Consider the following 72089-nt stretch of genomic DNA (forward strand, 5'->3'; position numbering starts at 1 on the left):
GCAGGCTTCTTTGCTAAGACTTCTTGGGGTCCTGGACAGTCACCGTCTGCTAGACAAGGGGCGCCAGTGGTACACCCAGAAAACAGAGCTGCAGAGACGGGAAAGGCAGTAAGTCGCAGTGACTGTGCTCGCCAAACACCTGAGCTACTCGGTCCTGGGAAGGGCGCAAAATGCAGGCCCAACCAAGTCTGCGCCTCTGAGGGCTACCTGAGAGCCAAGGCCGAGCGGCTTAGACCGGGGAGGCGCATGCAGCCTAGGGCCGGCCTCAGATGGTTCCTGGTGGAGCAACATAGAGGCTGAGCGGTGTGCCCAGTGAGCAGGGGCAGGCCCAGCGGGGCTGAGACACTGCAAGCACACGCCAGTGTTATTTGTTTGCAGCATCCCTCCCTCCCCAAAGCGCGACTGAACAAGTGAGCCTAAAAAACAATAAAGTGTCCACCACCACCCCACTTGTGACAGGGTGGAAATCAGACACTGAAGAGACCAGCAAACAGAAGAAGCTAAACAGAGGGAACCGCCTTGGAAGTGACTCCACACTGCCCACAACACCAGAGAAAGTCCCAGAAATATCTTTACTATTTTTACGCCCATTCTCTTTTTTTGTTGTCGTTGATGTTGTTTGATTGTTTTCTCTTCTTTTCTTTTGATTCTCCTTTTTTTATTAACTTTTTAAAATTTTTAAGTCCTCTATTTCTCCTTTAATTTTAATTTTTATAACCTATTATTACTTTTCAAAAAAAAGACCCTATTTTTAAAGCAAAGCCATATATATATATTTTTTTTAATGGTTGTGGTTGTTGTTTTTTAATAATTCTCGTGACTTTTCTTCTTCTTCTTCTTATTTTCTTTAATATTGTATTTTTGAAAATCCAATCTCTACTCTAGACTTTTAATCTTTGCTTTTTGGTATTTGTTGTCAATTTTGTATATTTAAAAACCCAATCTTTAGTACCCAATTTTACCTGAGAGCAAGATTACTGGCTTGACCACTCTCTCCTCCTTTGGACTCTCCTTTTTCTCCACCAGGTTGTCTCTGCCTCCTCCCTCCCCCTTCTCTTCTCTACCCAACTCTGTGAATTTCTGTGTGTTCCAGATGGTGGAAAACACTTAAAGAACTGGTTACTGGCTGGATCTGTCTCTCTCCTTTTCATTTCCCTCTTTTATCCTCCTGGCCACCTCTGTCTACTTCCTCCCTCTCCTCTTCCCTGTATAACTCCGTGAACATCTCTGAGCGGTCCAGACTGTGGAGCGCACATAAGGAAGTGATTACTGGCTAGCTTGCTCTCTCCTCTTTTGATCCCACCTCATCTCATTCCAGTCACCTCTAACTCCCCCCTCCCTCTTCTCTTCTCCATGTAACTCAGTGAACCTCTATCGGTGACCCTCAATGTGGAGAAACTTTTCATCTTTAATCTAGATGTTTTATCATCAGTGCTGTATAGATGGAGAAGTCTTGAGGCTATTGTAAAAATAAAACTGAAAACCAGAAACAGGAGGCTTAAGTCCAAATCCTAAGAACATCAGAGAACTCCTGAATCCAGAGAACATTAATCGATAGGGGCTCATCAAATGCCTCCATACCTACACTGAAACCAAGCACCACTCAAGGGCCAACAAGTTCCAGAGCAAGACATACCACACAAATTCTCCAGCAACACAGGAACACACCCCTGAGCTTCAATATACAGGCAGCTCAATGTTACTCCAAAACCACAGACATCTCATAACTCATTACTGGACACTTCATTGCACTCCAGAGAGAAGAAATCCAGCTCCACCCACCAGAACTCCGACACAAGCTTTCCTAACCAAGAAACCTTGACAAGCCGCTGATACAACCCCACCCACAGGCAAGAAACTCCATAATAAAGAGAACTCCACAAATTCCCAGAATACAGAAAGGCCACCCCAAACGCAGTAATATAACCAAGATGAAGAGACAGAGGAATACCCAGCAGGTAAAGGAACAAGAGAAATGCCCACCAAACCAAACAAAAGAGGAAGAGATAGGGAATCTACTTGATAAAGAATTCCGAATAGTGATAATGAAAATGATCCAAAATCTTGAAATCAAAATGGAATCACAGATAAATAACCTGGAGAAGATGCAAGAAAGGTTTAACAAGGACCTAGAAGAAATAAAAAAGAGTCAATATATAATGAATAATGCAATAAATGAGATCAGAAACACTCTGGAGGCAACAAATAGTAGAATATCGGGGGCAGAAGATAGGATTAGTGAAATAGAAGATAGACTGGTAGAAATAAATGAATCAGAGAGGAAAAAAGAAAAACAAATTAAAAGAAAAGAGGACAATCTCAGAGACCTCCAGGACAATATGAAACGCTCCAACATTCGAATTATAGGAGTCCCAGAAGAAGAAGACAAAAAGAAAGACCATGAGAAAATCCTTGAGGAGATAATAGTTGAAAACTTCCCTAAAATGGGGAAGGAAATAATCACCCAAGTCCAAGAAACACAGAGAGTTCCAAACAGGATAAACCCAAGGCGAAACACCCCAAGACACATATTAATCAAATTAACAAAGATCAAACACAAAGAACAAATATTAAAAGCAGCGAGGGAAAAACAACGAATAACACACAAGGGGATTCCCATAAGGATAACTGCAGATCTTTCAATAGAAACGCTTCAGGCCAGAAAGGAATGGCAAGACATACTTAAAGTGATGAAAGAAAATAACCTACAGCCCAGACTACTGTACGCAGCAAGGATCTCATTCTCCTTCTCATGAAGGAGAAATCAAAAGCCTTACAGACAAGCAAAAGCTGAGAGAATTCAGCACCACAAAACCAGCTCTCCAACAAATGCTAAAGGATATTCTCTAGACAGGAAACAAAAAAAGAGCGTATAAACCCGAACCCAAAACAGTAAAGTAAATGGCAATGGGATCATACTTATCAACAATTACCTTAAACATAAATGGATTGAATGCCCCAACCAAAAGGCAAAGACTGGCTGAATGGATACAAAAACAAGACCCCTATCTATGCTGCCTACAAGAGACCCACCTCAAAACAAGGGACACATACAGACTGAAAATGAAGAGCTGGAAAAAGATATTCCACGCAAATAGAGACCAAAACAAAGCAGGAGTAGCAATACTCATATCCGATAAAATAGACTTTAAAACAAAGGCTGTGAAAAGAGATAAAGAAGGCCACTACATAATAATTAAAGGATTAATCCAAGAAGAAGATATAACAATTATAAATATATATGCACCCAACATAGGAGCACCACAATATGTAAGACAAATACTAACAAGTATGAAAGGGGAAATTAACAATAACACAATAATTGTTGGAGACTTTAATACCCCACTCACATTTATGGACAGATCAACTAAACAGAAAATTAACAAAGAAACACAAACTTTAAATGATACAACAGACCAGTTAGGCCTAATTGATATCTATAGGACATTTCACCCCAAAACAATGAATTTCACCTTTTTCTCAAGTGCTCACAGAACCTTCTCCAGGATAGATCACATCCTGGGCCATAAATCTAACCTTGATAAATTCAAAATAGTTGAAATCATTCCAAGCATCTTTTCTGACCATAATGCATTACGATTAGATCTCAATTACAGGAGAAAAACTATTAAACATTCCAACGTATGGAGGCTGAACAACACGCTTCTGAATAACCAACAAATCACAGAAGAAATCAAAAAAGAAATCAAAATATGCTTAGAAACGAATGAAAATGAAAACACAACAACCCAAAACCTGTGGGACACTATAAAAGCAGTGCTAAGAGGAAAGTCATAGCAATACAGGCATACCTCAAGAAACAAGAAAAAAGTCAAATAAATAACTTAACTCTGCACCTAAAGCAACTAGAAAAGGAAGAAATGGAGAACCCCAGAGTTAGTAGAAGGAAAGAAATCTTAAAGATTAGGGCAGAAATAAATGCAAAAGAAACAAAAGAGACCATAGCAAAAATCAACAAAGCCAAAAGCTGGTTCTTTGAAAGGGTAAATAAAATTGACAAACCATTAGCCAGACTTATCAAGACACAAAGGGAGAAAAATCAAATCAATAAAATTAGAAATAAAAATGGAGAGATCGCAACAGACAACACAGAAATACAAAGGATAATTAGAGACTACTATCAGCAATTATATGCCAATTAAATGGACAATGTGGAAGAAATGGACAAATTCTTAGAAAAGTACAATTTTCCAAAACTGAACCAGGAAGAAATAGAAAATCTTAACAGACCCATTACAAGCATGGAAATTGAAACTGTAATCAGAATCTTCCAGCAAACAAAAGCCCAGATCCAGATGGCTTCACAGCTGAATTCTACCAAAAATTTTGAGAAGAGCTAACACCTATCCTACTCAAACTTTTCCAGAAAATTTCAGAGGAAAGTCAACTTGCTCACTCATTCTATGAGGCCACCATCACCCTAATACCAAAACCTGACAAAGATGCCACAAAAAAAGAAAACTACAGGCCAATATCACTGATGAACATAGACACAAAAATCCTTACCAAAATCATAGCAATCAGAATCCAACAACACATTAAAAAGATCATACACCATGACCAAGTGGGCTTTATCCCAGGGATGCAAGGATTCTTCAATATCCACAAATCGATCAATGTCATTCACTACATTAACAAATTGAAAAATAAAAACCATATGATTATCTCAATAGATGCAGAGAAGGCCTTTGACAAAATTCAGCATCCATTTATGATTAAAACTCTCCAGAAAGCAGGAATAGAAGGAACATACCTCAACATAATAAAAGCTATATATGACAAACCCACAGCAAACATTATCCTCAATGGTGAAAAATTGAAAGCATTTCCCCTAAAGTCAGGAACATGACAAGGGTGCCCACTTCCACCGCTACCATTCAACATAGTTCTGGAAGTTTTGGCCACAGCAATCAGAGCAGAAAAAGAAATAAAAGGAATCCAAATTGGAAAAGAAGTAAAACTCTCACTGTTTGCAGATGACATGATCCTCTACATAGAAAATCCTAAAGACTCCACCAGAAAATTGCTTGAGCTCATCAATGAATATAGTAAAGTTGCAGGATATAAAATCAACACACAGAAATCCCTTGCATTCCTATACACTAGTAATGAGAAAGTAGAAAAAGAAATTAAGGAAACAATTCCATTCACCATTGCAACAAAAAGAATAAAATACTTAGGGACATATCTACCTAACGAAACTAAAGACCTATATATAGAAAATTATAAAACACTGATGAAAGAAATCAAGGAGGACACTAATAGATGGAGAAATACACCATGTTCATGGATCGGAAGAATCAATATAGTGAAAATGAGTATACTACCCAAAGCAATTTACAAATTCAATGCAATCCCTATCAAGCTACCAGCGATATTTTTCACAGAGCTAGAACAAATAATTTCAAAATTTGTATGGAAATACAAAAAACCTCAAATAGCCAAAGCAATCTTGAGAAAGAAGAATGGAACTGGAGGAATCAACCTGCCTGACTTCAGGCTCTACTACAAAGCCACAGTCATCAAGACAGTAAGGTACTGACACAAAGACAGACATATAGATCAATGGAACAAAATAGAAAGCCCAGAGATAAATCCACACACCTATGGACACCTTATCTTCGACAAAGGAGGCAAGAATATACAATGGATTAAAGACAATCTCTTCAACAAGTGGTGCTAGGAAAACTGGGCAACCACTTGTAAAAGAATGAAAGTAGATCACTTTCTAACACCATACACAAAAATAAACTCAAAATGGATTAAAGATCTAAATGTAAGACCAGAAACTATAAAACTCCTAGAGGAGAACATAGGCAAAACACTCTCCAACATAAATCACAGCAGGATCCTCTATGATCCACCTCCCAGAATTCTGAAAATAAAAGCAAAAATAAACAAATGGGATCTAATTAAATTTAAAAGCTTCTGCACAACAAAGGAAACTATAAGCAAGGTGAAAAGACAGCCTTTGGAATGGGAGAAAATAATAGCAAATGAAGTAACTGACAAACAACTAATCTCAAAAATATACAAGCAACTTATGCAGCTCAATTCTAGAAAAATAAACAACCCAATCAAAGAGAGGGCCAAAAAGCTAAATAGACATTTCTCCAAAGAAGATATATGGATGACTAACAAACACATGAAAAGATGCTCAACATCACTCATTATCAGAGAAATGTAAATCAAAACCACAATGAGGTACCATTTCAAGCCAGTCAGAATGGCAGCGACCCAAAAGTCTACACGCAATAAATGCTAGAGAGGGTGTGGAGAAAAGGGAACCCTCTTACACTGTTGGTTGGAATGCAAACTAGTACAGCCACTATGGAGAACAGTGTGGAGATTCCTTAAAAAATTGCAAATAGAACTGCCTTATGACCCAGCAATCACACTGCTGGGCATATACACCGAGGAAACCAGAATTGAAAGAGGCACATGTACCCCAATGTTCATTGCAGCACTATTTATAATAGCAAGGACATGAAAACAACCTAGATGTCCATCAGCAGATGAATGGATAAGAAAGCTGTGGTACATATGCATAACTGAGTATTACTCAGCCATTAAAAAGAATACATTTGAATCAGTTCTAATGAGGTGGATGAAACTGGAGTCTATTATACAGAGTGAAGTAAGCCAGAAAGAAAAATACCAATACAGTATACAAACACATATATATGGAATTTTAAAAGATGGTAATGATAACCCTGTATGCGAGACAGCAAAAGAGACACAGATGTGTAGAGCGGACTTTTGGACTCTGTGGGAGAGGGTGAGGGTAGGATAATTTGGGAGAATGGCATTGAAATATGTATACTATCATGTAAGAAACGAATCACCAGTCTATGTTCGATACAGGATACAGGATTCAGGATGCTTGGGGCTGGTGCACGGGGATGATCCGGAGAGATGATATGGGGTGCGAGGTGGGAGGGGGGGTTCAGGATTGGGAACTCATGTACACCCGTGGCTGATTCATGTCAATGTATGGCAAAACCAATACAGTATTGTAAAGCAAAATAAAGTAAAAATAAAAATTAAAACACACACACACACACAAGGGATAAACAGCAATAAGAACAAAGTAAGGCTTCCCACTCGGACCAGGGGCTTCCACCAGGTGGAAGTTGTTATCCAGTTCCATAGGGTAGTCCCAAAACGAGGAGTGGAATCAGCCATTGCCTGGACATGACTTTTCAGATCTTGAAGAGAATCAGACACATTTTGTGAGTAATCAGTTATATATACACAGCACTCTGTATGAATTACGGCACAAGTTCTTCCCTGTGCGGCCACAAATATATCTAGTGCCATTCTATTTTGGAGTGCAGCTTGGCACAATAAAAGTTCGTCTGGAATTGAAGGCTACATTCTCCATCATATTATCATTTGAAGCTTGTCTTGTCAAGTTAGTCAAGGCTTCCTTTCTGAGTATTATGTCAGTGGCGCCAAGTGATGGCACAAATATTACAGCCAGGTACTCATTCTGGTGGAACACAGATGGTGTCCCTTTCACCTGCAGTATAGAGAGATTGATTGAGTTATGAGGTAATTCATTCAAAATTTGACCATGTGCAAACAATAATCCCAGGGCACATTTTCAATCCATCCTGGGGGTAACTGGGGCCAAAGAATGGTCCCACATATCCAGTGAATTCCGTTTGGGGCTTACAATCATATGCCTCAAGTGTTGACCCAATCAGTCCCTGTCCATATGACTGAATCTGCTAAGTTCATATGACTTACTGTTATTGCTGGATTACATAAAGACTTTGATAAGAATCCTGAGGGTTTAGTACTATGAGGATGTAATCTGGTATGATTATTTTGTTTACAACAAATGGGAGCTGTTTTTATCAATTGCCCCCTTTCTGGGGTTATCCACATGTACTGGTCCCAGATTTGGTGTATTTGTTGAGCAGTATATATTGATGCTTTTGAACTGCGGTGTTGGAGAAGACTCTTGAGAGTCCCTTGGACTGCAGGGAGATCCAACCAGTCCATTCTGAAGGAGATCAACCCTGGGATTTCTTTGGAGGGAATGATGCTGAAGCTGAAACTCCAGTACTTTGGCCACCTCATGCGAAGGGTTGACTCATTGGAAAAGACTCTGATGCTGGGAAGGATTGGGGGCAGTAGGAGAAAGGGACGACCGAGGATGAAATGGCTGGATGGCATCACGGACTCGATGGACGTGAGTCTGAGTGAACTCCGGGAGTTGGTGATGGACAGGGAGGCGGTGATGGACAGGGAGGCCTGGCGTGCTGTGATTCATGGGGTCACAGAGAGTCGGACACGACTGAGCGACTGGACTGAACTGACTGATATATTGTGGTTTCGTTCCCCTGCTGGCATAGCTAGTATTGGTTGCTTCTTTTGTATAATAGCCATAGGCATCTCTTTCTGTTTGATCATAATCAAAATGTAGGCTGTGACCCAATGCACTAGTTGTATTACACCAAGTCAATAAATTCATGTTAAAGACATTTAAATTTTTGATTTCATCTTTATCTTCTTGGACAAAATAACATATGCCTAGTCGCTCAGCTGTGTCTGACTCTGCAACACAATGGACTGCAGCCTGCCAGGTTCCCCTGTCCATGGAGATTCTCCAGGCAAGAGTACTGGAGTGAATCAACATATTCTCCTCCAGGGGGATCTTCCCAACCCAGGGAATCAAACCCAGGTCTCCCTCACTGCAGGTGGATTCTTTACCATGTGAGCCTCCAGGGAAGCATAAAATGACATACCTTTTGAAAATCGGGTCCATCTATGGGTGACATTAACCAAGGCGGTCCATGAATGGAGGTTAATGGTAGAACTCCACAGACCCAACCACAAGATCGATTTTCGAACACTGCATGAGAATGTGCCCATAAAATGAAAACTTTCTGTGTCCAATCTAAAGGGACTTGAGAGGTCATTATCATACTAAGAAGAACAAAATAGTATGTGTCTATACATGCTGTGTTAAAAGAGTTACTTAGCTGGGCCCTTCTTGAACAGTCGTTTCAATCTTTCCAAAAGGGTGTATTGACATTCCAAACAGAATTCTCTTGTGATTTCTGCTCTCGGGGTGTTGGATGGTCCTTATGATATTTTCTGGGAGGATTCCAAGACCTTATCCATGTGTGATGATTCCAGATGTCGATACCTATAACCTTAACATTGTCAGGGGAAGAGAGAATAACAGAATAGGATCCCTCCCACGTGGGGGTTGAGGTGCAACTATTGTTAGGAATGGCCTTTACTAATACCAAGACCCCAGGATTATATTAGGACTTTTTATTTTCCTTTTGTTATGCAATCTCATCTTTTAAAGACTGTAGCCATCTTTGGAAAGAAGTTAATTAGTGACAAATTTTGTTAGTTCAACTGTTTCTTGATCTAGAAGTCAGTCATTTGTGAGAAATGGCCTTCCATATAACATCTCAAAAGGGCTGAGTCCTAGAGACTGTGAAGTATTTCTTACTACAGCTAAAGGGAGTAGTGAAATACATGGAAGGTGAGTTTCTTGTGATAGTTTTCATAAATGTCTGTTGATTATATCATGGGCTTTTTCTACTTGCCTGAAGATTGAGGTTCTAAAGATGATGCAAGTGAAATTCAATTCCTAGGGCTTGAAAGACTCATTGCATTATTGCAGTCTGAAAGGCTGAGCCACTGTCACTTGAAATTTTTCGAAATACACCAAAGCAAGGAGTGACCTCATGTATTAAAATTTCAATTACTTCTTTTGCCTGTTCTGTTCTGCAAGGGAAAGCCTCTATCCACCTGTGTACCAACACAAACCAGTAGGTATTGGTGTCTCTTGCCTTTAGCCATATGGCTGAAATCTATCTGCTAGTCTTCTCAAGGATATTTTCCTGTACGTTGTAAACCTGGAGAAGCTGATTGGCTGTCGTGAGGATTATTTTTTTGACATATTTTACAGTTCAGTTAAGTTGCTCAGTTGTGTCTGACTCTTTGCGACCCCATGGAGTGCAGCACGCTAGGCCTCCCTGTCCATCACCAAGTCCCAGAATTTACTCAAATTCATGTCCATTGAGTCGGTGATACCATCCAACCATCTCATCCTCTGTCGTCCCCTTCTCCTCCCGCCTTCAATCTTTCCCAGCAACAGGTTATTTTCCAGTGAGTTAGTTCTTCGCATCAGGTGGCCAAAGTATTGGAGTTTCAGCCTCAGCATCAGTCCTTCCAATAACACCCAGGACTGATCTCCTTTAGAATGGACTGGCTGGATCTCCTTGCAGTCCAAGGGACTCTCAGGTGTCTTCTCCAACACCACAGTTCAGAAACACCAATTCTCCAGTGCTCAGCTTTATTTGTAGTCTAACTCTCACATCCATACATGACTACTGGAAAAAACCATAGCCTTGACTAGACGGACCTTTGTTGGCCAAGTAATGTCTCTGCTTTTTAATATGCTGTTTAGATTGGTCATAACTTTCCTTCCAAGGAGCAAGCATCTTTCAATTTCATGGCTGCAGTCACCATCTGCAGTGATTTTGGAGCCCCCCAAAATAAAGTCAGCCACCGTTTCCCCATCTATTTGCCATGAAGTGATGGGACTGGATGCCATGATCTTAGTATTCTGAAACTAAGAAACATATTTTACATCCCTTGACAATTTGACTTCTAGTTTTTCTTAATCCCTTTTCTTTAAAGAGACATGAAGCAACTTGGGAAGTGTTTTCAATTCCCAAATTGGATGTTTTATGTCAAGTTTTAAGAACTTTGCATTAGCCATTAGAGGGTAATATACGTTTCTCATCTGTCTGAAGGCATCCAGAGGGGAGTAAAATATTTCCATCAGACAGGGAATGTTAAAGTTCCTCAGGGGAATAATGGGGTTTTGTATCAGCTTGAGTGAACTCCGGGAGTTGGTGGTGGACAGGGAGGCCTGGAGTGCTGCAATTCATGGGGTGGCAAAGAGTTGGACACAACTGAGTGACTGAACTGAACTGAACTGATATGTGTGAATCTTGTCCCACAGGAGGTGGTGGTTTAGTCACTCAGTCGTGTCCAACTCAAGACCCCAATGACTGTAGCCAGCCAGGCTCCTCTGTTCATGGGATTCTCCAGGCAAGCATACTGGACTGGGTAACCATTTCCTTCTCAGGGGATCTTCTCAACCCAGGGGTCAAACCCAACTCTCCTACACTGCAGGTAGTGTCCTGAATTACAGGCAGCTTCTTTACCAACTGAGTCAGGAGGGAAGCCCCACAGAAGGGGAGCCTGAGTATTAATAGACTGGGTGGCTGTCTCCTTTTCTTTGTCGGTGGGCTCTTCTTTTTCCCCTTGTTCCCTATGTCAGATTCATCCATTTGATGGCCCCAGCGGTGTATTACTGCCACTTCTTTGGGTAGTTCAATTGCATCGAAGAGGCGTGTAGTCTTAATTGCATCTAAAGGACCAGGGGAGATCCTGTCCCTTGTCCCCTGTCCCATGGTTGTTTAGCCTTTTTTCTCCCTCTCTCCTGGACACCTGAGTGCATCTCTATCGAATCCCCATCAGACTTGCCTCTGATGAACACCTGTCTTATTAAAGGCACAGTTTCCTGGGGCTTCCTTGGTAGCTGGTAAAGAATCCACCTGAAATGATGAAGACCTGGGTTCAGTCCCTGAGTCGGAAGAGTCTCTGGAGAAGGGAAAGCCTACCAATTCCAATATTGTGGCCTGGAAAATTCCATGAACTATATAGTCCATGAGGTCACAAAGAGTCAGACACGACCGAGTGACTTTCACATTTCCTGGATATTTAAAGTGGAAAATTGCGTGTTTGAAATCAAGTGACTTTTGCACAGACACACATTTGCAGGGCAGATATTAACTCAATTTATTTAAGCCTTCAGGAATCAAATGCCACCAGACAGCACATGACCAGAGACCAGGAGAAATGAGATGGGAAAGAAAGTGTGAGTGTGAAGAGAGAAGGATCCTGTTAGTCAGGAAGCAAGAAAGTCGTCTTCATGTTGTTGATCTTGGTTCCATGCAGAAGAGGATGTGCCTGGTCTCAGTGACTCTGTAGGTGAATAAAACAGGACCAAAAGTTTAGTAGCGGTGACTGTGCGATGGCTGACAGGGTTGAGCCTCAGGCAGCAGGCTGTCCAGGGTACAGGAGCTGGTAGGGGATCCAGTGGACAGAATCATGGTGGACATCGATACTCCACATTTCTGAGATGGCAGGTTCCCTGTGGAATTTTCCCCAGAATGTACATAAGGTGGGAGATTTTGCTTTGGGGATTCATTTGAGGAGAAATGATTTCAGAGTGCATGTTCATGGTGAATCTTCATCTAAAGGCGGTTTACTGTCAATGTGGTTGAGTGACATTCCTCTCCTAATTCCACAAATTTTATCTTTTGGGTTTTCAAGAACTATTTTTTTTTTCAGTTTTATTTTGGAATATAGGTAATTAACAATGTATTAATTTCAGGGGTAATGGAGCCTGATTAATGTATACATACATATATTAATATCAATTCTTTTTCAGATTCTTTTCCAATTTAGGTTTTTACAGAATATTGCATTTAGCCCCTGTGCTATGCAGTTCAACCTTGTTCTGTATACATCCTCTTTAAAATAGTTTGTCTCTGTTGATCCAAACTCCCAATCTATATCTTTCCCAAATCTTTCCCCATCTGCAAAAACATCTGTTCTCTACGTCTGTGATTCTGTTTCTGTTCTGTAAATAACCTCCTTCATCTCTTATTTTTGATTTCATGTATAAGTGATACATATTGCATTTGTCTATTTCTTTCTGACTTATTTCACTCAGTATGACAATCTGTAGGTCCATACACATTGCTACAAATGGCATGATTTCATTATTTTTTACAGCTGAGCAATATTCCATTGAATATTTGCAACATTTTTTTATCATATTCATCTGCAAGTTAGAGCTTTTCTTTGCATTTTTACTTTCAGTTTTTTTCTCAACAAGAAACTAAAGCCACATTTTAGCTGAGATCAGTGTCGTTTTCTGAGGCTGTCCTACTTCTGAAACCTTAAAGATCCCAGTAACAGAAATTACCCTCTAAAGGGGAATATGATTCAAATGCATATTTCAGACAGTGTGGTTGGAAGGCATTTAGGTTCTGTCAGAGTCACGTGAGATTAAGCACTGGTCTTGAGAAACCGTGAGCACTGTTTAATCCTGGTGTTCCTGGAGGACAGACGTGTGTGGACAACTATCAGGTCCGGACTGACGGGAACACTGAGGAGTTTGCGCCAGCTTGTGGGGATTCCTGCTTCTCTCTGATGACTCTGGTCTGCAAGTTTTCTGCAGGATAAGGCTCTCTCACCAAAGCTGCTCAGCAATAATTAAGCAACCAGTTTGTAATTTCCACTGTCTCAAGATAAGAGAAATTACCTAACGTAACAGACAAAACTCTCTAGTGCTAGAATGTAAGTTATTCTGACAAATAATTGTTACGTGCAATGTTTGGCTTATATGAAATAGGCACAGGTGGTAAAGAACCCACTTGCTGATACAGGCAATGTAGAAAGGCTTGTTCAATCCCCTAGTTGAGAAGATCCCCTGGAGAAGGGAATGGCAACCAACTCTAGCATGTTTACCTGGAGAATCCCGTGGTCAGGGGAGCCTGGTGGGCTACAGCCCATGGGGGTAATACAGAGTCTGACACAACTGAAGCCACTTATTGGGCATTAGGCATAAAGTGGCAATGTGTCCTTTTTGACTTATCTGGTGGGGCAGTATTAGTAATGAACTATGCTTACTTACAAAACTGTTGAACTCAATTTTACTCACTCCGCTGGACAGTCATCTGTGGAAAAACAAAATGGGAGAAATTAAAGAGCCTCTGATTACTCCCATTCTCCAGTATGTTTAAGATTTCTTTTCTCTTTTAAATAATATATTTTATAATAGTATCTTCCCTGGAAGCTCAGTCAATAAAGAATCTGCCTGCAGTACAGGAGACCCAGGCTCCATCCCTGGGTCTGAAAGTTTGCCTGGAGAAGGAAATTGCAACCCACTCCAGTATTCTTTCCTGGAAAATCCTATGGACAGAGGAGTGTGTCAGGCTACAGTGCATGGACTTACAAGAGTCAGATAAGACTTAGAGACTAAACCACCATCAACCACCATTTTATGTGAGATTACGTATGGAAAAATAAATTTTAAATAAGTTGATTTGTTTCCTGATAGTTACATACCAGGGGAATGATATAGTCAGGAAAACAGTATAATTTCATTACCATTATCAATGAAATTCATGATATTTTCCTCTGGAATCCCTCTGTCACTTGCCTCCTTTTTGAACTTCTCATAGTCTATGTCTGAAATCTGGTCACGTTTGCCTGAAAGTCACCATGCAAAAAGGAGAATGCACAGAAATTTCTGAATATACAGAACAAGGAATTGAATGTGCCAATCTGATCTCCACTTGTATAATTTAAGAGAGCCTCAAACAGTTCCCATGTCCCATGCTGCAGATGTCTGCTGTCCTCAGACTTAATTTCCCTCTAACTCTGTAACTAAACCCTGCCAGCATCAGCAGCAGGACCACCAAAGACTTGCAGGAGCTCCATGGATTTGAGACTCAACCCATCACAGTAGACACCTGACTTGCTTCTTTTTCAAGCTTCCCAGAACCTGTACCCGTACTTCTGTCTTGTTCTGGGCCCCACTTAGCAGGAAGCAGGGTTTTCCCATGGTGGAGACACATTAACCCCATCACATACCACTTGGGAGACAATTTACTCTTTAGCCAACCATTCTACACAGTACCTTTTCTGAAACAGACATCTACTGTCATGATGGTACACTCACCTCAGTGTTTCTGTGCGGTCATTTGGGGTCATGTCACTGTTCATAAGAAGAGTGCATTGTGATAATTTAACAGGACGAAGATTTGTTTTACAAGTTTCTGTTCCAGGAGTTATAATGCATGAGAAAACTGATATAAAATGATGTAATTCAGGCTAGCCTCATTATAGCCATGACTAGAGCTTAGTTGATGTATTTTTTCTAAATACTCTATAAAATTTTTTTTAATATCAGCTGGTAGAGATTATTTTCAAATGTTTGAGAATTATTTTTGGCCCCTGTTTCTTAGCAGATTACCTTCCAGGATACCTAAGTCAGTAAACACGAATATGAAGACCTTGTACACTGAATAGTGAATATTGTCCACACCTCGTGATTTTCTGAATGAAAGTTCTGGCATGGACACATGGCATGACAATGCCAATGGGAATTTGAGAATGCCATACATACCGATTATTCCAACCAACTCTGTCTCTTTTCCTTCTTCATCCACATTGTGAATAGATCCTATTATGGTGTCAGCTGACAGGTGAAGAATTATAACTTTGTTTTCACCCACATCTGTGAGAGAGAGGAGATACATATGTACAACCCTGCATTCATTTGTATCCAGTGGGATGTATTGTGACAGGCCAAGGGCAGTATGAACTGCACGTGTGGTATTGATGGATGCCTCTATCCATAGGTGCAATGCATGCTATCGTGCTTAGAACAGCAACAAAAGCAGGCAAGACTTTCCCTCAACCTCACCTTTTCCTGTACTTAACCAGTCACTCCTTGCTATCCTACTCAGATGCTTTCTAGAAACTGTGTCCTAGTGAAACCAATAACTGTATTTTTTTTAATTATCTAATTTCAGTTAATTGTTTGCTACTCTGAATTGCCATCACTGTCTGCAGATTTCTCTGCTTGTGTTGCCCCGGGGGCCACTCTCTAGTTGTGGAACACGGGCTTCGCGTTGCAGCGGCTTCTCTTGTCGAGTAGAGACCCTAGGAGGCGTGGGCTCTGTCGTTGCCGCTAGCTGGCTCTAGAGCACCTGCTCAGTAGCTGTGGCACATGGGCTTTGGGCCCTACGGTAAGCGGGATCATCCTGGGCCAGGGGTCTAATCCGTGAGTGCTGCGTTGGCCAGACGATTCTTATCCACAGGACCACTGGGGAAGTCCCCAGCACTGTTTTCAACAGCATGAGGGTGTTACCAAGCAGAAGTTCTAAAAGCCTTTGTATTCCTGTTACCCTAGCCATGGCATTGATTTCTCTGGACCAAAATCAGCCTACCATTTATAAGCTTGTGTTCCTGATTGCTTAGCCTGTGCCAGGCAATCTTCAGAACACTTTACATTAATTGTTGTGTTTCCTCTGCCCCCTCAGTCTCGGGTATTACAGAGCCCACTTCCAAATCTGTTGTTCTGAAGACAGTTCACCTTCTGGGATGTGCAGGCAGTGAGCTCCGCCCCACCTGGAACACCTCCCCTCCTCTCTGCCCTGCCCATCCACTCTGCCCCATGTGTCTGGACAAGAAGCAGCTCTGAGCTACTGTGTGTCATGTCTAAACTGTCTACGTCCACTCTGTCTCTCCTGGCCTCCACCACAACTTCCTGCAATCACTCAGCGAGATGGGATGTAAACTGCACAACTGTGTTCCTGAAACTGAAAACACCTTTCCTCAGTGTCTGAAATACTGAAAATCATTAGTCTTCTTCAGAAGGAGAAAAAAAAAAAAGCTGAAACAGCTTCACCATCTCATAACCCCAAAAATATACACAACATGCCCAAGCCAACCATGAGTCCATGAACCCTGGATTGCACTGGAATAATTTAAGCCAGAGAATGCACGTCCTCAGATTATCAGTGACCACCTGTTCTTTACCATTACTTCACCAAGGTGGGCATAGCAGCAGCACTGAATTGGCTGTGAAGGTGAAGGCACAATTGAGTAAAGCTATCTTCTGGGTGTTGGGTCACCGTCAAGGTTGCTGCTTGTGCTATGCTTGATGTGAGACAGCTCACTCCACAAAAGACAGCTGGGGGTTAGCTCCTGAAAGAGACCTGTGCAAGACGGCAAACTATTCTATTTCCCTCCCTTGTTATTCGCTCTGAAAAAATCCAGCTAAAAAGAATTACAAAATCTAAGGAAACAATAGCAGTGGAAGCATTCCTGATTCAGTCAAAGGAAAAAATAATATCTAAATTATGATGCTGGGAAAGATTGAAGGTGGCAGGAGAAGGGGGTGACAGAGGATGAGATGGTTGGGTGGCATCACTGACTTGATGGACACAAGTTTGTGCAAGCTCTGGAAGTTGGTGGTGGACACGGAAGCCTGGTGTGCTACAGTCTGTGGGGTCACAAAGAGTCGTGCATGACTAAGCAGCTGAACTGAACTGAAGAATATGAGAGCACAGTTTAAAAATCATCAACTGTAAGAAATTATCCACAAAAAAGTACGGGGAAATATTTCAGGCATATGTTTTACTTCTTTTCGGTCATTGCATTTGCGACTGTGCCAATACTTCGTTAAGGCAAGGGTTGTGATCACATATGGAAATATTCAAATTTTCATCAAACATGTACCTCTTCAGCCACTTAAAATTAGGAATGGTGCTTAGAGCCCTCATGGAGGACTTCAGGATATAAATCTGAGCCAGCACCACCATTGCTTCGAACACAAGCTGCCTTTATGATTGAGCTCAGGATAGTTTCCTTGGATTTAAGTTCTTCCACCAAAGTTTTATCAGATTTAGATGTTGTACGACCATGTTTAAAAAGTGATTGATGTCTATGTGCAATCTCAAGACAGAACCTTGCAACGTCAGTTCGTTCAAAAGGCTCTTGTAAATTTTCTGTGAGAACCGTCTCAGTCTCAGTCCAGTCACTCCATCGTGTCTGACTCTTTCCAACTCCACGGACTGCAGCACGCCAGGCCTGCCTGTCCATCATCCACTCCTGCAGTTTACTCAAACTCATGTCCATTGAGTCGGTGATGGGATCCAACCAACTCATCCTCTGTCATCCGCTTCTCCTCCTGCCTTTAATCTTTCCCAGAATCAGGGTCTTTTCCAGTGAGTCGGCTCTTTACATCAGGTGGCCAAAGTATTGGAGTTTCAGCTTCAGCATCAGTCCTTCCAATGAACATTCAGAATGTTCACGGTGAGAACCGTACAAAATACAAATTCGACACCTGTGCTTGGTCATGTTTTTCTCGTTGTTCAGTTGCTAGGTCACTTCCAACTCTTTGCAATCTGATGACTGCACCAAACCAGGCTCTTCTGTTCTCCATTATCTCTCAGTTTGCTCAAACTCATGCCCATCAGGAAGGTGATGCCATCTCTCCATCCAATCCTCTGGCACCCCATTCTGCTTTTGCCTTCATTCTTTCCTGGCATCGAGTTCTTTTCCAACAAATTGGCTCTTATCAGGTAGCCAAGGGATTGGAGATTCAGGTTCACCATCTGCCCTTTCAATGAATACTCAGGGTTGGTTTCCTTTAAGATTGACTGGTTTGATCTTCTTGCAGTTCAAGAGTCTTCAAGAGTCTTCTCGAGCACCATAGTTCGAAAGTATCAACTCTTCGGAGCTCAGCCTTTTTTATCATCCAGTCATCATACGATCTTTTTGCTCTCACATCCATTCATGACAACTGGAAAAACCATAGGTTTGACTCGATGGGTTGTTGTCAGCAAAGCAACATCTCTGCCTTTAAATGCACTGTCTAAGTTTGTCTTACCTTTATTTCCATGGAGTAAGCGTCTCTTAAATTCATGGTTGCAGTCACCATCTGCAGTGATTTTGGAGCCCATGAAAATAAAATCTGTCACTGCTTCCACACCTTCCCCTTTCTAGTTGCCATGAAGTGATGGAACCAGATGCCATGGTCTTAGTTTGTTGAATGCTGTGTTTCAAGCCTGCTTTTTCATTCTCCTCTCTCACCCTCACTCAGAGGCTCTTTAGTTCCTCTTCACTTTCTGCCATTAGAGTGGTATCATCTGCATGGCGGAGGCTCTTGATACTTCTCCTGGCAATCTTGATTCTAGCTTGAGATTCACCTAGCCTGGCATTTCGCCTGATGCACTCTGCATATAAGTTATGTGAGCAGGGTGACAATATATAGCCCTGAGGTACTGCCTTCCAGTTTGAAACCAATGCATTTTTCCATGCGCAGCTCTAACTGTTGCCTCTTGATTGGCATACAGGGTTCTTAGGAAACAGGTACGGTGTTCTGGTATTCCCATGTCTTTAAGAATTGTCCACAGTTTGTGGCAAGCCTTTAGTTAAAGTCTTGACCATAATCAGTGAAGTAGAAGTTAATGTGTTTCTGGAGCTCCGTTACTTTCTCCATGATCCAGAAGATGTTGAAAATTTGATCTCTGGATCCCCTGCCTCTTCAAAACCCAGCTTGCACATCTGGAAATTCTCAGATCACGTGCTGCTGAAGCCCAGCTTGAAAGATTTGGAGCATAACCTGACTAGCATGTAAAATTAGCATGACTGTGTGATAGTTAACATCCTTTGGCATTGCCCTTCTTCTGGATGGGAACAGAAACTGCCTTTTGCAGTCCTGTGGCCAATGCTCAGCTTTCCAAATTTGCTGACTTATTATGTGCAGCATTTTAACAGCAATATCCTTTAGGATTTTAACTAGCTCACATTGAATGTCCTCAGCTCCACTCACTTTGTTCATAGTAATATTTCCTAAGGCCGACTTGACTTTACACTCTAGGATGTCTGGGTCTAGTCTTATTGAGTAAAACTCAGTTGTGTGGAGACAGTCTGGTCCTTGACTTCTAATTGTTAGTAGGAGTAGATTGCAGGTGTATGGGGTAACTGAAGGAAGTCAAGACCAAGATTTCCACCCAAACACACTCCTCCCAGTGAAACATTCTTGCATTCAACATCAACTACTTACATGCAATATGATAAACTAAAGTTTTTTCCTTTTCTCCTGTGACTTATTTTTTGACACATTCTCCGTCTGACCTTAAAGACAAAATATTTCAAGTTGTGTTATTGAAATGGCAAAATTTGGTATATAGTTAGTTCCTTTTTGTATCACACCCCAGATTGTGCTTGGGTCATCTTAGTACCTGGGAACAATGTGAACAAATGTGAACAATGCGAACAAAGAGAAGAGATATGTTGTTCAAGATCAAGCAACTATCCGGTGACAAGAATGCTTTCTCTACACATTAGATCTGACTAGTAGTTCCAAAGATAAACTTCAAATACAATATAGGCCCTGTTTACAGCCAATACACGTGGAGATGTCTAGCATTTTAGGAAAGCCCAATAAGAACGAGCCTTTCCTTCATTTAGTTTCTGGAAACTGAGAGGAATAGCCATCATGACAGACCTCGGGCGTTCTCACAACCCTGGGAGTGATTCATTAGAGAATGTGAGACCCTAATATCACCAAGAGTTAGAAGAAAATTTCAGTTTTCTCAAAAGGCACACTCTTTATCACAACACCATACAAGGTTTAAGCTTTAAAGACACATCTATGTGTGTATACACATTGACACATACACACACATAAGCAAACACACAAGTACACATGACATGCTTATATGATATAAGGAAATTGTACATATACAGTGTATGTTAAGTATATAAGCTATGTAACAGAAGAGTTTGGGTGACTTCCTATATTGTCCTCTGTGCATATATGTGGAAAAAGGGTATATTTGGCACATAAAATGCACAGGAAACAAATACTAAAAAGGAAATTACTCAACAAGAATTGGGTTAATTTTTGAACAGACTCCTTGTAAAGGAACCTCCTCAGTGAGTTGAGTTTACTGTTATCAGTCTTTAGGGAGATACTCTGGAGTGACTGAAAAGAATCATAAGGTGGGAACAAACCAATTTTCCAAAAGCTGCAAATATGCAAAATTTCATCTATGCAAACCAAGCCCTTTCATGTGGCAGAAAAACACATCTCCCTGTATATGCGGACACAAAGTTAAATTTTAAAACCATTGTGCTGAGTGAGAGAAATCAGGGAAAATGGTGCAGCGTGTATAACTTTGTCGTCTGAAGATCCAGAAAAGGTGAGGATAAGCTGGTCAGGTCTTACCTGTTGCCCGAGGGGTAGATGTTGAATAATGAGTGATGAAAAGGAGCTGTGATGGAGAAATTATATAAATATATTTGATCCTAATGTTTAGTTTTGGCTGTGCTAGGTCTCCGTTGCTATGCGGATTCTTCTCTGGTTTTGGAGAGCGAGGGCTACTCTGAGTGCCAGCAGGCAGGCTGCTCACTCTGGCGGCTTCCCTCGCGGAGCACGGGCTCTGGATCGCACTCTAGAGCACGGGCTCAGTAGCTCTGTCACAGGTGCCTGGTCTCTCCGCAGCGTGGGGGATCTTCCCGGACCAGAGACGCAACTTGTGTCTCCTGCATTGACAGGCGGATTCTTAACCCCTGAGCCACCAGGGAAGCACAGAATTCTATATCTCGACTGTGCAGCTCGTGGAACAGTTGTGGATTATGAAAGCTCATTGAATTAAGACCTCGACAAAGGGCAGATTATACATAAATACACTTCACAAAGCCGATTTCAGAAAGGGTGGCTGCTTGAAAAGTTAAACACAGGACACGAAAATTGTAAAGATGGCAGAGGATGATAAGAGGTGTTCTTAAAATATTAGTGACAACACACGTGCATATATATGTGTGTGTGATATATACCTGTGTGTTTGTGTGAGTCTGTTTCTGTATGTGTGGTTATAATTTGACTGTATGTATACTGTCTCAGCTCAGTGGTAAAGAATCTTCCTGCAACACAGGAGATGAGGGTCCCATCTCGGGGTCGGGAAGATCCCCTTGGAGAAGGGAATAGCAACCCGCTCCAGAATTCTTGCAGGGATAAATCCATGTTCTTTACCTCTAGTACCAGCTGGGACGCTCATCCGGGGCTGTGAGAACTTCAGTGAATTCAGTGGTGATGAACTATCTTGTGAGGATGCCCCACAGAGCAGAGCTCACTGCGGGCTCTCAGTACCCTCGCTTCTGGGCTCGGTGGGAACCGTCTCTAACAAACTCTGCAGAAGGGGTTCAAGGCCCTGGTTGGTTCCAGGACATGAGCCTCTTCCCGCTGCCGAGTCCCTCTTTCCTTTAATGAGTTGATGCCAGTGGAGCTTCTGGAACTCCCAACCTCTTCCAAGCAAAGACCAGGACCTCCCCTGGAGGCTCACAAGTGAGCTGCCCCCACCCCAGCTCGGAGACCCTGCTCATCCACAACTCACGGCATCACGCTCTCAACATTGGCCAGAGAGTTCCCTGCAGGTGGAGAAGCCACACCCTCCACCAGAATCAAGAGCTTACAGGTTTTGTTTTTATTTTTCCCTTCAGGGTGATTTTCACTTACTTGACATAAAAGTCGATGTCAACTGTGTCATTTGCATGAAACTCAACATGACAAACGTAAATGTGGAATGGCCCGTTCTCAGTGATCTTGTCTTTGTTACTGGCTGAGATGTAATGTGTTTTCCATTCCCCTGAAAACTGAAATCAAATTTCTGTGAGGAAGCTTCGGTCATCTGCAAATTCTGCTGATACCATTCCTCAGGGGTTTCCCTCATCCTTTCACTTGGGCAGAAGTTATCTATCTTTATGGACACAGCCCTAGGTATAAAATCATGTGAAAACTCAAGTCACATACAGGAAGGACTGAGGACATTACTGAGATAGCTTGAGCTGTCTTGTCAAATGCAAGAGCCCTAGTCCACGAGCCGTGAGATCTTTTGTTTTACAAGAGCAGTGAACAGGCATGAGAGCCAATGAACAGACAGCAGAGATGGTATGGAGGCCATGCAGAACACGTATATAGAGAGTGAATGGAGCAATTTTGAGTTGCAGGGAGATGGCCAGACTGACAGATCCACATGACCAAACCCCAAAAGGGACACACACACACATATACCCCAAGACCTCCTCCCAGCTTGCACCACCCCTGGTACTGGTTTGAGAAGTAGCTGAGCTTCACCGTGGCCTGCATAAAGCAGACCAAGGACAACACTGAGCAGCAGAAACTTCATCTCACTGTCTCTCCTTCTGCAGAAGCTGAGGGTGTCCCAGGGGTTGGAGAGGATGCGAAACCGGTGCCTCTTTTATAGCAAGCATCTGTTGGCGTGATGCATCACGAACCAATGGTTGTTCCTGATACAACCAAAGTTACACAGACGTCATCTTGTTTCCTGCTTGGTAGAGATAACTTTTCTGGCACTCTGTCCTTTTAATAATGAGATTAGTCTTAAAAGAATGTTTCATAGATCTGGTATTTTGTCATTTTCATAATGAGATTTGTTTCAAGAGAGACTTATGAATAAGTTAAAAATCACAGTATATGTGTGGTAATTTCAAAGTCAGGAATATTTACTTTTCTTTGTATCTGGAGATCCAAAATGGGATGAGCTGTCCAAGGTACATACCGCCTGCACCCTCCCACTCCCCATGTTGTTCACTTAACAGAGTACAGTGTTTAAGATTTATTATGTAAAGTAAATATTGACTGTGTGGGTTAGTCAAGGAAAGTCTGTTTTGTAAGTGACCTTTGGAAAGTCTCCTGTTTCTCAAAAGTGAGGAGCATGTCAGCACAAAGCATCCCACAGTGGGCTCTTTCTTCCTAATTTCTAAGAAGAGCCATTCAAATGCCCTTAACCTTACATGAAGAAAGCATGTCAACAATTCATTTTCAATACCCCTTTTCAGAACACCTTTTAACCACCTAATCTGTCATGTAGTAATTACTCAGTAACTGTTGTTCTCTGGGTGAGTGAAAAGGCAGGATAGTAGCTCTTGTAATTTTTAGAATTTAAATGGGAAGAGCAAATTTCCTGAATCTATACATGTAGTTATTTTCCTGGCTTCATATGAAAGAATCTATCGTTTTGTATTTTTAATCAAGTTTTTACTCATGTTCATCTTCATCGATAGTGATTTATCAAATAAATCCATTAAAGGATTAGTCTTGTTCTGAGGGCAGAAATGAAGAAACAGTGAGTTTCAGCTGAGGGACAATCCCCAGAGGGCTCACCCAGTCCTGGCTGCTCCTGGGACCAATCAGAGCTGAGAGTGCTAAGCTTAGGTTGCACCTTGTCTCAAGAATGTCTTCTGCTCACTTCTTCAGTTGATCCTTTCTATCTTTAAGTGGAACAACAGTATTATCTTTTGTTTTGTCTTCCTTCTTTTCTTTTGGTTGCCATGTCATTTTTTTCTCTTTCATTCACACGTCCGTCTGTATAGTATCTTGTAGTTTTTGGCTGTGAAATCTGGGTGACTGAAGGCTTTCATGTCTCAAAAGTCCGTGAAATGGTTCCCTCTCTTTGGTCTTCGATCCAGATAATAATTTGGTTTTTTTGTTTGTTTGTCTCTTTTGGTTGCACCCAGCAGCACACAGGTTCTTAGTTGTCCAACCAGGAAAAGAACCTATACCCAGCAAAGCAGAAGTGCAGGATTACCACAAGGAAGGTCCCTGAATCAGACCATTTCCAGCAGGGATGTGGTCCCAGGTAGCGCCCCTTATCTGCCCATCATCACCCTTCCATCTCGACCTCTGCATTTCCAGCATTTTCAGGTCTTTCTTTCAGGTTTCTACCAATACGTGTCCCCTTGGAATGTATCCTAAGACCATCGCTTCTTAAGAAGGCCTCACTGTTTGCCAGTCCAGGGGAAATTAATCGTCAGTTACTCTTAGAGTTTATCACAACATTAGGGGAAGCACACTGAAACTGCCCACCCTGGCCAGGCACCATAGTAACCATTTGCATGACTTGTTTTATGACAGGAGATCCTGGTAAGGAATATGGAAATAATAAGCCATCACCAAATGGAAGAGTTTGGGAAAGGTCTAAAGGAGACACCACGTGTCCATCCACTTCCCGGAATCCCTCTCGCTAGCATCCATCTTGTCTGAGCGATGTGTGTGCCACCAGGAAAGACTCTGAATTAGAATGATTGGCCAAAGACCACCCAGAAACTAATTCCATCACCATAAATCCTGAGCTGTTCTCCTGGGATCCCTTACCCTACTGCTCTCCACCCGGGTGCCCTTTCCCAATAAAATCTCTTGCTTTGTCAGCACATATGTCTCCTGGACAATTCATTCTGAGTTACAAGAGCCAGTTTCGGCCTGGAAGGTCCTCTTCCTGCAACAGCAACAGTTGTGAAAATCCTGTTGTCTCCCATTCATGTCACACTTTCCTTTCCTCACTGTGTTCCCAAGTCTGTTCTCTGCATCTGTGTCTCCACTCCTTCCCTGCCACGCTGCTGAGAAGTTACTGCCACACAGGGAGCCCAGCCATGCACTCTATGACAACCTAGAGGGGGCGGGACAGAGCAAGTGGAGCGGCTCAAAAGAGAAATGACGTCAGGAGAGTTGTGATGATTAGCTTGCTGTACACAAGGGGTGAAGAGAACATTGCAAAGCAATTCTCCAATTAAAAACTAAACCAAACAAACAAAATTGCCACTCACAAGGATATTCATTAAAAAAAAGAAATCCTATTGTTTTGTACCAAAAGGAAGTCATACAGCCTTTAATACAAACTGTGTCACAAATAGTGGTCAAAATGCAGATAATCTAATAATAAATAAAAAGACAACCGTCTTACTCAAATGTTAACTCAGCAACCACTCAAAGATAATGCTAAAGCTAGGCTTGCTATGTCTCCTTCTCAAATTTATCCACGTTTCTGTAACTATGAAGCCTCTCTCTCCCAGTATATTAATTTTGTCTTGCTTGTCTGTTTTCTCTGTTAGCAGTGTTTTTACATCTAGATTGCATGACACCTATCTAAAATGCTGAAGGAGGCTATTGAGCTTGGCTACCCAAAACTGGGCATTCCCTCTAACATTCACGAGCAAGGTTCCAATGCAATTAGAATTTAATGTGACATAATCAACCACAAATACACTTTTTTTCAAAGAAAATAATTGCATATGTAGCTTCTATTACTGGAGAAGGAAATGGCAACCCACTGCAGTGTTCTTGCCTGGAGAATCCCTGGGATGGGGGAGCCTGGTGGGCTTCCATTTATTGGGTCGCACAGAGTTGGACACGACTGAAGCGACTTAGCAGCAGCAGCAGCAGCTTCTATTACAAAAAGATCTTTTTTAATGTTTATTTATTTCCACGTTTACTTGTTTCGGGTCTTAGTTGCAGCACATGGAATCTTAGTTTCATTATGGCTGGTTTTTAGTTATGGTGCATGGACTCTCTAGTTATATTACCAACAGGCCAATGAATCGGAGACATTAGGTACTGAGGCAAGGAATATGACTTATTCAGAAAGCTGGCTGGCCGAGGAGAGGGCAGACTAGAGTCCCTAAATAATCAACTTGTCAGGGTCCAGATGCCTAGTTCTTAAATAGAGCCAGATGGAGAGAAGCAGTGAGGAACTCAAGTCAAAAGACAGAAGAGAGAGCAAGAGATAGTGAGGAAGGAAAGTAAAAAGGGTCTTCAGTCTTGTAAAACATCTCTCCCAAAGGCCGACCTTTGGAAGGGGTGTATTCACCTCTTCCTTTCAATGGTGGGAAAGGTCAGACTGTCTCCCTGTGAGCTGAACACAGGCACTTTAGTTTAACAGCCAGGCAGAGGGTCAGGGTCCTCTGAGGCAGGCCATTATGTATGGCTATGATAGCAATGGCAAGGAAAAGCAAGTCAAAAGGAACAGTTCCAACAGGGAGTCAGAGCCGGTTCCTCTCTACGACGATTCCCCCCATCTCAGTCCATTCCATAAGTCTTGTTGAAAAAGGGGGTGACGACCGTCCTGCTTTATCAGATTCCTCTTTCTGGGGGTGTCTCCCATTGCTGCTTAGTGTTATACCTGTTGCAATGTGTCTTCTTTTGGTTCCTCTTTGTAAAGGGTCTAGAAGTCTAGGCTTAGAAAGACTGCTTGAAACCCAGAAGGCAGCTTCACAAGTCATGGAAGTGTCTCGTTATATATGCGAAGATCAAAAAGCCATGGCTTATTGAAATGATTTCCTCGGTCTGCACCTCAGCCACCTGGAGGCCCGTAATCCTGCTTTCTCAGTGTTTCCTCAGGGTTCACCATATGCAGTGACTGAAGTCTGGTGACTGCTAAGTGGCAGGTATTCCTCTTCCTCAAAGCTCGCCAACTCATGTTCAGTTCAGTTCAGTCACTCAGTCGTGTTCAACTCTTTGCGACCCCATGGACTGCACATTGGAGGGCTGCAATTGCTGGTTCCATCTCTCAGGCTCACCTCTCGCTCATGAATGTGACCAATGTCTGCGAGACACTTTCTGATCAACTTTTGTCCCACTGAGTTGAGAGTCTCACTTCAGTGATTTTGTTTGTTTTTGTCCAGTCCAGTCACGTATTCTTTTTAAGCCATGACAGGTGTTATGTTTTGTACCAGGGCCAGCAGTAATTTAAAAAAATCCCTGGCTTGTGGCTAACTATAATCCAGGAGACATTTTCCCTTGTAGCTTCTTCCCATGCCTAGAATCACACTGTTCCAATTATTTTATGTTATACATGTGATTTTCTCAAAATGTTTAGCCACAGAGGTATGGAAGCCCGATTACGTACTGGTTACCGCAAGAGTCAACAACCTTAGAAATTAGACAGGATATAAGCAATGGAGCTAGTAACACAGACAGAGATGTAGTTCAACAGAGAAACATGAGGCATCATTTGAAGACAAAGAACAAAGTTAAACAATGGTTCGTATAACTAGTTTTAATCCAGTTGCGATAATCAAGCAACTCAAGGAGGCAGAACTGATTTAATGAGCTAGCTGCAGTTTCATCGTACTGACCACACACATTTTTTCATGGCTTAATGGTTGAGACAAGCTTATATTGGCAGAATCAACTAGGTAGAGAGAAAAAGATAAATGTTTCCGTTTGACTCACAAAAGTTATAATTTACCAAGGTAGTATAAGTCATAATTATTTTAAGAGAAGATTTTCCTTACACGTGGAAAATACAGATTTAAACTAGTAAATTTTTATATAGAAATCATAATATTTATGACCATATATACTAGTCCACTCTGGTCTATGTAAGTCATTCTTTATGTTAACAGCTTTATGAAGCCTTCATAAAGGTTTCCCATCAGAATTCTTTCATAATTTTTTTTTTCTCACTTCAGCATTATGGTCTGAATGTCAGAAACTTGCGTTCATCCAAAATTCTTTTTTTACATCACTGTTCTTGAATGGAACACATTTCTCCAAAGGCATGAGTGAAACCATAGCTGTCTATAATGAGAAAAGGCTTCAGAAGTCAAGTTTAAATCTGAGTACAAGGCAATTGACAAACCTATCCAGTTACTGCTATAACCTACAACACTTTCAGATAATAACTAGAATTATGACTAATAATATGCTACCAGAACATATCAGATTTGTAGGAACTCCACATAATTTCTAGACTATCTTTATCATTTACAATATAACTTAAGATTTATTATTAATCTGAAAACACCTCCCATGCAGTTTAACATATCAAGTGATCTTAATCAGATCAATATCTTCCTTTGGCGTGTTTTGGGGGCCCCTTGAAGCATCACAAAGTTAGATACAGGTAATCTGATTTGAGAAGTTTGTCAAAAGAACTTTTAGAAAAAAAAGATTTTGAAACACAACAGGCTCATAAGCCTCTGTGAAAGAAGTTATTTACTAAGCCAAAGTGATAAGAAAAAAGTTCAAAGGCAAACACAGAACAGATCACTTTAAAAGGTAAAGAAACTTAACATTTGCTATCAAAAGCAAAAATCTTTAGAAAACTTACCTTAAAAAAAAAACAAAAAACAAAGTTACATTTGCATCTGCTTACTTTAAAAATTCATTTATTCAATTAAACTTGTTTTAAACTTACTGAGTCTTGAGTGATCCAGGACAAAACCCATTCTGGGGTCCCTTATCCACAAATCTTTTGTCACATAAGTGTTTCAGCATAATTTTAACTTCTAAGTCGCAGAATATCTGGAGCGATCCTAAAAGGTGGAAGCCTTTCTAAAAGTTCACTCAAAACTCCTGTTTCATTTGCATACTCTCCTCAAAAGTTTCTTCACAGTGAGTTACTTTCCTTGCTGACAGATTTGTAAGAGATGTGATAAGATTTTGTTTAGCTTCTGTTAAACATCGACACAATTCAAATATTAGACTTAAAGTTATGTCTAGTGTTGATGATCAAGGCAGGTCTGTAAAACTGGATCAACAAACTTAAACATTAATACCAGACGCTAATTTAATATGGAGTATCCCAGTTCATGCGAGTGTGACAGTCATTTGGCATAATTTTTTTCTTTTACTTAGAATTGTTTGGTCTGTATGTTTGTGAGCACTTATGTTCACTTAAGTTAATTAAATAGAGCTCTTTTATAAATCAACTGAGGCAGCGTTTTCCAAAGACAAAGATGCATACACACAGCAACACAGAGGCCTCAGTTTATATTTCAAGAATTCAGTCCCAAGTCAGGTGGAGCAATGTAAAAACCCATCAATTTGCAAAAGAGTTTAGATTCAAATGGGGTTTCTGTGAAACGGAACAAGTCAAGCTCACTTGGCTAGATGGCTGAATATTTGCAGAAAAAGAAATTTATAATTATCTTGTACAAACCAACTTCTAAATTATGTTACTGTCTTAAATGTGTGTATATAAAAGGCAGCACAGATGAGTGTTCCTGAGAAGACCGTATGGGACATTTTCATCTCAAAACTACAGGCAAATTCTTCCTAGGATGACTTTCTTTCCCCCTTGTTTAATATTCACAAGTCTCTTAAGATAAATGGGTAAGGTTTTGCAGTGGTAAAGGATATTGGGAGCCATCCTTGGGTCCTGAAAAGACTATATTTGTAAAACAAAGACAGTTTTGTTTCTCTTTTTGAAAGAACTGGAAATGGTTACTTCAATGAAATTGGAGGACTTGACATACCCTTTACCTATGTTGGGAAGCTTTACTTTTTACTCATTTAGCTTAGGGGAGAAGACATCTAGGGAAGGCTCAGAGGCAAAATCTAGGCTCCTGTAAATCGATGTGGACTGAAGGGGAAAGAGGTGAAGGTACCAGGAAAGGCAGAATGAGCCCAATGTTCATTGCAGCACTGTTTATAATAGCCAGGACATGGAAGCAACCTAGATGTCCATCAGTAGACGAATGGATAAGAAAGCTGTGGTACATATATACAACAGAGTATTACTCAGCCATTAAAAACAATGCATTTGAATCAGTTCTAATGAGGTGGATGAAATTGGAGTCGATTATACAGAGTGAAGTAAGCCAGAAAGAAAAACACCAATACTATATACTAACACATATATATGGAATTTAGAAAGATGGTAATGATAACCCTGTATGCGAGACAGCAAAAGAGACACAGACATACAGAACAGACTTTTGGACTGTGTGGGAGAGGGAGAGGGTGGGATGTTGTGAGAATGGCATTGAAACGTATACTACCATGTGAGAAACAAATCACTAGTTTAGGTTCGATACAAGATATAGGATGCTTGGGGCTGGTGCACTGGGATGACCCAGACAGATGATATGGGGAGGGTGGTGAGAGGGGGGTTCAGGATTGGGAACTCATGGATATCTGTGGTGGATTCATGTCAATGTATGGCAAAACCAATACAGTATTGTAAAGTAAAAAAATTTAAAAAAAAAAGAGAAGTTAATTATCAGAGGCAATTCTAGACCCTTATCAGCCCAGACATGGCACCAGAGGAGTCTAAATAACAAACATTGCTAATTAGCGCTTTTCTTGCTATATATATTATATACATACTGCATATATATACCCCCCATGTATATACCATTCCACAATTTGCCACTGGCAGAAACTCTAAGTCCTTTCCCTTCCTCTTGAAACTTCTCTAAAAGTTGATTATTCCTTTGTTAAAATGCTAACACTGTGTGAGTTACTCAACTCTGAGTTACCATCTCTGAGTACACCCATGTGTATGTACAATAAACATGTTAATAAATTTGTTTGTTTTTTTATTTAAAAAAAAAAAGATAAGGGCAGAATGAGAAGTCTGCATGGTCATGCCAGGAAGGCAGCGATCGGGGGAAGTGAGGTCAGTGATTTGCTTGAACCAATATGCACCTCGTTTGCACAGAAGTCCTGAGGGCAAATGATCTCCGCAGACAGGGTCTTGCCCAAATATTTTCTGATCGTGGCCAGCTAGCCTCAAGCATCGCGGCTCCTGGCTGGCTAAGGCAGATTTCTTACCAAGTCCAACCTCCGTCTGGTCACCACACAGCAGGCCACTGCATCTGGAGACTAGGCGCTGAAGCCAGGAATATGGCTTCATTCGGAAAGCCAGCTGACCCAGAAGATGGCAGACCGAAATCTCAGGGCAGCTGTCTTGTTGGGGTCTGGATGCCAGGTTCTTTTATAGAGTCAGATGGAGAGAAGCAATGAGGAACTAATACCCAAGGGCACAACAGAGAGTGAGAGGTAGTGAGGAAGTAACGTAACGTGTGTCTTCAGTCTTGCAAGGCATCTCTGGGAAGGAGCAGCCTTGGAAAGGGGTGTGTTTGTCTCTTCTTTTTTGTAGCCACTCACAGGTGGTCAGGTTCAGATGACCTCTCTACGAACTGAAGAAAGGCGCTTGAGTTTACAATCACGCAGAGGGGCAGTGTCCTTTGAGGCAGGTCGTTATGCATCATTGAGCTTTCGTGGTGGCTCAGGCGGTAAAGAATCTTCCTGCAATACAAGAGAGGCAGGTTCCTTCCCTGGTCGGAAAAATCCCCTGGAGGAGGGAACGGTTACTCACTCCAGTATTCTTGCCTGGGAAATCCCATGGATGGAGGAGCCTGGCAGGCTACACAGTTCACGGGGTCACAAAGAGGCAGACATGACTGACTGACTAACAATTTTGACTTTGATTATATATGATTATAATAACAGCAGCAGCGAAAAGCAAGTCAAACGAAAGAGCTCCAGCCTGGGTCAGAATTGTTACTTCTCTGCAGCAGTTAACAAGCTCAGGAGCGCATCGTGTGGACTCAGCTTCCCTGGAGCGTGTGGGGTCGAAGTTCCCCATCTAGGGATCGAACCTGCGTTCTCCAGCACTGGGAGGCAGGTTCTCAGCTACTGGATCACCAGGGAAGTCCCACAAGCACAGTTTTTGAGATCTACCTTGGTGACCTTCTCTACACAGTGCTTCTCGAAGAGGAAGATGCTCGGTGACCTCAGACAAGGTGGCGCACGCCGCTGGTTCTGATGGAGCTTGTTTAGTGTTGAGCCTGAGCCTGCATTTCTTTTTTGTTTTTTAATCACTTTACTTATTTTAATTGGAGGTTAATTACTTTACAATATGTAGTGGTTTTTGCCATACACTAACATGAATCGCCATGGGTGTACATGTGACCCCATCCTGAACCCCCTCCCACCTCCCTCCCCATCCCATCCCTCAGGGTCGTCCCAGTGCACCGGCTTTGAGTGCCCAGGTTCATGCATCAGACTTGGACTGGTGATCTGTTTCACATATGATAATATACATCTTTCTATGCTATTCTCTCAAATCATCCCACCCTCGTCTTCTTCCAGAGTCCAAACGTCTGTTCTTTATTTCTGTGTTTCTTTTGCTGTCTCACATATGAGGTCATCGTTACCATCTTTCTAAATCCCATACATATGCATTAATATACTGTGTTGGTGTTTTTCTTTCTGACTTACTTCACCCTGTAGAATAGGCTCCAGTTTCCTCCACCTCATCAGAACTGATTCAAATGGTGAACCTGCATTTCTAACAAGCAACCCAGGAGATGCCATCACTTCTGGTTCCAAACCGCACACTTTTCAGCAGGAAGTTTTCTCAAAGTTTCTCCCCTTTTTAAAAGTTCCCTGCCGTACCATTTCCCCGTGTAGATTTCTCTGTCCTTAACCTTCAACTTCGGTCTGACAAGACCTGGAAAGCTCTTTCCTAAGGCTGCTTTTGAAATGTGTTTTGAAAGGACCCCTTGGTTTGTTGCATCTATCAAAATTCTAGAAATGCATTTCATTTTTTTCTCAATATTTTTTTCATGTGGAGCACTTTTGAAGTCTTGTTGAATTTATTACAATATTACTTCTATTTTTTATTATCTTTTTTTGGGGGGGGTCTATGACACATGTTAGTTTTTGACTCCCTGACCAGGCATTGAACCCACACCCCATACATTTCAAGGCAAAGTCTTAACCACTGGACCACCAGGGTTGTCCCCAAAAAGTACATCCACTTTGATAAGGGATTCCATTTAAATAAATTGTAAAACAATTGATACACATAAAAACCATTAACTAATTTGTTAATTGCAATGTTGGAACATTTAGAAACAAATTTAACAGTCTAGCAGCTGTGGCACAGTGATAGTGGAAAATAGAAAAATTAGAGTCATACGTTAGTTCTCAATGAATCAATATCATCTGTGAATATATTTGTACTTGAAATAAACAGAAATACAGTTCTCTTTATATTTTAATTCTTCCATATGTCTAAAACAAAGATTGCTCTCCTGTATATTAATATGTTTGTGTGTTAAGGGAAACGTATGTGCATGTATACAGAAGTTTTAGAAAATGTATTGGAATATATTTTCTTTTCACTGTTGTGTGGTTTCTGCTGACAAGCAGTATGAGTCAGCTATAGATATACATGTATCTCCTCTTTTTTTGGATTTCCTGAATATTTACGTCACCACAGAGCACTGAGTAGAGTTTCCTGTGCTCTAGAGTAGTTTCTCATTAAGTATCCATTTTATACATTAAATCAATAGTGTATATGTGTCAATCCCAGTCTCCCAGTTCATCCCACCCTCCTTGCTCCCTTGGTGTCCACACATTTTTCTTTTTACATTTATGGTCATTACTTCTATTTTGGAAATAGATTCGTATGCATTATGTTTCTCAATTTCACATATATGCATTATTATACAGTGTTTTGCTCCTTCTAATTTCACTCTGTGTGATAGTGTGTGGGTCCATCTGCATTTCTGCAAAAGGCTGAGTAATAGTCCATTGTGTCTATACACACACACACACACACACATGCATATTTATATACCACTTCTTTTTTCATTCCTCTGCTCATGGATGTTTAGGTTGCTCCCATGTCCTGGTATCTTAAGGAGTGCTGTTGTGAACATTTGGGTTCAGTTCAGTTCATTTCAGTCACTCAGTCATGTCCAACTCTTTGTGACCCCATGGACTGCAGCATGCCAGGCTTCCCTGTCCATCACCAACTCCTGAAGCTTGCTCCAGCTCCTGTCCATTGAGTCAGTGATACCATCCAACCATCTCATCTTCTGTCCTCCCCTTCTCCTCCTGCCTTCAATCTTTCTCAGCATCAGGGTCTTTTCCAATGAGTCAATTCTTCGCAGCAGGTGACCACAGTATTGGAGTTTCAGCTTCAGCATTAGTCCTTCCAATGAATATTCAGGACTGATTTTCTTTAGGATGGACTGGTTGGATCTTCTTGCAGTCCAAGGGACTCTCATCTCCAGCGCCACAGTTCAAAACCATCAGTTCTTCAGCACTCAGCTTTCTTTATAGTCCAACTCTGACATCCATATCTTAGGATGTTGTACATTTTAGAATTGTGGTTTTCTCTGGGTATATAGAATTTAAACAAAACTGTCAGAAGAACCTAATTCTGCCTAGGAGGTTAAATGGCAAATTAAGATGGAAAATAATTTAATATGAACTTATGTGATCATGTACCTATCTGTGATTTTCTGTAAGTTTAGTGATATATCTTCTTTACTTGTTTGATAGTTTTCAATTCAATATCCTTGACCTCCAACTTTATGGAATATTCTTTTCAATTTCTTTAATACAGAAAAGACAGAAGTCTTCTCTTTCACCACATCAATTTTACTTCCACATCTTTCAAGTACTGCATCTACATTTCACCTGGATTATTAATTCCAATAACATAAATCTGTTTCTAGTTACCCCATGATATTTATCTGTTGGATTTGTGGTGATAATTTGTTTTTTCTTATTAATATTGAAAACGCAAATACACAGCTATGTATATATGCATGTATATACATACACACATGTATGCATATGCTATTTCACAGTGTATGGCTTGTTTATGCTAGGTCTTGACTTTCAATAGCCCTTAAGAGATTCACCCCATAACTGTATTGTGTTGCCTCTTGTCTATCCACCCATCCAACCCAGCATTTGCAGAAGTACTGTAAAGACCACAATCAGAGCTCCAACTGCATACACTCTGCTTTACAAGTAGCAGAACTTGCCCTTGACCACCTTGCTATGAACTAAACCATGGAAACATCCATTCCTGGTACCTTTGACATTGACCAGTTATAGCCCATTTGGAGGTCATGACTCTGTAGGAAGTAAAACCTTTATTCTGTTACATATCATTAGGTCTAGTATTATGTTCCCAAGACTTGGAGCAGATTTTTAAATTTTTGTCCAACCTTTTAAATAAGTTCTATATCTGTATGTTTTTGAGAGAAAAATCGCTGTTTGTTATTTCTGACTGCTCTGAATCTTAGCTGCTGCCCTGGCTTTCTCTAGCTATGGCGAGCAGGGGCTACTCTCTAATTGTGGGATGCAGGCTTCTCACTGTGGCGGCTTCTCTACTTGGGGAGCACGGGCCCTGGGCACACGCGTTTCTGTAGTTGTCAGGCATGGGCTTCATTTCTCCGTGACGTGTGGGTCTTCCGGGATCAGGGATGGAAAGTGAGTCCCCTACAAAGCAGGTGGATTCCTTGCCACTGGACCACCAGGGAAGCCCCATAAGTTCTATATCTCGAGTGCTCACTAGATCTGTTGCATTCAAAATACCTCGGTCAGTGTGCTCTGCCCATTGCCATGGGAATGTCCTTTCAATCCTTGGAAATGCTATTGTCTATGGCTGTTTGAACCATAACTGGCTGGAAGAGCATCTTTAGATCCTGTGAATGTGGACCAGTTACAGCTGCCTCATTTTGCTCCCAAGTGTCAGCTGCTGCTCCATCTTTGATTCCTTCTGTTGCAGTCATTAAGAAATATGAGTCCTTCAGCTCAATTGCAGAAATGTTGGTGCTCTCAGAAGAGGCATTTTCCCTCAATTATGATCAGCGTCCTCTGACACTTTCTGTGCGTACATCTTAGTAAATCTGAACTCGTGTTCTCTCATTTCTTTCCCTAACATGAGTAAGATGGTTTCTGGGGACATCTCTCTTCACCCAACTGCCCCTCTCACTAGAGCAAGAGCATCCATAATCCTGTCCCCTGTCCAGTGATAGATTACTTCCTTTCCTCCTTCTCCCATGGACACCTCTAAGACATCTCTAGTTAATCCTCCAGATGAATATTGTCTCTGATGAATCTCTCTCCTGAAAGTGAAAGTGTTAGTTGTTCAGTCATGTCTGACTCTTTGCAACTCCATGGACTATATCCCATCACAGTCCTGTGTCCATGGAATTCTCCAGGCAAGAATACTGGAGTGGGTTGCCATTCCCTTCTCCAGGGGAACTTCCCAACCCAGGGATTGAACCCACATCTCCTGCACTGCAGGCAGATTCTGTACCAACTGAGCTACCAGGGAAACCCATCTATCCTCTTAAAGGCATATATTTTTGGACAGTTAAATTTAATGCCTATATTTGTGTGTTTTAAATCAAGTGACTGTTGTACAGACATACATGTGCAGGGATGATATTAAATCAGTTTATTTAAACCCTCAGAAATAAAATACCACTGAGCAGGACATGATTAACTGACCAGTAGAGATGAGATGCGGGAGGGAGTGTGAGTGTGAAGAGTGAAGGATTGTGTTACTCAGGAACCAGGAAAGTCATCTTTGTGTTGTTGATCTTGATTCCATGGCAACGAGGGTGGGTCTGGTCTCAGGGACTCTTTCTGTAGCTGAGTAAAACAGAACCAAAGGTTTACTAGAGTCGACAGTGTGATGGCTGACAGCAGGCTGTCCAGGGTACAGGAGCTGGTAGCTGATCCAATGTCAGAATCCCGGTGGACCTCAGTACTCCACATCTCTGTGATGTTGGAGTCCCTGTGGAATTCTTCCCAGGATGTACGTAAGGTGGGACCTTTTATGTACCGGATGCAATCTAGGAGTAACGATTACAGAATGCGTGTTCATGGGTACTGTTCAAATCAAGATGGTTTACAGACTCTGTGATTGGAGTAAGCACCTCTGATTCCACAAGTTTTGTCTTTGGGGGCTTCAAGAATCACTTTTTTATTTTATGTTGGATTATAGTTGATTAACAATACTGTTTTGCTTTCTGCTCTGCAGAACAGTTACTCACACACACACGTATATGTGTGTGAGTTTATACACACACACATATATTCTTTTGCATATCGTTTTCCATTATGGTTTATCCCAGGACAATGAATACACTTCCCTGTTCTCTACAGTAGGCCCTTTTTGTCTATCCATCCTGTATGCAATAGTTTTTCTCTCTCTGTTAATCCCAAACTCCCAATCCTTCTCTTCTCCTCCCCTTAGGAACCACAACCACATTGCCTATGTCTGAGAGTCTGTGTTTTGCAATTAAATTCATTTGTGTTGTATTTTAAAATCTGCACATAAATGATATCATATGCTTTTTATCTTTCTCTCTCTGACTTACATTACTTAGCATGGGCTTCCTGGTGGCTCAGACGGCAAAGAATCTGTCTGCAATGTGGGTGACCTGGGTTCAATCTCTGGGTCAGGAAGATCCCTTGGAGAAGGAAATGGCAACTCACTCCTGTATTTTGCCTGGAGAGTCTTATGGACAGAGGAGCCTGGTGGTTGCAAAGAGTCGGATACAACTGAGCAACTGGCATTCAATATTCAGGTACTTAGTAAGATCACCTCTAGGTCCATCCACATTGCAGCAAATAGTATCATATAGTTTTTTTTTTTAAAGTTTGAGGAGTGTTCCATTGTACCTATGCATTGCATCCTTTTTTTTTTTTTTACCATATTCACATGGAAGATAGTCTTTTTATTTCCTTTCTATCTTCCATTTTGCCTCCACAGAAAAATAGAAGCTACAGTTTAACTTAGTAAGTGTCATTCTCTGAAGCCATCTTAGTTTAGAAAGTTTAAAGATCACGCTAAGACGAAATTGCCTACTGAGGGGGAATATGAAATAAAGGCAAGTCTCAGACTGTGGTTGGAAGGCCTTTACTGGTCCTGTAAGAATTATGTGAGGTTAAACTGGATTTGAGGGACACGTGAGTTCTCTTTACTCCCCATTCTCCTGGAGGAGGGATGTGTGTGGGCAAATGTGAGGTCAGGCCTGGTGGGAACACAAGTTTCCACCAACTTGTGGGGATTCCTGCTTCTCTCTGATGACTCTGGTCTGAAGTTTCCTTCAGGTTAAAACTTTCTCACCAAAGCTGCTTAGTATTAATCAGCCAACCAACTGGAAATTTAATATGACTCAGTGCAGTTCAGCCCAGTCACTCAGTTGTGTCCAGTTTTTAGCAACTTCGTGGACTTCAGCACGCCAGGCTTCCCTTCCATCACCAACCCCTGGAGCTTGCTCTAACTCATGTCCATCGAGTCGCTGATGCCATCCAACCATCTCATCCTGTCGACCCCTTCTCCCACGTTCAATCTTTCCCAGCATCAGAATCTTTTCCAAAGAGTCAGCTCTTCACATCAGGTGGCCAAAGTATTGGAGTTTCAGCTTCAGCATCACTCCTTCCAATGAATGTTCAGGATTGATTTCCTTTAGGATGGACTGGTTGGGTCTCCTTGCAGTCCAAGTGACTCTCAAGAGTCTTCTCCAACACCACAGTTTAAAAACATCAATTATTTGGTGCTCAGCTTTCTTTATAGTCCAACTCTCACATCCGTACATGACTACTGGAAAAACCATAGCTTTGACTAGACAGACATTTGTAGGTAAAGTGATGTCTCTACTTTTTAATATCCTATCTAGGTTGACCATAGCTTCACTTCCAAATTTAAACAAGTATGTTTAAATTTCATGGCTGCAGTCAACATCTGCAGTGATTTTGGAGCCCCCAAAAATAAACTCTCTAACTGTTCCACTGTTTCGCCATCTATTTGCCATGAAGTGATGGGACTGGATGCCATGGTTTTAGTTTCCTGAGTGTTGAGCTTTAAACCAACTTCTTCACTCTCCCCTTTTACTTTTATCAAGAGGCTCTTTAGTTCTTCATTTTCTGCCATAAGGGTGGTGGTGTCATCTGCATATCTGAGGTTATTGATACTTCTCCGGGGAATCTTGACTCCAGCTTGTGTTTCTTCCAGTCCAGCATTTCTCATGATGTACTCTGCATATAAGGTAAATAAGCAGGGTGACAATATACAGCCTTGATGTACTCCTTTTCCTATTTGGAACCAGTCTTTTGTTCCATGTCCAGTTCTAACTGTTGCTTCCTGATCTGCATACAAGTTTCTCAAGAGGCAGGTCAGGTGATCTAGTATGCCCATCTCTTTAAGAATTTTTCACAGTTTGTTGTGATCTCCACAGTCAAAAGCTTTGGCATAGTCAATAAAGGAGAAATAGATGGGTTTTTTGGGGAACACTTTTGCTTTTTCATGATGTAGCAGATGTTGGCAATTTGATCTCTGGTTCCTCTGCCTTGTCTAAATCTGCCTTGAACATCTGGAAGTTCACAGTTCAGATATTGCTGAGGCCTGGCTTGGAGAATTTTGAGCATTACTTTACTAGCATGTGAGATGAGTGCAATTGTGTGGTATTTGAGCATTCTTTGGCATTGCCTTCCTTTGGGATTGGAAAGAAAACTGACCTTTTGCAGTCCTGTGGCAATTGCTGAGTTTTTCAAATTTGCTGGCATATTGGGTGCAGCACTTTCACAGCATCATCTTAGAGGATTTGAAACAGCTCAACTGGAATTCCATCACTTCCACTAGCTTTGTTCGTAGTGATGCTTTCTAAGGCCCACTGGACTTCACATTCCAAGATGTCTGTCTCTAGATGAGTGATCACACCATCGTGATTATCTGGGTCATGAAGATCTTTTTTGTACAGTCCTTCTGGGTATTCTTGCCACCTCTTCTTAATATCTTCTGCTTCTCTTAGGTCCATACCACTTCTGTCCTTTATCGAGCCCATCTTTGCATGAAATGTTCCCTTGGTATCTCTAATTTTCTTGAAGAGATCTCTAGTCTTTCCCATTCTGTTGTTTTCCTCTGTTTCTTTGCATTGATCACTGAGGAAGGCTTTCTTATCTCTTCTTGCTATTCTTTGGAACTATGTATTCAGATGCTTATATCTTTCCTTTTCTCCTTTGCTTTTCGTTTCTCTTCTTCTCACAGCTATTTGTAAGGCCTGCTCAGACAGCCATTTTGCTTTTTTGCATTTCTTTTCCATGGGGATGGTCTTGATCCCTGTCCTCTGTACAATGTCATGAACCTCATTCCATAGTTCATCAGGCACTCTATCTATCAGATCTAGGCCCTTAAATCTATTTCTCACTTCCACTGTATAATCATAAGGGATTTGATTTAGGTCATACCTGAATGGTCTAGCGGTTTCCCCTACTTTCTTTATTTTATGTCTGAATTTGGCAATGAGAAGTTCATGATCTGAGCCACAGTCAGCTCCCGGTCTTATTTTTGCTGACTGTATAGAGCTTCTCCATCTTTGGCTGCAAAGAATGTAATCAATCTGATGTCGGTATTGACCATCTGGTGATGTCCATGTGTAGAGTCTTCTCTTGTGTTGTTGGAAGAGGGTGTTTGCTATGACCAGTGCATTCTCTTGGCAGAACTCTATTAGCCTTTGCCCTGCTTCATTTTGTACTCTAAGGCCATATTTGCCTGTTACTCCAGGTGTTTCTTGAATTCTTTTTTCTGCATCCCAGTACCCTTTAATTAAAAGAACATCTCTTTTGGGTGTTAGCTCTAGAAGTTCTTGTAGGTCTTCACAGAACCATTCAACTTCAGCTTCTTGAGCATTAGTGGTCAGGGCATAGGCTTGGATTACCATGATATTGAATGGTTTGCCTTGGAAATGAACAGAGATTATTCTGTCATTTTTGAGACTGCATCCAAGTACTGAATTTCAGAACCTTTTGCTGACTATGATGGCTACTCCATTTCTTCTAAGGGATTCTTGTTCAAAGTAGTAGATACAATGGTCATCTGAGTTAAATTCACCCATTCCAGTCCATTTCAGTTGATTCCTAAAATGTCGATGTTCAGTCTTGCCATCTCCTGTTTGACCACTTCCAATTTGCCTTGATTCATGGACCTAACATGGATGGATTCCATGAATTGCATGGATTCCAGATTCCTATGCAATATCACTCTTTACAGCTTTGGAGCTTGCTTCCATCACCAGTCACATCCACAACTGGGTGTTGTTTTTGCTTTGGCTCCATCCCTTCATTCTTTCTGGAGCTATTTCCCCACTGATCTCCAGTAGCATATCGGGCACCTACTGACCTGGGGCGCTCCTCTTTCTGTGTCCTATCATTTTGCCTTTTCATACTGTTCATGGGGTTCTCAAGGCAAGAATACAGAAGTGGTTTGCCATTCCCTTTCTCGAGTAGACCACATTTTGTCAGAACTCTCCACCATGACCCATCTGTCCTGGGTGGCCTTACACCACATGGCTCATAGCTTCACTGAGTTAGACAAGGCTGTGGTCCATGAGATTAGATTGCTTAGTTCTCTGTAATTGTGGTTTTCAGTCTGTCTGCCTTCTGCTGGAGAAGGACAAGAGGCTTATGGAAGCTTCTTGATGGGATAGACTGACTGAAGATGAACCTGGGTCTTGTTGTGATGGGCGGGGCCATACTCAGTAATTTGTTAATCCAATTTTCTGTTGATGGGTTGGAACTGTGTTCCCTCCCTGCTATTTACCTGGGGCCAAACTGTGGTGGAGGTAATGAAGTTAATGCCGACCTCCTTCAAAACATCCCATGCATGTACTGCTATGCTCAGAACCCCCAACCCTGTAGCAGGCCTCCACCAACCCACACCTCAGCCAGAGATGCCCAGACACCCCCAGGCAAATCCGGGACAGTCTACTGTGGGGGCACTGCTCCCTTCTCCTGGGTCCTGGTGCATAAGGTTCTGTTGGGCCCTCAAAGAGACTATTTCCCAGTCCTGTGTATATTCTGGCAGCTCTATTGTGGGGTTAATGGTGACCTCCTCCAAGAGGGCTTATGCCATACCCAAGTCTGCTTTCACCCAGAGCCCCTGTCCCTGCGGCAGACCACAGCCAACCCGTACCTTCACAGGAGACATTCAAACTCACTTCTGTCTTGGTCCCTGTGGGGTCCCTGGGACCTCGTGCCCACAAGGTTTGTTTGAGCCCTCTGAGAGTCTCTGGTGGGAATGGGGTTTGATTCTACATGCAAATTCGCCCCTCCTTCTGTCTTGCTGGGGCTTCTTTGCTCTTGGACATGGGGTATCTCCTCAGATACACAGGCTGCCAAATACAGAGTGTCAGGGTTAAATCTCTTAAGAAATGTTGAAAAGCACTGCCTTGCATAAACAAGTCAAAATATTCTGAAACATCGTATACCTACATATGCATTAATGTATGTGTATATACATATGTGTGTGTGTGACTTGTGATATCTATTACTAAAAAAAGGATTATCACCACAAATCCAGAAGACAAAGAACACGACTAAACTGTAAACAGATGTTGTTATTCAAATTAACACTCAAGATGAAATTTACACATTACCTCAGAGATGTGTTACTACAATTAAAACACAATAAAACAGAAACTTTCTAATGCCCTTTATCTATTAAAGGAATTGAGTACAATGTTCCAGAAATCTGCAGGGCAAGATTTAATTGAAAGTTTCCAAGAGGTAGCGAAGAAATATCACTAGACTCAGACAAAGCCATCCATGTGATCATATGAGTTACAATTAAAGTACTTCCCATTCAAATTTGATCTTTAATCCCCTAGACAGAATTAGGTTACTTCTCAAAGTTTTCATTAAAACCTATATATGTAGGAGGGTTTCCCTGTTGGCTCAGAGGTTAAAGCGTCTTGCCTGCATGTGGGAGACCTGGGTTCAATCCCTGGGTAGGGAAGATCCCCTGGAGAAGGAAATGGCAACCCACTCCAGTATTCTTGCCTGGAGAATCCCATGGATGGAGGAGCCTGGTGGGCTACAGTCCAAGGGGTCGCAAAGAGTTGGACACGACTGAGTGACTTCAACCATCAACCATGTAGTTCAGTTCAGTTCAGTCGCTGAGTCGTGTCCGACTCTTTGTGACCCCATGAATCGCAGCACGCCAGGCCTCCCTGTTCATCACCAACCCCCGCAGTTCACTCAGACTCACGTCCATCGAGTCAGTGATGCCATCCAGCCATTTCATCCTCAATCGTCCCCTTCTCCTCCTGCCCACAATCCCTCCCAGCATCAGAGTCTTTCCCGGTGAGTCAACCCTTCGCATGAGGTGGCCAAAGTACTGGAGTTTCAGCTTTAGCATCATTCCTTCCAAAGAAATCCCAGGGCTGATCTCCTTCAGAATGGAGTGGTTGGATCTCCTTGCAGTCCAAGGGACTCTCAAGAGTCTTCTCCAACACCACAGTTCAAAAGCATCAATTCTTCAGCGCTAAGCCAAGTACATGCACACCAGTGTACAACAGCAGTATGTACAAAAGCCAGGACATGGAAGTGACCTAAATGTTCACCAACAGAGCAATGGATAAAGAAAAATGTCTAACAATTCTATATCTATTAATGGTTTTTCATTAATGCACAAACATACTAACCTACTGGCAAGATGTCTTTGTTTTACACATACATGAGAATTAAAATATAAAAACAGTCGTCTTTCTGTTTATTTCAAGTACTAATATTTTTACAGATTCTGTGGACTCATAGAGATCTAATGTATGAATCCAATTTCTTATATTTCCCCCATGACTATTTCATAGCTACTTGACTGTAAAATTTATTTCTAAATGATTTACCACCACAAGCAACAAATCAGTTAATGGTTTTTGTACGTATTGATGGTTTCATATTTTTTTTTAAATAAAATACCTTATCAAAGTGAATGCAACTTCCCTGTGGGTCCAGTGGTTAGAACTTCACCTTCCAATAAATAGGCTGCAGGTCTCAACACTGATTGGGAGCTCAGACCCTACATGTATCATGTTAAAAAAAAACAAAAACAAAACATAAAATAGAAACAATATTGTAACAAATTCAATAAAGATTTTTAAAGGGGTCCACATTAAAAAAAATCTTGAACAAAAAAAAAGAGTGAATGGACTTGTAGAATTTTGATAGATAAGCCTACCAAGGGGACTTTTCAAAACACATCTGTAGTTTCTTATCTCAAGTCATATTTTGTTCTTCTCACAGATTCACACTTAACTCACTCGTCCAACAATCCTGAGCATCGCTGAAAACCATCTCTATGGAAATGTTCCCTTCTTCATCCTACAACACATAAGAGGGAGAGGGGAGTGAAAAGCTGACTTGAAACTCAGCATTCAGAAAATCAAGATCATGGCATCTGGTTACATCACTTCATGGCATATAGATGGGGGAAACAATGAAAATAGTAAAAACTTTATTTTCTTGGGCTACAAAATCACTGAGAACAGTGAGTGCCCCCATGATATTAAAAGACACTTGCTCCTTGGAAGAAAAGCTATCACAAACTTGGTGTTTTAAGAAGCAGAGAGATTACTTTGCCAGCAAAGTCTGTCTAGTCAAAGCTATCGTATTTCCAGTAGTCATGCATGGATGTGAGAGTTGGACCATAAAGAAGGCTGAGTGCTGAAGAACTGATGCTTTTGAACTGGTGTTGGGGAAGATTCTTGAGAGTCCCTTGGACTGCAAGGAGATCCAACCAGTCCATCCTAAAGAGAAGCAACCGTGAATATTCGTTGGAAAGTCTGATGCTGAAACTGAAGCTCCAATACTTTGGCTACCTGATGGGAAGAGCTGACTCACTGGAAATGACTGGGATGCTGGGAAAGATTGAAGGCAGGAGGAGAAAGGGACGACACAGGATGATATGGTTGGATGGCATCACCGATTCAATGGAGATGCATTTAGGCAAGCTCCAGGAGACGGTGAAGGACAGGATCCTGTAGTACATGGGGTCACAAAGAATCGTACATGACTAACCAACTGAACAACAACAAAATTGGCAATCATCTGTTGGCTGCTATTAGTATGTATCTGTCTGCTTTCGCAGGAAGGCAGCTCACTGGATGATTTCCCGGGTGTATCTGCTTTCTGCTGAATCCTGAGGCTTAGTCTCTTACTGGCACTGAATCTGTATTTACTGAATTCATGCCAAAGCATGGACAGGAGGACTGTACATCATATGCATTCTTTATGAGCACATGTAGGTAACTGTTTACAGCACATTGTACTGAAGTTATTCTCTGGCCTGTTCCTGTCTGATAAAGGCGAGATCGAGACATTCTGTGGACAACGAAACTGCACAGTTCCTACACAAATGATCTTAATAACAACACACTTTTATCAAGAGCAATGTCAACAGACTGACTGACTGAAATGCCCAGGACAGAAGTAATATGTGCCATTCAGCCAGACTAACATGTGTGATGAAAAGAAAACGGATACTGATTAATAAATACCAGTACGGGAATACAAAAACAACGGTGCATAGTGCTGAGACACGATGGACCTTTCTCTATGGGACCAGTCCTCTCTGATATCTGTAGAAATTTGGTCTTGTCCATGTCAACTTGCAATGCTAAAAGTTTCCCCAGTATCAGGAAGGTCATTGATAGATGACTTTTGCTTCTTCTCACGTCTCTCTGTTTTTCTCTCCAGCTGGAGAGCTTTGAGAGATTTTCAATATCAAATGCAAGCTCAAAGAAAGCGGTGAAGATTTATAGCACAAAAACTTGAGATTAAGTACAGATGTTATATCCTCTACTCACATTGAGTGTTATCTGTCATTTGCCTGGGCTGTGCACACATCAAAGTGTTTCCCTGACATTTAGTGGGAAAATGGTCAGTCTTTCCTGAGTCAGACTAAGAGGGCACCTTTGGGAGCTATGCTGAAACTGTACAACTTGGGTAACTATTTACAGGAATGCCTACTCTGGGTCACTCTGCTTCCAGGTGGGGACTCCCATGAGAACAATATGTGTGTGTTTTCCTTCTGTCTTTGTACATTTCTGTTATTCTTACTGAATCCTGACGTCCTTCCCTGACATCACAGTTCTTAGCACAAACAGTGGCAGAGTCAGGGTGTTGGGTGACTTCTAGACACAACTGGGCCAGTGCCCCCTGGCCTTCTAGAGCCTTCTTCCTGTCCACTGGATAGTGCTGAATACAACCCTTTCTACCATATGCCCTTGCATCTAATGACCCTTGGACAATGGCTCTGGATTCCAGTCCTGAACACTTCCTTCTGTCTTTGTTTTGACTAAGAAATGCCCCTTATATACGTACACATGGTGGCCCACATTGGCCCATCACGAGCCAAAATCCCCAAAGAAACACCCTGACTTATTCATTCGCAAGCTCTAACAACAGGGACTCAACCGACACCAAAGTGCAAAGGCCATGATGATGTTGACGTTACTCATTAGTAGATGAAGACGGGTTAAAAAAGAACAGAGGATGATAAAGTGGGGAAGGAGAAAGAGGAAGGGAGTGTGAGGCTGTGACAATGGATGGAGAACCATGTTGTGTAGAAATCTACAGGTTCCTATGAGGACTGAGGCTTCATTCTGGGTCAGAGCAGCAGGGTAACTCAGGTGATTCAGGATTTCTCAGCCTCTCTGTGATGGACGTGCGATGGGACAATTCTCTGTCAGGGCTGTCCTGCATTTCGTAGGCTGTTTACCATCCTGTTCCATTTCTAACAACCAGATGAAAGGTGTCATCACCCACCTCTCCCACTGCCACAACCGTACATGACAAGTGTCTCTCCTGGGTGTGGGGGCTCATGCTCCATCTGAACCAGCAGCAACAATAACCTTCTCTGGGGTCACTGAGCATTTACTCAATTGAGAGGCACCATGTAGGGAAACTGGAAAATTCTGAAACAGATGGGCATACCAGACCATCTGAGCTGCCTCTTGAGAAACCTATATGCAGGTCCGGAAGCAACAGTTAGAACTGGACATGGAACAACACACTGGTTCCAAATAGGAAAAGGAGTACGTCAAGGCTGTGTATTGTCACCCTGCTTATTTAACGTCTATGCGGAGTACATCATGAGAAATGTTGGGCTGGAGGAAGCACAAGCTGGAATCAAGATTGCTGGGAGAAATAACCGTAACCTCAGATATGCAGATGACACCACCCTTATAGCAGAAAGTGAAGAAGAGCTAAAAAGCCTCTTGATGAAAGTGAAAGAGGAGAGCAAAAAAGTTGGCTTAAAGCTCAACATTCAGAAAACTAAGATTATGGCATCGGATCCCATCACTTCATGGCAAATAGATGGGAAACAGTGGAAACAGTAGCTGACTTTATTTTTTGGAGCTCCAAAATCACTGCAGATGGTGGCTGCAGCCATGAAATTAAAAGACTCTTACACCTTGGAAGGAAAGTTATGATCAAGCTAGACAGCATATTGAAAAGCAGAGACATTACTTTGCCAACAAAGGCCCATCTAGTCAAGGCTATGGTTTTTCCAGTAGTCATGTATGGATATGAAAGTTAAACTATAAAGTAAGCTGATCGCCAAAGAATTGATGCTTTTGAGCTGTGGTGTTGGAGAAGACTCTTGAGCGTCCCTTGGACAGCAAGGAGATCCAACCAGTCCATCCTAAAGGAAATCAGTACTGAATGTTCATTGGAAGGACTGATGTTGAAGCTGAAACTCCAATACTCTGGCCATCTGATGCAAAGAGCTGACTCATTTGAAAAGACCCTGATGCTGGGAAAGACTGAAGGCAGGAGGAGAAGGGGATGACAGAGGATGAGATGGTTGGATGGCATCACCAACTCAATGGACATGAGTTTGAGTAAACTCTGGGAGTTGGTGATGGACAGGGAGGCCTGGCCTACTGCAGTCCATAGGGTCGCAAAGAGTCAGACATGACTGAGCAACTGAATCAAACTGAGGTAGAGAGTGTCTCCAGGATCAGACCTTAAAAGATGGGCTAGCAGTTCTTTATTTCAACTTAGATTCTAAGTACGTTGAACCTTGGTCAGGAGTCCATGAGGGAACCTGTGTGCTCTTGGTGACCAAGGTCACAAGTTTCCTTGCATTGTGTAACTAGGAGTTGCATAATCTAAGACATAAAAACAGTGATCCCAGAGAAAAAGACAAAATTAATAAACTGGGAAAGAGAGACTTCATAGTTCCAGAAAACTGGAGAATCAGAGGAGACACCAGGAAGATGTACCAAGCATGGTTTATCATTATTTGTTGGGGGATTACAAGATTATTGTTTAAGTAAGGTGATTCTGCTTTATTTATCAGTTTGTTACCTACATTTTTGTCAATATTTATGAAGGAGACTTTGGATTATATGTCCCATGACTTCCTTTAGTTACAAAGAAGCAGAACTGCTAACACATGTTGCAATAACCTCTTGGAGAAACTGTGTTTAATCCCCCCTTGACTGGCAGTTAGAAAGGTCTTCCTGAGATGGAATGGTCCAAGAACACACTCCCCAAGTGACACGTGTTGGTAAGAATCTGAAAGGAAAATGTGAGAATGCTAGAGGTGCCTAAGGAAAGACGGAAGGGTGATGATGGGATGTTAGCTGGGATCATACTCCTGTTAAAATGATCTGAATCAGGATGAACCTGGTGGTCCAAAGGTTAAGACTCAACACATCCATTACATGAGGTGATGATTCCACCCGCGATTGGGGAACTAAGATCCCTGGTTGTGGGGGGAAAAAAAATACAAAGTAGAGATTCTTTGGCTATTTAAGTGACCTTGATAGTAACTAGATGTATAGAGTTGGGAAATTTCTTTTTTTATTTTAAATTCTACAAGTACAAGAAATACAGTCTTTCTTTTCCACTTCCTTAGAAACAATTGAGTCAATGAGTAAATGATATATCACAGATTAGAAAGATAAAGGATGTCTTGAAGGGGAGAGATGAACAGAATTGCTCACATGCCTTTTTCAGAACGAGGGTAAGGGGCATTTGGATGGAAACTCCTCTTAGCTATAAGGAGGACAGAGCCCACTGTGAGGCAGGAAGAGGTGATAAACACTTTGTTCTGACGTGTTCCTCCCCTCAGAGAAACAAGAGGTTTTCCGAAGGTCTCTTCAGAAATATTTTTAACTTTGTTAAATCACACACTCAGCTTAACTTTGGAAAATAAATTTTAGACTATCTCGTAAATGTTGAGGAAACAGCACAGGAGTTGGGATATGTACCTTGGACAGCTTATCCCAGCTTTACCTCAGGATACAAAGGTAAATAAATACTCCTGGCCCTGGAATATCAGAGTGTATTGTGATATCTCACGCCCTCTAAATGACACATGTCCAGATCCTCTTAAGTTCTCTTAAAACAGTCCTGATGATAAAAAATAACACAATGATATGACAGCTGATCCCTGCCAAACAGGATACTGAAGATGACTTCTGCGTAACCTTGGGCTTAGGAGGAACAACCATTGGTTCGTGGCATGTCACACCAACATAAGGATCCTATAAAGAGTGGCACAATTCCCATCCTCTCCAACCACTGGGACACACTCAGGCTTGACAGACGTAGGACCACGAGAGATAAGATGAAGGTTCTGTTCCTGACTCTTCTCCTTGGTGTGGTTTGTGCCGCCCAGGAAAAAGAAGCTGAGCAAAATCCCTCAGAGGTACCAGGGATGGTCTAATCTGGGAGGGGGCCTTGGGTGTGTGGATATGTGTGTCTGTCCCTTTTGTGGTTTTGCTGTGTGGACCCACGAGCCGATCCTTCTCCCTTCGACTCAATAATGCTCCATTAACTGACTCCAGACCTGCTCCGTTTCATCTCTGTATCATCTCTATTGTGTATTAATTGACTGTCATGCATTTTTACTAGTCTTGTAACAGAAAAAAAGAGGATCAGCCAAACAGCTCTTGATTTTGAGATCTTGTATTTGACATGAGAACTCAAGCTATCTCAGAAATGTCTCAATTCCTTCTTTTACTCTGAGTCAGTTTTGCATTATTTCATAAATCCTGCTTTGCCCAGTCAAGGCAGATAATGTGTGCTGACTTGCACTGGGGATGGGGAACTCATGACTGATGACGCTGGCTGAAATAAAAAGACAAGGACTACACTTTCTAAGGGGAAATTTGCTTTCAGCTCTCAGGACAGTGGAGAACAGTGTACATTGGATCCACTGACCCAGAGAAAATCCAGGAGGATGGACCATTCAGGACTTTACTTCCATAAAATTGTGTTTGATGATGAAAAGGGTACAGTAGACTTCTACTTTTATGTCAAGTAAGTAAAAATAACCAAGAAGGAAAACACATGCAAAAAAATCAGACACAACGGAGCAACAATCACACACACACACAAACACACTTTTGAATTTTCATATGGCTAATCTTTCTGAAATCAACTTTATTGAAGTGAGCATGTGGCTTGCTAGGTAGTTTCAGAAGTGTCTGACTCTTTGCAAACCTATGGCCTGTAGACCACCAGGCTCCTCTGTCCGTGAGGATTCTCCAGGCAAGAATACTGGAGTGGATTGCCGTGCCCTTCTCCTGGGCATCTTGCCAATCCAGGGATTGAACCTGCATGTCTTACGTCTCCTACATTGGCAGGCGGGTTCTTTACCATTTGCACCTCCTGGGAAGCCCATGAGCAATCATTATATGCAGCTTTGTGGAAGGCATAAGGCTTTCCCGGTGGCTCAGATGATAAAGAATTTGCCTGCAATGCAAGAGAACTGAGTTCGATCCTTGGGTCAGGAAGATCCCCTTGAGAAGGAAGTGGCAACCCACTCCAGTATTCTTGCCTGAAGAGTCCCATGGACAGAGGAGCATGGTGGGCTACCATCCATGGGGTCGCAAAGAGTCAGACGTGACTGAGCAACTAATTCTTTCTTTTGTGGAGGGCATAGTTCAACGTGTTTTGACAGGCACACATCTTTTTCGAGAACTCCACTGTGCAGATACAAAATTTCTCCGTCTCTGCCAAAACTCTCCTTTTCTTCAAAATTAGATATCTACCCACTGAGCCACAAGTTAACAATGGATCTGCTTATTGACTCCTCTCTTAGAACTTCAGATGACAAGATTACCCTGTGGGGATAAAACAAAGAAAATCCTAAGGATATGTCTACTTTTTTCATTGCTTCGACCACATTGTACATGTTTTGTTTTTCAGGCAGAATGGAAAATGGAAGAACGTGTACGTCATGGGGACAAAGCAAGACGATGGCACTTATAGTGTTGAGTGTAAGCATGACTGCTTCACTGCTCAGAGGACATTTGGGTAGAAATCTTGGCACAATTGCCTTCAATAACCCCACACACCTGAATTCTACTCTTACTAACAATTAGAGGGGTGAGCCGGCTCCAGTCCTTAGGATATTCAAGCACTCCGCTTGGTCATGAGACAACGATTCACACATGGCTTGGAGGTCTCCTCCCAATCAAGAGTGTTAGCTACTGAGAATAACAGGTGTAGACCTGTGTTTCATACGGTTCTCAGACAGTTTACAACAGCCTGAGGAATTGATGTCTCAGGGGTCTATCTTGAGCCTTCACATCAGGTCACGTTTTTCAACCAATTTTAAACATCTTAATCCATCCAAGGTACAGAGGATGAACCTGAACCCAGGGAAATCATGTTGAGTTCAACCATAAAGGAAACTGTTGGTCAAAGCAGTAGGGATGCTGGCTAAGAATTTTTAAGTTCTTTATAATGGCCCAAAATTGCCTAAAAAATTCCTAATTTTAAACGTCCTAGTTCAGTTCAGTCGCTCAGTCGTGTCTGACTCTTTTTGACCCCATGAATCACAGCACGCCAGGCCTCCTTGTCCATCACCAACTCCCGGAGTTCACTCAGACTCATGTCCATTGAGTTGGTGATGCCATCCAGCCATCTCAACCTCTGTCGTCTCCTTTTCTTCCTGCCCTCAATCCCTCCCAGCATCAGGGTCTTTTCCAATGAGTCAACTCTCCACATGAGGTGGCCAAAGTATTGGAGTTTCAGCACAGATGGTAAACGTCCTAAGTGAAGTGAAGTGAAATGAAGTCACTCAGTCATGTCCAACTCTTTGTGACCCCATGGACTGTAGCCTACCAGGCTCCTTAGTCCATGGAATTTTCCTGGCAAGAGTACTGGAGTGGGTTGCCATCCTTCTCCAGGGGATCTTCCCAACCCAGGGATCGAACCCAGGTCTCCCACAATGTAGGCAGACGCTTTACCATCTGAGCCACCAGGGAAGCCCCCAAATGTCCTAAGGTGTACATATTTTACTATGATAAAAGAACCAGCATGTGATAAAAACCCATGCTTATATGATGACAACCCAGTGCTTATATGGTGAACACAAATCAGTGACATTTATGCCTGAAAATTTTTCCTGGAGGGCTTTTAATATTTGAAAACTTTTACATTATACTTTTATTTTCTTACTCTGATATTATTTTTTCCTTTGGCTAAATCTCAGGGCTTCCACTGTCTTTACTTTTCTCCAGCTTTGCAATCCATTTTAGCTGCAGTTTTTACAGTGTGACTAAAGAAGGGAGAAGTAGATTATAACACCTTCTTGTAAGGTCTCTTGGGGACCAGCAAGTGCTACCCCCCAAGTGTGTTTTGGGGGCTGTGAGGTGTACCCGCATCAAGCCCCGCTCCTTAGTAATGGCCTTGATGGTGACCTGACGCCCATAAGATAGGTTGGCTCTCACTGTCCCTTTGCCTTCGTTAACGTCACAGCCAATTTAGTGATGCTGCAATGCCCACCTTGCTGAAGCCGTGCTCAACCACAGGCAGTCACTGATAATCTCAGGACCTGCATCATCTGACTTCAGTTGTCCCAGGGTGACTCCAGGCTCTAGACTCATGGTGGGCTTGGGCACATTGCATGTAACATCTAGGGGCTCTGAGACTATGAAGCTGCTTCGGTCACTATTTTTTCTGCTTCTCCATCACACTAATAATTTTCAGTGTTTCATTTTTTTTATTTTTATTTTTACTTTATTTTACTTTACAATACTATATTGGTTTTGCCATACATTGATATGAATCCACCACGGGTGTACATGCGTTCCCAAACTTGAACCCCCCTCCCACCTCCCTCCCCATAACATCTCTCTGGGTCATCACCGTGCACCAGCCCCAAGCATGCATGGTGTTGGCATGTTTCAGGTACAAAGGTGGGTGGTTTTACCTCCTGTCTTTCTTAGGGATTACTATTAGGTGTGATGGAAGCCAAGAGGGGCAGAATGGACACAGACAGTTTAGACATAACACACAGTAAGTCAGAGCTGCTTCTTGTCCAGACACATGGGGCAGAGTGGACGGGCGGGGCAGAGTGGACGGGCAAGGCAGAGAGGAGGGGCAGCCCTCCAGGTGGGGATGGAGCTCACTGCCTGCACTTTCCAGCCAGTGAACTGTCTTCACACCAACGGACATGTCATACCCCAAGCTGAGGGGCAGAGGAGGCACAATAACTAATATCAAGTGTTCCTAAAGTTGCCTGGCACAGTCTAGGCACTCAAGAACACACATTTTTTTTTCTTTCATTAACTATTTAAAAAAATTTGATAATTACAGTTTTAACTGCATATTAATTATTTCAATAGCAGCTCTATAAAACATCTCAAATTGTCCCAAATTTCTTTTTTTTTAATTTATTTTTATTGGAGGATAATTGCTTTACAATGTTATGTTACTTTCCAGTGTACAATGTCAATCAGGTATATGTGTGCATATATCCTTCCCCACTTTGAGCCTCCCTTCCCTTCCCCCATCCCAGCCCTCAAGGTCATCACAGAGCACCAAGCTGAGCTCCCTGTGCTATCCAGTAGCTGCCCACTAGCTATCTGTTTTACACATATGGCACCCCACTCCAGTGCTCTTGCCTGGAAAATCCCATGGACAGACGAGCCTGGAAGGCTGCAGTCCCTGGGGTCGCTGAAAGTCGGACACGACTGAGCGACTTCCCTTTCACTTTTCACTTTCATGCATTGGAGAAGGAAATGGCAACCCACTCCAGCGTTCTTGCCTGGAGAACCCCAGGGACGGGGGAGCGTGGTGGGCTGCCGTCTATGGGGTCGCACAGAGTCGGACACGACTGAAGCGACTTAGCGGCAGCAGCAGCAGCAGTATATATACATGTCAATGCTATGCTCTGAAATGGTAAGTTGATTTTGGCCCTAAACAAAAATCAGTTCCATGGTTGGAATAACAGAAATAGAAATAATTTTGGATCTTGGATTTGACAATACACGCCTGTTTTTTTTTTTTTTTTAACTGTTGGGTTCATTAGAGCACATGTCGCAGAAGACAGCTGAGTAAGAGGGCAAAGAGGGACTGGTTAGTTGAATGATAAGGTGGGACTAAGGAAAAGTCTTGACTGTTCCTGCTCTCCTTGCTGCCATAGCAGCTGCAGGATTCAGCCCACCCATGGAGTGAAACACACATCAGTGCAGGATGTACTATTGCTATGACTCTCAATTCACCGTGATGAATCTAACTGAAAATAGATGAAGGTGGAGTCTTATATATATGCGTATTCTCTCTCTCACAGATGAGGGCCAAAACGAATTTAAAGTTCTCTCCGTGTCGAAAACGCATCTGGTAGCACATAACTTCAACGTGGATAAACAAGGCAAGGAGACAGAATTGACCGGACTATTTGGTGTGCGTGACATCCTCCTATGTCCATCACCGCTGTCATGTAGAACTTCCACCCTCAGTGCTCTTATCCATCAAATCATTCAGTGGTGATGATATCTATTATGCAGCCCACAGAACCTAGATCTTTCTGTTCATGGAGACAAGGACCCTGGAATAAAATCTACCAAGAAAGAGGAGCTCAGAGGGGTTGAGGAGATCATATCATCAGACATTTCTAAATAATTCCCATTTGCTGAAATGAAAAATAACAAATGAGTTTCTGTGCACATAGTTCTTTGTTTAAATTTTTCATTGAAGGAAAATTATTGTGTTGGTTTCTAGTTGGTTTTTTTTTTTTTTAAATCACACTTTAATTTCGAGATATGGCTATAAGGAAACTATTCTCGTTTGTTGAGTTTATACCAGTTTCTCAATTGACTCTAAGACTTGGAACAGAAACTTTTACTTTTAATCTTTCTCCTGTGCAATTTTTCAAATGCACTGCTATTGTGAACACTGGCATAAGCCCAAATATCTACACAGAAGCACTGAGACGAGTGTACACCATTGGAACAACATATGTCTAGTTAAGGAAAGGTTCTGAGCAGAATAGTGGGTTAATTAAAGGATAAATCATCTCCCATTTTCATGTGTGATGAGATGACTGCGTGTCTATCAAGGGAGAACTCTGCTTTTTATTTGAGTCAGAACAAGACCCCAGTGGCAGGTATAGTTACTCGGAAGGTGCTCAGCAAGAAGGTCATTTCCATCCTGTGATGGATGAAGCCCCCAAATCCCTGAAACTCCTGTGAGTCTTTGGGCTACTCCTGCTGATGCTGGGGTAGGGGTCTAGTTACAGAGTTGGGTGGGGATTAATTCTTAAGACAGACAGAAGACATCTGAGTCATGAGATGGTAACTGCTTGAGGCTTAATTTATATCAGGTGAAGATCTGACTTGGACACTCCACTTCTTGTTCTGCATTCAGAATGTGTTCTGAGGGGCAAAATTCTGCTTTCTATGTGGTGTTTTTCAGTTAAATTCAATGTTGAAGATGAAGATGAAGACTTGGAGAAATTCAGGACCGAAGACCAAGGAAGTGATAGGAAATACGTTGTGACTTTCGCCGAAAATGGTAATGGAATTCTATTTTTTCCTAACTCTATCATTCACCTTATATGCAAATATACTATCAGGAAACAAATCAATTTATTTGATATCTATTTCTCCATAAATATTATTTTATATAATCTGTTACTTAAAAAAAAAAAAAGTCTTGGAAATCCTGTGGAGTGGTACTAATTGGTGGATCTTTCTTTCCTGTCCATTTGATTTTCCCCCAGAAGACCATCTTCACTCCGAGTGACAAGGTCTGAACAAACATCAGTGTAAGTTAAAATAGTCTTTTACTAATACTGTTCCATTAAATAAATCAATAAGGACACATGGTGATTTATATCTGCCAAATTTGTAGATAACAATAATTTTTGGGCCCGCAGCTTACATTTGATCAGTAGAGAAGTATCTCTGCCACAGCAGGTAATTCCTCTTCTCTCCAGCCATATTAAATTGCCATTTGGGTGGTTGATTCATCCTGAGCAGCTTTGATGAGAAAGCCTTATCCTGCAGGAATATTGCAGACCAGAGTCATCAGGGAGAAGCAGGAATGATCACGAGTTGGTGGAAGCTTAACTAGATTTCCCCTCAATCCTGACTTCGTGGTTGGCCACATACATCCATCCTCTAAGAGAACCATGATTGAAGGGTGCTCATGTTGACTACAAGACGAGTGTTCTCGTATAATTCTGACAGAAGTAGAGGTCTTCCAATCACACTGTCTGAAACATGCGTTGGAATTATATTCCCCTTCACAAGATGATTTTCTTAAAGTGAGATTTTTAAACGTTCTAGACTAAGACAGCCTCAGGAAACGACACACATCTAGGATGAAGTGTGGCTTTTAATTTCCTCTTGAGAAAGAAAAAAATAAAAAAATAAGAAAGACAAAAGCAAAGACAAACACTAGCTTCCAGGCAAATATGATAACAAAGATGTGTGGTACATATATTCAATGGAATATTACTCAAGTCATAAAAAAGAGTTAAATACTGTCGTTTGTAGCCACGCAGATGGACCTAGATATGAGCAAACTGAGTGAAGTCAGAAAGGGAAAGACAAATATCACATGACTTCACACATATGTGGAATCTAAAATATAACATGTGAAAATCACTGTCATGTCTGAGTCTTTTTGGCCACATGGACTGTAGTCCATGAAATTCTCCAGGCCAGAATCCTGGAGTGGGTAGATTTTCCCTTCTCCTGGGGATCTTCCCAACCCAGGGGTCAAACCTAGGTCTCCCACATTGCAGGAGGATTCTTTATCAGCTGAGCCACAAGGGGAACCCAAGAATTCTGGACTGGGTACCCTATCCCTTCTCCAGGGGATCTTCCCAAACCTAGGAATCGAACCGGCGTCTCCTGCATTGCAGGCAGACTCTTTACCATCTGAGCTGTCAGGGAAACCCAAAATATGACATGGAGGAACTTATTTAAAAAGCAGAAACAGGGTCACAGAGTCAAATAACAGACTTGTGGTTTCCAAGGAAGAAAGGCTGGAGAAGAGATGGGATGAGTACTTGGAGTTAGAAGGTGCAGGCTACTATATACAAGATGGGTAGATGAAACAGTCCTAAAGTATAGCACAGGGAACTATATGCAATACTCTTGAAAAACCTACATGAAAAAAGAATCTGAAAAAGAATAGATATATGTATGTATATGTATGTATATATGTATAAACTCACCACTTAACACATGAAACTAAAGCACCACAGGTAATCACTATACTTCAATATAAATTCAATTTTTAAAAATTATTTCTTCAAGACCCTAAGGACAAAACTTGGAGAGTTAGAGGAATGCACTCTAATCACAGAACCTGAATGTGCATTCTGAAACCATTCTTCCTATAAAGGATCATATAGATAAAAGGTCACCTCATATGTACATGGGGAAAATTCCACATGGACCCCCACCTACATCAGAGATGTGGAGTAGTGAGGGCCACCAGGATTCTGACATTGGGTCAGCTACCAGCTTCTGTACCCTGGACAACCTACTGCTTGAGGCTCACCCCATCAGCCTTCACACAGTCAACTCTACTAAAGTGTTCAGTTCAGTTCAGTTCAGGCACTCGGTTGTGTCCACTCTTTGCAGACACAGAGTGTCCATGAACTGCAGCTCCCTGTCCATCACCGACTCCTGGAGTTTACTCAAACTCATGTCCATCGAGTTGGTAATGCCATCCAACCATCTCATCTTCTATTGTCCCTTTCTCCTCCCGCCTTCAATCTTTCCCAGCATCAGGGTCTTTTCCAGTGAGTCAGTTCTTTACATCAGGTGACCAAAGTATTGGAGTTTCAACTTCAGCATCAGTCCTTCCAATGAATATTCAGGACTGACTTCCTTTAGGATGGACTGGTTGGGTCTCCTTGCAGTCCAAGGAACTCTCAAGAGCCTTCTCCAACACCACACTTCAAAAGCATCAGTTCTTCAGTGCTCAGCTTTCTTTATCAACTAAACATTTGGTCCTGTTTTATTCACCTACAGAAATAGTCATGGAGACCAGACACGTCCTCATTTCCATGGAATCAAGATCAACATGAAGACGACTTCTCTGGTTCCTGATTAACATTATCCTTCTGTCTTCACACTCACACTCCCTTTCTTATCTCATCTCTCCTGGTCACTAATCACATCCTGTCTGGTGGTGTTTGATTTCTGAGGGTTTAAATAAATTGGTTCAATTTATAGTCAAGTTACATGTGTTTGTAGCAAAAGTCCCCATTTTCAAACACCCAAAAATGCACATTAAATTTAACTATCTAGAAACATATGCTTTTAATAGAATAGGTGTTCCACCAGAGGCAATTCTGAGGAGGAGTATACAGAGATTCCTAGAGGTGTCCAGGGGAGAGGGGAAAAAAGAACAAGGGATAGGGACAGGGTTATGGATCATCTTAACTGCAGTGGGAAGGGGTAATCTGGTCAAGAAAGATGTCAAGAAAACATCGTATTCATTACATGGGAGGGAACTGTGTTCCAGTCTCTGATCTTCATAGAGAGAAAGTATAAGATGCCATGGGCCACAACGTAAGAGAAACGTATATCCTGACAACACCAACATTCCTGCAGTTGAGCTGAAGATACTTCTTAATGACTTGAATCCCTAGGAATCAAAGCTAGGTGCAAATCATGTGCACCTTGGTCAATTCATAGTATCATGAAGTCAGTGCAGTGCTTGGAGGAACAAGATGATTAACAGCTCAGGCAGGAAGCTGTCACTGTTTACAGCATCTAAAGGTGTACTTTGGCCACCTCATGCGGAGAGTTGAGTCATTGGAAAAGACTCTGATGCTGGGAGGGATTGGGGGCAGGAAGAGAAGGGGACAACAGAGGATGGGATGACTGGATGGCATCACTGACTCGATGGGCGTGAGTCTGGGTGAACTCTGGGAGTTGGTGAACTCTGGGAGTTGGTGATGGACAGGGAGGCCTGGCCTGCTGTGATTCATGGGGTTGCAAAGAGTTGGACACGACTGAGTGACTGAACTGAACTGAAAGATGTTTCTTCAAAGAGCAGTAGGTGTTAGTAGTTGGAAGGAGAGGCCATTCCCACTCTCGTGGGGAGAGCACACTGATCAGATCTCCTTGTGGTTTACAATCTACAAGATCGAGTACCATTGAGAAATAGAACTTATGGGACTTGCCTGCTGGTTCAATGGTTAAGAATCCACCTGTGGATGCAGGGGACAGGGGTTCGATCCCTGATCCAGAAAGATCCTACATACCAAAGGAAAACTAGGCCAATGGAACACAGCTACTGAGTCTGCACACCTGGAGCCCATGCTCCAAAGAAAAGGTACCACAAAGAGGAGCTTGGTCACTGCAGCTAGAGAGTAGCCCCCATTCCCTGGAGCTAGAGAAGGCCCAGGCAGCATCGAAGACCCAGCACAGCCCCAAATTAATCATTAAATCTTTTTTTTTTTAAATGATGCAAATGGTGATTGCAGCCATGAAATTAAAAGACTCCTTGGACAGAAAGTCATGACCAAGCTAGGCAGCATATTTAAAAGCAGACATATTACTTTGTCAACAAAGCTCCATCTAGTCAGGACTATGGTTTTTCCAGTGGTCATGTATGGATGTGAGAGTTGGACTATAAAGAAAGCTGAGTGCCGAAGAATTCATGCTTTTGAACTGTGGTGTTGGAGAAGACTCTTGAGAGTCCCTTGGACTGCAAGGAGATCGAACCAGTCCATCCTAAAGGAGATCAGTCCTGAGTGTTCATTGGTAGGACTGATGCTGAAGCTGAAACTCCAGTACTTTGGCCACCTGATTAGAAGAGCTGACTCATTTGAAAAGACCCTGATGCTGGGAAAGATTGAGGGTGAGAGGAGAAGGAGACGGCAGAGGATGAGATGGATGGATGGCATCACTGACTCAATGCAAATGAGTTTGGGTGGACTCCTGGAGTTGGTGATGGACAGCAAGGCCTCATGTGCTGTGGTTTATGGGGTCGCAAAGGGTCAGACACGACAGAGTGACTGAACTGAACTGCCATGTAATATTTCTATGGTGAGTATTTTTACCCATAAAATCGGTATGTGCTGACAATACCCATTATGCAGTCTACAAGGCCTGTCTCTTTATGTTCTCTGAGTCAAATCCTAGAAAGTAATCTACCAAGAAAGAGTAGCTCAGGGTGGAGAGCAGAGGCAGGATCAGATCATCAAACATTTCAAAATAATTCCCACTTGTTGGCTTTAAAAAATGAAATTTTACTAGAAGAGATTGTTTTCTTCTTTTTTTCACATGCCAACAAATTTCAAGCCAAGGTTGAGGCTGTCCTTAACTAGCTCATTTTATATAGTTGTAAAATGCATTCTTACCCTTGGAACAGAAACTTTTATAATGAATCTTCATCCTATTGAGTTATTCAAATGCACTGGTTTTATGAACACTGACATCACCCCAATACCCACATAGATGCACTGAGAGGTGTGTATACCACTGGAACAACACATGTCTGTTTCAGAAAAGGTATTGGCTAGAACACTGGGTTAATTGAAGACTAAACCATCTCCCATTATTATGTGAGACGAGGTGAGTGTGTATCTGTCAGGGGAAACCCTGTTCCCTATTTATTAGGGTCAGAACAAGACCTGAGTGGCATGTATAGACACTAGCAAGTTGGTCAAGGAGCAGGTTGGTTCCATACTAAATCCACGGAGCTCCTGCAAGGTTTGGGCGTCCTGCTCAGGACACCTGTTTGGTCTAGTTACAGAGTAGCCCTGGAATTAATTGTTAAGACAGACAGCCTACATCTGAGTCATGGGAATTGGTTGCTGTTTGAGGCTTAATTTATAACAAGTGAAGATCTGAATTTCACACTCAGCTTCTTGTTCTGTATTCAGAACTTTCTCTGGGTGCTCAGGGGCAAAAATTCTCCTTTCTGCATGATATTTTTCAGTGAAAGGAAGTGATGTTGAAGATGAAGGCTTGGAGAAGTTCAAGGAGTTTGCAAGAAAGAGAGGGATTAAAGAAGAAAATATCGTGGATATCAAGAAAAGTGGTAAGGGAATTACACTTTTTCCTAACTACATCATTTATTTAGCATGTAAATATGCCATCAAGATACAGTTCAATTTATTTAAAACTCCTTTCTCCAAGAATAAACTTTTACATAATCCCCAACTTATAAAAACAGAAAAACACTGGAAATATTGGAGAATGCTTGTAAAGAATGAATCTTTTATTTCTTCCCCTAGATAACTGTCCTCCCAGTAAAAAGAAAAAGCCTTCACAATAACTTCAGTGTAAATGAATGTTTGTGTGTTTGTACTCCGTTGTCTCTGACTTTTTGCCCCTCTCCCCCCACTCATGAACTGTAGCCTGCCAGTCTCCCCTGAACATGGCATTCTCCAGGCAAGAAAGCTGGAGTGAGCTACCATTCTCTTCTCTAGGGGATCTTCCTCACCCAGGGATTGAACCTGGGTCTCCTGCATTGCAGGCTATACTGTACCATCAAATATACCAACAAGGACACATGGTGGATTTCATATACGTTAAATTTAGCAGGTAGCATTTTTTTTTGTCCCAATAACTTACTTTCAGGCACTAGAGAAATTTCTCTGTCACAGTAGGTAACATCTCTTCTCTCAGTTCAGTTCAGTTCAGTTCAGTCGCTCAGTCATGTCCTACCCCATGAATCGCAGCACGCCAGGTCTCCCTGTCCATCACCATCTTCCGGAGTTCACTCAGACTCATGTCCATAGAGTCAGTGATGCCATCCAGCCATCTCATCCTCTGTCATCCCCTTCCCCTCCTGCCCCCAATTCCTCCCAGCATCAGAGTCTTTTCCAATGAGTCAGCTCTTCGCATGAGGTGGCCAGAGGACTGGAGTTTCAGCTTTAGCATCATTCCTTTAAAGAAATCCCAGGGCTGCTCTCCTTCAGAATGGACTGGTTGGATCTCCTTGCAGTCCAAGGGACTCTCAAGAGTCTTCTCCAACACCACAGTTCAAAAGCATCAATTCTTCGGCACTCAGCCTTCTTCACAGTCCAACTCTCACATCCATACATGACCACAGGAGAAACCATAGCCTTGACTAGACGGACCTTTGTTGGCAAAATAATGTCTCTGCTTTTGAATATGTTATCTAGGTTGGTCACAACTTTTCTTCCAAGGAGTAAGCGTCTTTTAATTTCATGGCTGCAATCACCATCTGCAGTGATGTTGGAGCCCCCCAAAATAAAGTCTGACACTGTTTCCACTGTTTCCCTATCTATTTCCCATGAAGTGATAGGACCGGATGCCATGATCTTCGTTTTCTGAATGTTGACCTTTAAGCCAACTTTTTCACTCTCCACTTTCACTTTCATCAAGAGGCTTTTTAGTTCCTCTTCACTTTCTGCCATAAGGGTGGTGTCATCTGCATATCTGAGGTTACTGATATTTCTCCCGACAATCTTGACTCCAGCTTGTGTTTCTTCCAATCCAGTGTTTCTCATGATGTACTCTGCATATAAGTTAAATAAGCAGGGTGACAATATACAGCCTTGGAATACTCCTTTTCCTATTTGGAACCAGTCTGTTGTTCCATGTCCAGTGCTAACTGTTGCTTCCTGACCTGCATACAGATTTCTCAAGAGGCAGGTCAGGTGGTCTGGTATTCTCATCTCTTTCAGAATTTTCCACAGTTGATTGTGATCCACACAGTCAAAGGCTTTGGCATAGTCAATAAAGCAGAAATAGATGTTTTTCCGGAACTCTCTTCTTTTCTCCATGATCCAGCAGATGTTGACAATTTGATCTCTAGTTCCTCTGCCTTTTCTAAAACCAGCTTCAACATCAGGAAGTTCACAGTTCACGTACTGCTGAAGTCTGGCTTGGAGAATTTTGACCATTACTAGCATGTGAGATGAGTGCAATTGTGCGGTAGTTTGAGCATTCTTTGGCATTGCCTTTCTTTGGGATTGGAATGAAAACTGACATTTTCCAGTCCTGTGGCCACTGCTGAGTTTTCCAAATTTGCTGGCATATTGAGTGCAGCTCTTTCACAGTATCATCTTTCAAGATTTGAAATAGCTCAACTGGAATTCCATCACCTCCACTAGCTTTCTTTGTAGTGATGCTTTCTAAGGCCCACTTGACTTCACATTCCAGGATGTCTGTCTCTAGATGAGTGATCACACCATCGTGATTATCTGGGTTGTGAAGGTCGTTTTTGTATAGTTCTTCCCTGTATTCTTGCCACCTCTTCTTAATATCTTCTGTTTCTCTTGGGTCCATACAATTTCTGTCCTTTATTGAGCCCATCTTTGCATGAAATGTTCCCTTGGTATCTCTAATTTCTTGAAGTGATCTCTAGTCTTTTCCATTCTGTTGTTTCCCTCTGTTTCTTTGCATTGATCGCTGAAGAAGGCTTTCTTATCTCTCCATGCTATTCTTTGGAACTCTGCATTCAGATGCTTATATCTTTCCTTTTCGCCTTTGCTTTTTGCTTCTATTCTTTTCACAGCTATTTGTAAGGCCTCCCCAGACAGGCGTTTTGCTTTTTTGCATTTCTTTTCCATGGGGATGGTCTTGATCCCTGTCCTCTGTACAATGTCACGAACCTCATTCCATAGTTCATCAGGCACTCTATCAGATCTAGGCCCTTAAATCTATTTCTCACTTTCACTGTATAATCATAAGGGATTTGATTTAGTTCATACCTGAATGGTCTAGCGGTTTTACCTACTTTCTTCAAATTAAGTCTGAATTTGGCAATACGGAGTTCATGATCTGAGCCACAGTCAGCTTCTATTCTTGTTTTTGTTGACTGCATAGAGGTTCTCCATCTTTGGCTGCAAAGAATATAATCAATCTGATTTTGGTGTTTACTATCTGGTGATGTCCATGTGTAGAGTCTTCTCTTGTGTTGTTGGAAGAAGATGTTTGCTATGACCAGTGCATTTTCTTGGCAAAACTCTATTAGTCTTTGCCCTGCTTCATTCTGCATTCCAAGGCCAAATTTGCCGGTTTCTCCAAGTGTTTCTTGACTTCCTACTTTTGCATTCCAGTCCCCTATAATGAAAAGGACATCTTTTTTGGGTGTTAGTTCTAAAAGGTCTTGCAGGTCTTCATAGAACTGTTCAACTTCAGCTTCTTCAGCATTACTGGTTGGGGCATAGACTTGGATTACCGTGATACTGAATGGTTTGCCTTGGAGACAAACAGAGATCATTCTGTCATTTTTGAGATTGCATCCAAGTACTGTATTTCGGACTCTTTTGTTGACTATGATGGCTACTCCATTTCTTCTGAGGGATTCCTGCCCGCAGTAGTAGATATAATGATCATCTGAGTTAAATTCACCCATTCCAGTCCATTTTAGTTCACTGATTCCAAGAATGTCGAGGTTCACTCTTGCCATCTCTTGTTTGACCACTTCCAATTTGCCTTGATTCATGGACCTGACATTCCATATGCTAAATTTAGCAGGCAGCATTTTTTTTTTTTTTGTCCCAATAACTTACTTTCTAGCACTAGAGAAATTTCTCTGTCACAATAGGTAACATCTCTTCTCTTGAGTCATATTAAGTAGCCAGTTGGTGGCTGATTAATACTGAGCAGGTTCGGTGAGAAAACCTTAGCCTGCTGGAATCGTGCAGACCCGAGTCATCATAGAGAAGCAGGAATCCCCACAAGTTGGTGGAAACTTGCGTTCCCATCAGTCCTGACCTCACAGTTGTCCACACACATCCCTCCTCCAGGAGAACTGGGATTAAAGAGAACTCACGTTTTCTTCAAATCCACTATTTAATCTCACATAATTCTGACAGAACCAGTAAAGGCCTTTACCGTATGGTCTGAAACATGCGTTTATATTTCCCCTCAGTAGGAGATTTTGTCTTAGTGCAATTTTTAAACTTTCTAAGCTATAAGGCAACTTCAGAAAATGACACTGATCTAAGCTAAAGTGCAGCTTTTACTTTTTTGTTGAGATAAATGGAAGAAATAAAGCAAATAAAAACACCATCTTCCAGGTGTATATGGAAAAAAGAAAAGCTGTAATACATAGGTACAACAGAATACTCTTCAACCATAAGAAAGAATAAAATAGTACTCCTTGCAGCAAAGTGGATGGACCTAGAGATAGTCATACTAAGTGCCTGAATATTGAATGTTATTTGCTCAGTTGTATCCGACTCTTTGCAACCCCATGGACTGGAACCCACCAGGCTCCTCTGTCCATAAGATTCTCCAGGCAAGAATACTTGAGTGGGTTGCCATTTCCTTCTCCAAGAGAACTTCATGAACCAGAGATCGAACCCAGGTCACCCACATTGCAGACAGATTCTTTACTGTCTGAAGCCCATGCTAAGTAAGGTAAGTCAGAGACAGAAAGATAATTAGCATATGATATCATTTATGTGCAGAGTCTAAAATACAACACAAATGAATTTATCTGCAAAACACAGACTCACAGACCTGGACCACGTGCTTGTGGTTGCTAAGCGGCAGCGAGAGAAGGATTGGGAGTTTCAGATTCACAGAGAGATAAAAACTATTGCATACAGGATGGCTAGACAAAAAGGGCCTACTGTAGAGAACAGGGAAGTGTATTCATTGTCCTGGGATAAACCATAATGGAAAACGATATGGAAAAGAATATATACATGTGTATATACACATATACATGTGTGTGTGAATAACTTTCCTGTAGAGCAGAAAGTAAGGCAGTATTGTTAATCAACTATAATCCAACATAAAATAAAAAAATGATGCTTGAAGCCCCCAAAGACAAAACTTGTGGAATCAGAGGTGCTTACTCCAATCACAGAGTCTGTAAACCATCTTGATTTGAACATTGCCCATGAACACGCATTCTGTAATCATTACTGCTAGATTGCATCCAGTACATAAAAGGTCCCACCTTATGTACATCCTGGGAAGAATTCCACAGGGACTCCAGCATCACAGAGATGTGGAGTACTGAGGTCCACCAGGATTCTGACATTGGATCAGCTACCAGCTCCTGTACCCTGGACAGCCTGCTGTCTGAGGCTCACCCCATCAGCCATCACGCGGTCGACTCTAGTAAACCTTTGGTTCTGTTCTACTCACCTACAGAAAGAGTCCCTGAGACCAGACCCACCCTCGTCGCCATGGAATCAAGATCAACAACACAAAGATCACTTTCTGGTTCCTGAGTAACAGGATCCTTCACTCTTCACACTCACACTCCCTCCCGCATCTCATCTCTACTGGTCAGTTAATCATGTCCTGCTCAGTGGTATTTTATTTCTGAGGGTTTAAATAAACTGATTTAATATCTGCCCTGCACATGTGTGTCTGTGCAAAGGTCACTTGATCTAAAACACACAAATATTTGCATTAAATTTTACTATCCAGAAACATATGCCTTTAAGAGGATAGATGGGTTTCCCTGGTAGCTCAGTCGGTACAGAATCTGCCTGCAGTGCAGGAGATGTGGGTTCAATCCCTGGGTTGGGAAGTTCCCCTGGAGAAGGGAATGGCAACCCACTCCAGTATTCTTGCCTGGAGAATCCCATGGACAGAGGACTGTGATGGGATATAGTCCATGGAGTTGCAAAGAGTCAGACATGACTGAACAACTAACACTTTCACTTTCAGGAGAGATATTCATCAGAGACAATATTCATCTGGAGGATTAACTAGAGATGTCCTAGAGGTGTCCATGGGAGAAGGAGAAAAGGAAGTAATCCATCACTGGACAGGGGACAGGATTATGGATGCTCTTGCTCTAGTGAGAGGGGCAGTCGGGTGAAGAGAGATGTCCCCAGAAACCATCTTACTCATGTTAGGGAAAGAAACTCGTGTTCGGATTTACTAAGATGTATGCACAGAAAGTGTCAGAGGACAATGATCATAACTGAGGGAAAATGCCTCTTCTGAGAGCACCAACATTTCTGCAATTGAGCTGAAGGACTCATACTTCTAAACGACTGCAACAGAAGGAATCAAAGATGGGGCAGCAGCTGACACTTGGGAGCAAAATGAGGCAGCTGTAACTGGCCCACATTCACAGGATCTAAAGATGCTCTTCCAGCCAGTTATGGTTCAAACAGCCATAGACAATAGCATTTCCAAGGATTGGAAGGACATTCCCATGGCAATGGGCAGAGCACACTGACCGAGGTATTTTGAATGCAACAGATCTAGTGAGCACTCGAGATATAGAACTTATGGGGCTTCCCTGGTGGTCCAGTGGTAAGGAATCCATCTGCTATTGCAGGGGACGCACGTTCCATCTCTGATCCCGGAAGATCCCACACACCACGGAGAAACTAAGCCCATGCTGACAACTACAGAAACGCGTGTGCTCAGGGCCCCTGCTCCCCAAGTAGAGAAGCCGCCACAGTGAGAAGCCTGCATCCCACAATTAGAGAGTAGCCCCTGCTCGCCACAGCTAGAGAAAGCCAGGGCAGCAGCTAAGATTCAGAGCAGTCAACAATAACATACAACTATTTTTTTTCCCTCAAAAACATACAGATATAGAACTTATTTAAAACGTTGGACAAAAGTTTAAAGATCTGCTCCAGGTTCTACGTAAATAATACTAGACCTAGTGATATGTAACAAAATAAATGTTTTACTTCCTACAGAGTCATGACCTCCAAATGGGCTACAACTGGTCAATGTCAAAGGTACCAGAAATGAATGTTTCCATGGCTTGAGTTCAGTCGCTCAGCCGTGTCCAACTCTTTGCAACCCCATGAATAGCGGCATGCCAGGCTTCCCTGTCCATCACCAACCACCGGAGTTCACTTAGACTTACGTTCATCAAGTCCGTGATGCCATCCAGCCATCTCATCCTCTGTCGTCCCCTTCTCCTCCTGCCCACAATCCCTCCCAGCATCAGAGTCTTTTCCAATAAGTCAACTCTTCGCATGAGGTGGCCAAAGTACTGGAGTTTCAGCTTCAGCATCATTCCTTCCAAAGAAATCCCAGGGCTGCTCTCCTTCAGAATGGACTGGTTGGATCTCCTTGCAGTCCAAGGGACTCTCAAGAGTCTTCTCCAACACCACAGTTCCAAAGCATCTATTCTTCGGTGCTCAGCCTTCTTCACAGTCCAACTCTCACATCCATGCATGACCACAGGGAAAACCAGAGCCTTGCTTAGTTCATAGCAATGGTAGTCAAGGGCTTTCTTTAAGCTCTGCTACTTGTAAAGCAGAGTGTATGCAGTTGGAGCTCCGACTCTGGTCGTCACAGTACTTCTGCAAATGCTGGGTTGGATGGGTGGATAGACAAGAGGCAACAGAACAGTTATGGGGTGAATCTCTTAAGGGCTATTGAAAGTCAGGACCTGGCATAAACAAGCCATAAACTGTGAAATAGCATATGCATACATGTGTGTATATATATACATGCATATATACAGATATGTGTATTTGTTTTATCAATATTAGTAGGAAAAAACAAATTATCGCCACAAATCCAACAGATAAATATCATGGGGTAACTAGAAACAGATTTATGTTATTGGAATTAATAATCCGGGTGAAATGTAGACACAGTACTTGAAAGACGTGGAACTAAAATTGAGGTGGTGAACAGAAGACTTCTACTGTCTTTTCTCTATTAAATAAATTGAATAGAATATTCCATAAAGTTGGAGGTCAAGGATATTTAATTGAAAACTGTCAAACAAGTAAAGAAGAAATATCACAAAGCTTAGAGGAATCAAGATTGCTGGGAGAAATGTCAATAACCTCAGATATGCAGATGACACCACGCTTATGGCAGAAAGTGAAGAGGAGCTAAAAAGCCTCTTGATGAAAGTGAAAGAGGAGAGTGAAAAACTTGGCTTAAAGCTCAACATTCAGAAAATGAAGATCATGGCATCTGGTCCCATCACTTCATGGGAAATAGATGGGGAAACAGTAGAAACAGTGTCAGACTTTATTTTTTTTTTTGGCTCCAACATCGCTGCAGATGGTGACTGCAGCCATGAAATTAAAAGACGCTTACTCCTTGGAAGAAAAGTTATGACCAACCTAGATAGCCTATTCAAAAGCAGAGACATTACTTTGCCGACTAAAGTCCGTCTAGTCAAGGTTATGGTTTTTCCTTTGGTCATGTGTGGATGTGAGAGTTGGACTGTGAAGAAAGCTGAGTGCTGAAGAATTGATGCTTTTGAACTGTGGTGCTGGAGAAGACTCTTGAGAGTCCCTTGGACTGTAAGGAGATCCAACCAGTCCATTCTGAAGGAGATCAACCCTGGGATTTCTTTGGAAGGAATGATGCTAAAGCTGAAACTCCAATACTTTGGCCACCTCATGCGAAGACTCATTGGAAAAGACTGATGGTGGGAAAGATTGAGGGCAGGAGGAGAAGAGGATGACCAAGGGTGAGATGGCTGGATGGCATCACCGACTCGATGGACGTGAGTCTGAGTGAACTCCGGGGGTTGGTGATGGACAGGGAGGCCTGGCGCGCTGCGATTCATGGGGTCGCAAAGAGTCAGACACGACTGAGTGACTGAACTGAACTGAACTAGAGAAAGTCATACATAGATACGTGATCACATATCAAAGTATTTCCCATCTTATTTTTCTATTTAATCTCCTAGTCAGAATCAGGTTCTTCTGACAGATTAAATTCTATATACTCATAAGGTAGTTCTATTTGCAATTTTTTAAGGAATCTCCACACTGTTCTCCCTAGTGGCTGTACTAGTTTGCATTCCCACCTAGGACATGGAAACAACCTAGATGTCCATCAGCAGATGAATGGATAAGAAAGCTGTGGTACATATACACAATGGAGTATTACTCAGCCGTAAAAAAGAATTCATTTGAATCAGTTCTGATGAGATGGATGAAACTGGAGCGATTATACAGAGTGAAGTAAGCCAGAAAGAAAAACACCAATACAGTATACTAACACATATATATGGAATTTAGGAAGATGCAATGACGACCCTGTATGCAAGACAGGGAAAGAGACACAGATGTGTATAACGGACTTTTGGACTCAGAGGGAGGAGAGGTGGATGATTTGGAGAATGACATTCTAACATGTATACTATCATGTAAGAATTGAATCGCCAGTCTATGTCTGATGCAGGATACAGCATGCTTGGAGCTGGTGCATGGGGATGACCCAGAGAGATGTTATGGGAGGGAGGTGGGAGGGGGTTCATGTTTGGAACGCATGTAAGAATTAAAGATTTAAAATTTAAAAAATAAAAAAATAAATTAAAAAAAATAAATTCTATATACTCAGAGAAAACCATAATTCTAAAATATGTATGCACCCCAATGTATGGATGTGTGAGTTGGACTATAAAGAAAGCTGAGTGCTGAAGAACTGAAGCTTTTGAACTGTGGTGTTGGAGAAGACTCCTGAGAGCAACCCTTGGACTGCAAGGAGATCCAGCTAGTCCATCCTAAAGGAAATCAGTCCTGAATACTCATTGGAAGGACTAATGCTGAGGCTGAAACTCCAATATTTTGGCCACCAGCTGCGAAGAACTGACTCATTGGAAAAGACCCTGATGCTAAGAAAGATTGAGGGCAGGAGGAGAAGGGGATAACAGAGGATGAGATTGGTTGGATGCCATCATCAACTCAATGGACAGGACTTTGAGCAAGCTTCAGGAGTTGGTGACGGACAGGGCGGCCTGGCATGCTACGGTCCATGGGGCCGCAAAGAGTTGGACACGACGGAGTGACTAAACTGAACTGAACTGAACCTGAATGTTCACAACAGCACTCTTTAAGATACCAGGACATGGAAGCAACCCAAACACCCATCAGCAGAGGAATGAAAAGAGATGTGGTATATAAACATCTATATGTATATAGATATATATATGCACACACACAATGGACTATTACTCAGCCTTTTGCAGAAATGCAGATGGACCCACACACTATCACACCGAGTGAAGTTAGAGAGAGCAAAACAAACACTGTATAATAATGCATATATGTGAAATCGAGAAAAATAATGCATGTGAATCTATTTCCAAAATAGAAGTAATGACCATAAATGTAGAAAAAAATGTATGGACACCAAGCGAGCAAGGGGGGTGGGATGACCTGGGAGTTTGGGATTGACACATATACCTATTGATATTATGTATAAAATAGATAATTAATGAAAACCTACTCTATAGTAAGGAGAAGGCAATGGCACCCCACTCCAGTACTCTTGCCTGGAAAATCCCATGGACGGAGAAGCCTGGTAGGCTGCAGTCCACGAGGTCGCGAAGAGTTGGACACAACTGTGAGACTTTACTTTCACTTTTCACTTTCATGCTTTGGAAAAGGAAATGGCAACCCACTCCAGTGTTCTTGCGTGCAGACTCCCAGGGACGGGGGAGCCTGGTGGGCTGCCGTCTATGGAGTAGCACAGAGTCGGACACGACTGAAGTGACTTAGCAGCAGCAGCAGCACTCTATAGCACAAGAAAGTCTCTACTCAGTGTTTTGTGGTGACCTAAATAGGCAGGAAATCCACAAAAGAGGGCACACATGTACATGTATAGCTGATTCATACTGCTGTAGAGCAAAAACTACACAGAGTGTAAAGAAACAATAGTCCAACAAATTTTTAAAAAATTCTATAGATGGACACATGCTTTTCCCTTAACCCACAAACATATTAACCTACTGGAGAGCAGTCTTTGTTTTGCACATACATGAGAACTAAAATATAAACAGAATTGTATTTCTGTGTATTTCAAGTACTATTATATTCACAGATCACATTGATTCATCAAGAACTAATGCATGACTCTAATTTTCCTATTTTCCACTATCACTGTGCCACAGCTGCTAGACTGTTAAATTTATTTCCAAATGTTCCAACATTGCGATCAACTAATCAGTTAATGGTTTTTATGTGTATCTATTGTTTCATAATTTATTTTTAATTAATTAAATTTTTTTTTTCAGAAATAAATTTTAATCTGAGCACCGGGCACTCTTGACAACACAAATTGACACAAAAAATTAAAAATCACATGTATTAAAGGAATGTATGTGATTATACATGTGTGTGTGTGTGTGT

This window comes from Capra hircus (assembly GCF_001704415.2).
Source record: "Capra hircus breed San Clemente chromosome X unlocalized genomic scaffold, ASM170441v1, whole genome shotgun sequence".
Lineage (NCBI taxonomy): Eukaryota > Metazoa > Chordata > Mammalia > Artiodactyla > Bovidae > Capra > Capra hircus.